Genomic DNA, 72,089 nt, shown 5'->3' with positions numbered 1-72,089 from the left:
GCACTGTATGTGTTGTGCGCATGAGCAGAAGTGCCAAAGACTTTAAAGACAGGTAAGGAATGAGGGCAGGTGGGTGGGCCCTCTGGAGCACCGTTCCGGAATGGTACCTGGTATTCTGGGCAGGCTCCGGTATGCCCATACTGCCTTACTCCCAGGTTGACCCCTGTTCTTTAGCTGTTTCCTTTGTCTGGCAGCTCTGCACATGCACGCACTGGGAACAGGCTCCAGCTGTTCCTCTGCCTCACTGATATCAGGCTCTGAAGGCAGCTGATAACTGGCATAGGGCCCTGGCCCCCTCTCTGCCTCCGACCCAGATCCCTTATAAGAGCCTTCCCCAGACTGGCCCATCTTCCTCTCCAACCTCCTCACTGTCCGAATCTTCTGCCAGCTCTGCTGATGGGACACAACACGGGTCTCTTTGTTTAACAAGGTTAATATGAACGCTAATCCATTTTATCCTTCTTTCAGGCTCCGAGGTGCAGCCCTGTTTGACTCCAGCCGCAAATCTGCCAAGTTCTTCCATCTCTGGGTTCGCTCTTTAGGTTTGATGACCTTGATCTAATAAGTTGGCCGCCGCGATCGCTCATTTCTAGCTGTCAGCTAGATGGATTCATGGTGCGAATGCAATTACTTTAAGGAAACAGAATATGCATTCCACTTCATTTCCAAGCATCCCTTTCTTTTTGAAAAGGAGTCGTCATGGGCAAATTTCCTTCAAAAATGTGCAAAAGCATTTATCAAGAGCTCTTCGTTGACCATTTGCATTCGCTGTCCCCTGCCTCTCCTGTAGAAAGTTAACACCCAGCCCTCTCGTAGAAAAATGAAATGTTTTAGGAAACATTGAAAAAGGCCGAATATTATCTTACCCTGGATGAGAAATGGAGAAACATGTTTTTAGGCAGGAAACAGACTCACCCATAATAGCCCCTACCCTTCTCAATAGCCCCCACAGCAGATGTCCGGCACTTAAGAGTTAAAGAGACAGCTAGGTCTATTCATAGGCAAATGCCCTCATCCAAGATCCAACAAAGGTAGGATTAGCCCTCTACCCATCTCACCACATGACACCTGGGAAGATTACATCACCCAGCAAGGCTCAGATCAAATCCCAACAGAGGGTATAAATCAGAGGTGGGTTGATCCCAGTTCGGCTAAAGCGGTGGTGGTGATTCGGCCTGGGTTGCAGAACCAGCAGTGACCCAGGCTGGCCATGCCCCCGAACTGGTTCCCCAGTCTCTTCTGCCATTGCCAACATGTTTCTGGGCATGCACAGAACAATTTACAGTCAACTGCACATGCACAAAGCGCGCACAAAGCAAACTGGTACCAACTATTACAGGAACCCACGAGTACTGGTATAAATTTATCTCTCTCTCTCCACTCCATGTGCCTTTTTTGCCCAGGATCTCAAGCCATGTGGTTGTCAGGGTTCCAAATAGCATCCTCAGACAAATAAGAATCTGAGACAAGAGATTCCTCAAAACTCCAATTTATTAAAGGAGCCATGCTGGCACATCTGGGAAAACCCATAAAGCTTCCTGGTTTTCCCCACCCAGTTGAAAGTTCAAGATGTTGCCCCCATGCCCACAAATCCACCCCATGGTCCAATCTCCCACTGCCACAAAGACAGATTCCTCCCATCCAGTTCCATCCAGGTGCAGAGACAAAGATGACCTTGAGTTTCTAAGAAGAATGTTATTATGGCTACATATCACCCAACTCCATATAATCTCCCCCTCCCATTTCCCACAATAGAAAGTAGACAGTAGAAAGTGTGGCAGGCCAAAAGAAAAGATGGCTTGCAGGTAAGTCACCATCTTTCCAAACAGCCACCATAGTTTCCAGTGTCTTTCTCCCCACTTGGAACTGAACCCAGGTGGACATTTCCTCCGACACTCCCTGGAGTGAGGAGCTCACAATCTTCCTCTCAACCTTTTGTAAGTTCCACCGGGGAATTTTAAGAAGCCGAAGAAAAGGACATCAGGAAGGGGACAGGCAGCCCGAGACTGAATTTCTCAAAACAAGGCTTGCTGCCGATCTTTAAATTTTCATGTTAATAACATCCTGGATAAAAAAAAGGTGAAAGCAGCTGTTCTGTTCACTGTTTAGTCCCACCTGAATCTTCAGGAAGTGAGAATCGGCCTCTCGGCAAACATAGAGAAGCTCATAGATTCAAACTTTTGGCAAAGTTGTAAGCCCATCTCTTCCCAGGGATGTTTCAAAACATCTCCTCAATCATATTTTGTTCCAAAATCAACACTTTCCCATCATTTATTGGTTTACAGAAAACATTTATCCTTATTTTTTTTTGGGGGGGGGGAAATAAAATCCTTATTTTTGGAGCAAATAAGCCTCCAGAGTGGCTTAGCTGCAACCTACAAAAACAATGGCCAAGAATAGGAATTAGCTAGGCTTGTATCCGAAGGGAAATACAATTTATTTGGCACTTCTAAGCGTTCTCATATTTTAAATGTTTGATCAGGCAGTTTTCTTTTTTTTTCTGTTTAAATTTTTTTCATTTTAAACACATAAACACAATAGCAAAGACATAGACTACATTTATACAACACATCGGGACTTCCATGTTCCTTCTAGTAGCAGTTTTGAATCGGTACGTTTTTATATACAACATTTTCCCTCCTAATACACTTCCATTGGATTTAACCCTTTTTAACCCTCTTCTTTCATTCTCTTTTATTTCTCCATCTATATTTTGGCTATATACATCAGGCAAACTTTGTCCTTCTTTTGCTTGTGTAACATTTTTCCTTGGTTTGTAACTTTTATCTTTCTTAGGTTCTTATCGGTAATCTTCGTTCCTTTTCTCCAAACACCTGTACCATTTCCCCCATACTAGATAATATTCTGTCTCTTCCTTTCCTTGGCTTTCTTCAGTTAACTTGTCCAACCTGGGGCAGTCTCGAATCTTTCTAGAGATTCATCTTCATTTAGGGTTGACTTATTTTTCCACCTCTGCGTGAATGCAATCCTAGCCGCTGAAATTATATGTAAGATTAGATATAGGGTCTCTTTTTTATATTTAGTCGTCATTATACCTAATAGGAATGTCTCCAGTTTCCAGTCGATTTGGTTTCCTGTTATGGATTACAGCCAATTTTTAACCTTTTTTCCAATATTTTTTGGATCAGGCAGTTAATAATAATAATAATAATAATAATAATAATAATAATAATAATAATAATAATAATAATAATAATAATAATAATAATAATAATAATAATAATAATAATAATATTTTATTTGTTAGCCGCACCCTCTCCCGAAGGACTCGGGGTGGCGTACAATAAAAAACACATAAAATACAAATATGGACAATAGTTTCCAACCTGGAGGAAAATGTGTGTGTGAAGTGTGACCTGGGTTCTAGAATCTTCTTGCCTCTTTTTTTTTTTTTTTTGCATCTCCTGGGCAGAGAGATACAACCTTATTTTAATTATGGAGTCGGGTTACTTTTTCTTTTCTTTTAAATATTTTTTATTCAATGTTTTCCAAACATTAAAATTGCAACTACACTTTTGCCGCTTTCCGTTATTGGAATTTCTTATTTCTAATTTCTGGTTTTCCATTCTACAACACATTGTCTTAGGCATATTCCTCTTTGTTTCTCATTTTTACACTATATACATATACATACAATATTTACATCTCTATTACTTTCTGAATATATACCATCTCCTTTTATCATATTTTCTATGTATTCATTATGTATTGATTTTACATCTCTTTTTAAGCCAATTTTACCATCTATTCCATGTCTTGTAGTATTCTGTTTCCTCTCTATCTCTTACTGTATTCTTCAGAGCATAAGATACTCCGGAGTATAAGTCGCACCTAGCTTTTGGGGAGGAAAATAAGGGGAGAAAATCTGCTTCTGACTCTCAGCAATTTGCCTCCTTGCAACAAACAGCAAACAGTACAGACTGAACCAATCAGCTGCCTTCAGAGTCCGATATCAGTGAGGCAGATGAACAGCTGGAACCTGTTCCCAGTGTGCGCATGCACAGAGTTGCAAGATGAAGGGAACAGTTGAAGAACAGGGGTTGACTTGGACGATGAATGGCCCCTCCCAGAGGGAATAAAAGAGGAGCGACAGGGGAGTGGAGTTTGCAGGAGACTGTTACTTCGCTTCATTGGTTCGGGGACTCCTTGCCATGTTTTGCAGTTATCAGCCTGGCAGCTCTCCAAGCCAGAGAAGGTCTGTGACTGTAAATCCTCCCTTGAAAGACTTTGCTGGATGTGAAGGAGCAGAATTCACAGCCAATTCATGAAAGGGTTTTTTGTTGGGGCCAGGAGTTTAGTTCATTCTCTCGGGAAGCCTCGGTCAGAAAAATCTTGTCTGAAAATATAGGGCAGAGAAACTCAGGGTGGGGGTGGGTGGGGGAGACCCTTCACCAGTGTGCAAAATGCTTTTCCTTCCCCACGAGAGGGGGGGGAGGGAGATTATTATTATTATTATTCACACTTATAGACCGCCCCCTCTCCCGGAGAGGACTCGGGGCGGTGTACAGTCACTAAAATACGTTGTAAAATACATACATAAAACAGTTAAATAATTAAATACGTAGGTGAAGGAGGTTGTGAGACTGTAATAGAATAATAAATATAATACGTTAAAAGCCTATTAAAACCCCAAACCCAATTAAAATAAATAAATCCCGGGAGGTAAAACTAAGAAAGTGCCAGGCCAGCTGATTGAAATAGGTGAGTCTTTAACTTTTGCCGGAAGGAACGGAGGTCGGTGGTAGTTCGAATGTCTGGGGGGAGGTCATTCCAGAGGGTTGGGCCCATCACAGAGAAGGATCTACTCCTAGGTGTCGCCCGCTGGCATTGACTAGCAGACGGCACCAGGAGGAGCCCCTCTCTGTGTGAGCGGATAGGTCGCAGGGACGTGTGTGGTAGGATGCGATCCTGCAGATAACTAGGTCCTCTGCCATGGAGCGCTTTAAAGATGGTGATCAATACCTTGAAACGCACCCGAAAGGCCACAGGTAGCCAGTGCAGCTCGCGCAGGAGAGGTGTTACGTGGGAGTAACGGGTACTTCCCATAATAACCCGTGCGGCTGCGTTCTGAACTAGCTGCAGTCTCCGGATGCGTCCCAAGGGAAGCCCCATGTAGAGGGCATTGCAGTAGTCCAGGCGAGACGTCACCAGCGCATGAGTGACCATGCGCAGGGCACTCCGGTCCAGTAGGGGGCGCAATTGGCGCACCAGGCGAACCTGGTGGAATGCCCCCCCTGCCACGGCTGCCACATGGTCCTCCATTGACAGCCGGGCATCAAGGAGGACACCCAAATTGCGCGCCCGCTCCACAGGGGACAACTGTTCGCCCCCTATGGCCAGCGATGGAGTCAGCTGGCTGAACCGAGGTGCCGGCAACCACAGCCACTCGGTCTTGGAGGGGTTGAGTTTGAGTCTGTTGTCCCCCATCCAGACCCCGACGGCTTCCAAACACCGGGACATCACTTCGACAGCCTCGTTGGGGTGGTTTGGGGTTGAAATATACAGCTGAGTATCATCAGCGTAGAGATGGTACTCAACCCCAAAACCACGGATGATCTCACCCAGCGGCTTCACATATGCGTTGAACAGGAGAGGCGAGAGGACCGACCCCTGTGGCACCCCACAAGTGAGTGGCCTCAGGGATGACCTCTGTCCCCCTGTCAACACACATTGCTTCCGGTCGGAGAGGTAGGAGCCGAACCACCGCAAAACGGTGCCTCCGACTCCCATCCCCTCCAACCGGCGCAATAGGATACCATGGTCGATGGTATCAAAAGCCACCGAGAGGTCTAATAGGACCAGGATAGAGGAGCAACCCCTATCTCTGGCCCTCCAGAGATCATCGACCAACGCGACCAAGGCTGTCTCGGTGCTGTGCCCGGGTCGGAAGCCAGACTGGCGTGGGTCTAGATAGTCGGATTCGTCTAGGTGTCGCGGGAACTGCTGCGCCACCACATTCTCAACAACCTTCGCCACGAAGGGGAGGTTGGAGACTGGACGATAGTTAGCTAGCTCCATTGGGTCGAGCGAAGGCCTCTTGAGCAAGGGTCTCACCACCGCCTCTTTCAAGGCGGTTGGTAAGTATCCCTCACCCAGTGAGGCGCTCACCAGGCCCAGGAGCCAGCCTCGTGTCACCTCCCAGGCTGCCAGTACCAGCCAGGAGGGGCACGGGTCCGTTAAACAAGTGGTGGGTCGCAGCCGTCCACGCAACCTGTCCAAATCCTCGGGGGCAACAGAGTCAAACTCCTCCCAGAATGGTCTCTCAAGACTCGCTGTTGGCGGCTCGTCTGGTCCACTGACGGAGGTCCACCCGCTCCGGATCTGATCGATTTTGTCCTGAAGATATTCCCCAAACTCCTCTGCTCTACCCTGTAAGGGTGTCTCCCGCGCCCTCTGCGATAAAAGGGAGCGAGTCACCCTAAACAGGGCGGCAGGGCGGTTGTCCGCGGACGCAATAAGAGCAGCACAATGTCTACGTTTGGCCGCTCTTATTGCCACAAGGTAAGTCCGCAAATAGGCTCTTACCTGTGTTCGGTCAGATTCGGAGCGTGAGGACCTCCACCTGCTCTCTAGACGTCTCCTGTGGCGCTTCATCACCCTAAGCTCCTCAGTGAACCAAGGAGCCCGGGTGGGTCGATGCCGCAGGAGAGGTCGCAAAGGCGCAACCCGGTCCAAGGCCCCAGTCGTCGCCCTATTCCAGGCAGTCACTAGGTCCTCGGAGCGGGAGCGGGACAAGGCTACAGGAATTGGCCCAAGCTCCGTCTGGAATCTATCAGATTCCATCAGGTGCCTGGGGCGGTACCAGTTTATAGAGTCTGGTTCCGCCTCCTCGCGGTGGGGGATAGCGCCAGGGAAGTCCAGCCGGAGGGATGAGTGGTCTGACCATGACAGGGGCGTGATGACTAAATCCCCTATTCCCAGATCACTCGTCCACTGTTCAGATACAAAAATGAGGTCCAGTGTGTGGCCCCCTTCGTGAGTGGGGCCCTGCACTAATTGGGTCAGGTCCATGGCCGTCATGGAAGCCATGAACTCCCGGGCCACCTCAGAAGCCGCTCCCATTGACGGCAAGTTGAAGTCCCCCATGACCAAGAGTCTGGGAGTCTCAACTGCCGTCGCTGAGATTAGCTCGAGGAGCTCGGGCAGGGCTGCTGATGCATAGCGAGGAGCCAAGTATACAATCAGCAAGCCCCACTGCCTCCCTGGGCCCCAGTTCACACCAAGGGACTCACACCCGGGTATCTGAGGGACAGTGAACTCCCTCGGCTCTAAACATTCCCGCATAACCACCGCCACCCCTCCACCCTTACCCAGTGCCCGAGGCTGATGGAATGCACGGAAACCCGGTGGGCACATTTCCACGAGGGGTAAACCACCCTCGTGGCCCAACCAGGTCTCCGTTATCCCTGCAAGGTCTAGCTCCCCCTCTGAGATCAACTCATTAATGAGGGGGGCCTTGTTGGTGACAGACCTTGCGTTGCAAAGCATCAGCCGCAGGCCCTGGCTCTGTATGACCTGTCCACCTAGACTGCAGGGGTTGGTACAAGCGACCGGGCGTAACCAACAGCCACGGTCTCCCAACCGACCTTGAGATCTTATCCTGTCCTCGCATCCCCTCCTCCCCGCGACCGTTGTAATAGGACAACCCTCTGCTTTAGTGACCTTTATATTCCCCCCCTCCACCGCATCCCCGTCCTTCCTGGACTCACCTGTCTGTCCGGCTCTGGCCCTCCTCCCGGTCTGATTAACCCTCCCCCCCACCCTGGGACCCCCTAAAAAAGATAAAAAACATTTTACTAAAAATCCCCTTAGCTTCCGGTTCCTGCACCTCTCGGGGTCCACGAACCCGTCATCAAGGCGGGCCCTTGAAAGAGCCAAGGGCCATGCCTGCGAGAGAGGGGCCTCCGGCAGGCGGAGCAGGTCTGACCTCGAATAGATTGTTAAAAACCCAGATGCCCCTCGAATGCGACGCTTGGAGTGATCTTGAGTTCAGAGAGCAATTTAGCTGCGACGGTTGGAACTAAAATTAGACCTTAAAGCTTGAATAAACATCTCTGTCTTTCGGGGACCTTATTCAGCTAATGTTTTAATCATTTATATTACCCTCCATTTTTGAACTCATTTCTAATCCTGCCCACTACAATGAAGGCTGAGCTTCATTATTGTGGAGGCTCTTTCGACTCCTATTAACATAGTAATTTGAGAGATTTCTTTGACAAACTCCAATTCCTCCATCGGTTTTGTTTGTTTTTTTGAGTCTGTACTTTCCGCCTGACGCTCCTCCTTTTGACCCAAGCGGGATGAAAGTTTAATTATCTCTTTCCTCGTGTCCTATTTTAATAAGCACCCGGTCTGTTTCGGAGAGAGGATATGTATTTTACACATTGTTTTATCATTTTATGCCTGTGCCAGCCCTTAGATGCTAAGCAGCTTTCATAAATGTTTTAAATTTTGATACTTTTCCCCCCCTCCCTAAAAGTGGGAAAGGGAAAAGGGAGAAGTATTTCATCAATATTACAAAAGTATAGCGTTCAGATAAGCCTCCTTCAAGTGGAGTTTGATTTTGTAGTGATTTGGTGAACACATTCCGTGCAAAAACTTAGGAATGGTTTGCCACGACTGCCTTCTGGAATTTAAATTTTGTTTTCCCAGTCTACCTTAAGCCCCCAAATTCCATCTTGGTTGGAAAGAGACAGGTGTTTTTTTTAAACTTCCAAAATTAAGAAACCTTGGCCTAGGCTGACTTCTCATGGTTGACTCAACCACAAACTGAATTCTCCCATTGTAGCTTAGGCTGCCCTATGAGCTCCTCTTTGTGTTCATTTTGTAATGGGAAGTGTTGTGGCCTCTCAGCGGCCAGTGGAGCTGGCAGGAGATTCGGACAGTGAGGAGGTTGGGGAGGAAGATGGGCCAGTCCTATAGTCTGGGGAAGGCTCGGATGAGGGCTCTGTGTCGGAGGCAGAGAGGGGACCAGAGCCGTCTGACAGTTATCATCTGCCTTCAGAGTCAGACATCAGTGATGCAGAAGAACAGCTGGAGCCTGTTCCCAGTGTGCACATGCGCAGAACTGCCAAACGAAGGGAACAGCTAAAGAAATCAGGGCAGACTTGGGAGTAAGGCCACAGGTGGACGATGAATGTCCCCTCCCAGAGGAAATAAAAGAGGAGCGACAGGGGAGGGGGCTTTTGTAGGAAACAATCCGTCTGTTCATTCGTTTGTTCATTTCAGGAGTGTGAAGATCTGTCCCTGAATCTCAGAGATTCTGTGCCAAGTCTTTCCTTACGCAGCACCTCATTTGGGAAATATCTACATGGCACCTTTCCAAGCTAGATAAGGTCTGTGGTCATAAATATTCCTTTGAAAGACTGTTTGCCAGGCCTTGGCTGAAGGTGAAGGAGAGGAATTCACATGCGTTTAATAAAAGGGGTTTTGTTGGGACAGGACTTTGCCTCCTGCTTTTTGGGGAAGCCTCGGTCAGAACAGGAACCTCCAAAAGTTGGATTAGTTGAAATGTGATTCAGGGAATCCAGTCCTATATCCTACAGGCAGGCCTTCTCATTTAACTGGATCTAAGATGGATATGTGTGGCCTGCAGACACCACTATAGGTTGCCCTTAACAGAATAGAATAACAGAGTTGGAAGGGGCCTTGGAGGTCTTCTAGTCCAACCCCCCAGGCAGGAAGCCCTACACCACTTCAGACAGGTGGCTGTCCGATCTCTTCTTAAAACTTCCACATTTCTAAAACGATGCATCTGTCAAAGGGTTAAATTCCCATTGACCCCTATCTCCCAGCCGTTATCCACCAGTTAGCTCTTTCTGCAATGCAGCCTCTCCTTAATGCTAGAGACTGACTTTATCTTCGAAAGAGAGTGTCGTAAAGAAACAAAAACCATCCCTTGATAAGTCATAACTTTTGGCTTTGCCAAGTAAATCAATTTTAATTAAACTTACTACACTGGGGCACTGACTCATTCCCAGCATGCTTGTCAATATTGAAGGAGGAAGTCAAGTTACACGGTGTAACTTCCAACTTCTAATCATTGTTCACTGTCCTTTCACAGCTTTATTGGGTGTTGGGGCTGAGAAGTCCACCATGAGACACACACAAAAAAAAGAATCTCCCAATGTGCCTAAGCCTGCTAGCTTGAAAATAAAAGAGGGAAGCCAGAATAAAATCAGCTTAAAAACCCACTCAAGGTAGAGAATAGTTTTTATTTATTTATTTAGTTTGCCAAACATGTACAAGATATTAAGTATAAAGATAAACATGGACATGAACGAAAGAAATAAATACAAATAAATGGGGACAGTAGGAGAGGGACGGTAGAAACACTGGTGCGCTTATGCATGCCTCCTTTGCGGACCTCTTAGGAATGGGGTAAGGTCCACAGTGGACAGTCTGAGGTTGAAGCTGAGGGGGCTTAGAGGATGTAACAAGGGAGTCAGGTAGAACATTCCAGGCGTTGACCACTCTGTGGCTGAAGTCGCATTTTCTGCAATCGAGTTTGGAGCGGTTGACCTTGAGTTTGTATTGATTGTTTGCCCGTGTATTATTGTGGTTGAAGCTGAAGTAGTCATTGACAGGTAGGATGTTGTAGCAGACAATGTTGTGTACTACGCTTAGGTCAGACCATAGTTGCAGGAGCTTGCAAATGTTGTTCCATATTCTTTCCCAATTGGACCATATTGGTCCAATAATCAGTCTTAAGAGAAGGAAGGAAACATCAAGGTTGGAATTTATTTTTCTAGTTACAGGTAGTCTACCTTGACTCACAAACATCATTGGTTTGGGATCTTTAAATCTGGTTTGCTTTCAGTGTGATCCACTGTTGGGAACTCGGCAAATATCTTGTACAGTTCAGTGGTGCATTTAGACTTAAAAACTGTTTAATCTCTGACTGGAGATCACATTAATTAATGCAATTATTCTATCATTAAGGTTGGACCATTAAGGAAGGCTGAGCGTCAAAGAATGGAGGCCTTTGAACTCTGGTGCTGGAGAAGAAGACTCCTGCATTGAGTCCCTTGGACTGCAAGGCCATCCAACCGGTCAGTCCTAGAGGAGATCAACTCTGGCTGCTCTTTAGAAGGCCAGATCCTGAAGAGGAAACTCAAAGACTTTGGCCACCTGATGAGAAGGAAGAAGGACTCCCTGGAGAAGAGCCTCATGCTGGGAACGATGGAGGGCAAAAGAAGAAGAAGGGGACGGTAGAGAAGGAGGGGGCTGGATGGAGTCACCGAAGCAGCCGGCCTGAGCTTCAATGGACTCCAGAGGATGGCAGAGGACAGGAAGGCCTGGAGGAACGTTGTCCATGGGCTCGCAATGGGTCGGACATGACTACGCAACTAACAACAATAATCAAGGACCAACTGCTTGGAATAATAGCTACCTGACTCTTTTATCGCTAGAAAAAGGAATTAAATTATATGCATAATTTTAGTAGTTTGTAACTGAAACAAGTCCTCGACTTACGGCTTCAATTGAGCCCCAAATTTCTGTTGCTAAGTGAGACATTTGTTCAATTAATATTGCCCCGTTTTACAACCTTTCCTCCAAAGATGTTAAGTGAATCACTGCAGTTGTTAAATTAGGACCACGGTTGTTAAGTGAACCTGGTTTCCCCTATTGACTTGGCTTGTCAGAAGGTCGCTAAAGGGGAGCTCTGGATCGTTGCCAAACCTCCAAATTTTGATTACATGACTCTGAGGATGCTGCAATGGTTGTTAAGTGGGGAAAATGGTCATAAGTCACTTTTTTTTAGTGCTGTTGTATCTTTGAATGGTCACTAAACAAACTATTGTAAGTAGCCATTTTCCCCCTTTTGCTTTTCAGTGGGGAAACAAGCGGCTTTCCTTTTTTTCTGTCACTTTATCTCCAGGGCTGTCCTGATCTAGGTTTCCCCAAAAAGCACCAGGCAGAGAGTCCTGGTCCCGAGAAAACCCCTTTTATTAAACGCATGTCAATTCCTCTCCTTCACCTTCAGCCAAGGCCTGGCAAACAGCCTTTCAAAGGAATATTTATGACCACAGACCTTATCTAGCCTGGAAAGCTGCCATGGAAATATTTTCCCAAATGAGGTGCTGTGCAAGGAAAGACTGGGCACAGAGTCTCTGAGATTCAGGGACAGATCTTCACACTCCTGAAACCAATCTAACGAATGAATTATTTCCTGAAAAAGCCCCCTCCCCTTTCGCTCCTCTTTTATTTCCTATAGGAGGGGCCATTCACCATCCACCTGTGGCCTTACTCCCAAGTCTGCCCTGATTTCTGAGCTGTTCTTTTCTTCTGGCAGATCTGCGCATGAGCACACTGGGAACAGGCTCCAGCTGTTCCTCTGCCTCACTGCTGTCTAGCTGCAAAGGCAGCTGAGAACTGCCAGACGGCTGCAGTCCCCTCTCTACCTCCGATGCAGAGACCTCCTCCGAGCTTTCTCCAGCCTCCAGGACTGGCCCAGTTTCCTCCCTAACCTCCTCCCTGTCCGACTCTGCTGCCAGCTCTGCTGGCCGCTGGCAGGCCACAAGAAGCGCATTAAAGATGAGAAACAATAGATGGAAACTAACCAAGGAGAGAAGCAACCTAGGAGGAACTTCCTAATAGTGAGAGCAAGAATGAGTCCCGCAATCAACCTTCTTCTCCTTGGGCATCTGCCAAAGGTGTCCTCTTTTCATCCTTAGATTCTCTAATCAGCCTTGAGAGTCCAGGTGGTTTTCAGCCGAGACAAATCTGCCAGATAAATTAAATACATAACAGTAAAATAAATAACCGGTAACAAAGATAACAACAGCTCCTTCTGAAGTAGGTCCTTTAAAAAGAAACTAAGAGAGGAGAGGGGGATAACATAGTGAGGCTATCTCTTTTGGCCCTGAATCTTTACTAAATCTTTACTAGCAGGACAATTAATTTCACTTCCCTAAAGCTTTCCTTGGCAAGGGTAACAACTGTAATGAACTACCTGCCTTCTTTCAGAATGGTTTTTCTTCTTCTTCTTTCCAAGTTTCCAAATCTAGGCCTCTGGGTTTTTTTAGTGGTTTCCAAGCCAAACATAAATCATAGTTTTTAGAACTGTTGAGGATCGTGATATGCGGCCAGTGGGTGAGAATCAGAAGCCTAGTTGCTGACTGACAAAGATTCTACCGCAAACCTGAAAGAGTTAAATTCACATTTAAAATGAAAAGTGAAATGCATTGCCACCATTTTCATCCCCCAAACTCCTGAAAGCATGGAGATAGGTGCGATGGTTCTTACTGCTGTTAACTTAGAGTAATAGGGACCGTGGAGGTTTTCTAGTCCAACCCCCACCTCAATCAGGAAACCCTACACCACTTCAGACAAATGGATATCCAACATCTTCTTAAGTCTCAATTGTTGGAGCATTTACAACTTCTGGAGGTAACTTCTGTTCCACTGATGAATTGTTCTAACTGTTAGGAAGTTTCTCCTTAGTTCTAGGTTGCTTCTCTCCTTGATGAGTTTCCATCCGTTGTTTCTTGTCCTATACCCTCAGGGGCTTTGGAGAATAGCTTGACTCCCTCTTCTTTGTAGGTGCCAAATATTCAAATATTGGAAGACGGTTATCATGTCTCCCCTCGTCCTTCTTTTCTCTAGACCGGCCATGGCCAAATCCTGCAACTGTACTTCATATGTTTTAGTCTCCAGGCCTTTAATCATCCTAGTTGCTCTTCTCTGCACTCTTTTCAGAGTCTCAAATTACGAGAATAACGGGAGATAATCACTTCCCAAATGAATACGAGATCACTCCCTACTTGGAAGTGGCAACACTCTGTGGACACAGTGACACAACAGAGCACGTGTTTCTCCTGGGTTCATGCTACATACATGCTGCTAATCCTGTTACCGCATAAATACTCAGTAAAACAATTTTCCTACCACTGTAATATCTTCATTGTCTGTTCTGAGGCTGGTTGCTGTCATTCATTTCTTTATATTGAACCAGTTGGCTGGATACCCGTTCTTCGCTATGGAACTATGGGATTGGGCTTGATAAATTGACAGTTAAAGCTTGAACATTGATGACTAGTCACGATCGGCCTCTTTCCCCTTCTCTCCCTCAGGCTTGCCCCACAGAGGCCTCTCCCATCTTATCCCCTTCTCTCCATTTCAGGTGGGGAGAGGGAGTAGAATGTCTAAACTCCCAACCCACAAGCCGGATAAGTCACGTGCTGGCCACGCCCATGCCCAAGTGGCAGTTAAAATAGAGTTCTTTTCAGGTGGGGAGGGGGAGTAGAACGTCTAACTCCTTAGCATCAGAGCATGTTAATAATAATATAAGAAATACTAATGATCTGATGGTCATTTTGAAAAATCCTTTCTTAGTGAGCACCTGGAAGCCAAGAGGAACATACGTGCCAAATTTCAAGTTTGTAGGCTTTACAATTCTGGAGATTTTGTGATGATGCATGAGTGGTAATTTGCTTTTATATATATATACATAGATAGATTTTAGTTCCATTTTTTGAACTGGGCTCTTTAACAGCTATTCCCAGAGCTTCAGATCCTTTGCATTTTCAGAGTGATGGATTTAAACTCTCAGAATCGTCACCAATAATCAAGCTAGGATATTATTTGGTGAGTTCACACCCACACTTCTGAAAATTGCCCCATTGGGAAACTCCCCACTGTATTGGGCTCTTCTTGAAATGTATCTTAATTTTCTCTTTGATCCATGGACAGGTGCGAAAGAGGAAGCAGATGTGGGTGTGTGGGGTTGTGCAAACCCTGTTTTTGCACAACGGAGCTGACCTTCCTCTTTCCTGCTTGAAAAGACCAATAAGAGAAATAAGATGAAAATTAAATAAGTGAGCACACACCTCCTGGAAGATGTTGTCCATGAAAGTTGCCATAGAAACATTGGCTTATTCTGATTCTCCAAAGTAAGTAATTGGACTCAAAAAATGCTATTTTAAACCCATCCCAAATCACTTTTTAGGCAGCATTATGAATGTGCTTTTCAATTTGGCCTCCCTGTCCTCTCCCATCCTCTGGAGTCCATGGAAGCTCATGCTGGCTGCTTCGGTGACTCCATCCAGCCACCTCCTTCTCTGCCATCCCCTTCTTCTTCTTTTGCCCTCCATCGTTCCCAGCCTGAGGCTCTTCTCCAGGGAGTCCTTCCTTCTCATCAGGTGGAACAAAGTCTTTGAGTTTCCTCTTCAGGATATCTGGCCTTCTAAAGAGCAGTCAGGGTTGATCTCCTCAAGACTGACCAGTTGGATGGCCTTGCAGTCCAAGGGACTCAATGCAGGAGCCTTCTTCTCCAGCCATCAGAGTTCAAAGGCCTCCATTCTTAATTCTTCAATCATAAGGACCAGATTGTTACCCACATTACGCGTGCAGCCTTTCTCTCTCTCTCTTGTTTTCTGGAAATGTTATGCAAAACCTACATTCTTCAATAAACTTTAGTTCTACAATCCTGCTTCATTGCATGGTTCAAAATATGATCTGAGGAGATGGAAGAAATCCTTAATCAAATTGAGCCAAGCTGACATCTGGGGACTGACCAGGAAGAAATGGTATTTTTTCCCTGCTCTCTTTTGGGAAGCCCCCTCTCCCTCCCCCAATTCTTGATCTAGCCTATAGCTCAACTGTGGGGGATCAAGGAAGGTACACATTGACCCTATAACTTTATGAAATAAAAAATACTTTTTTTTTATTTTACCTTGTATTACATTTCAAATAAGGGATGCAGTGGCTCAGTGGCTAAGACACTGAGCTTGTCGATCAGAAAGGTCGGCAGTTCGAATCCCTAGTGCCGCATAACAGAATGAGCTCCCGTTACTTGTCCCAGCTTCTGCCAACCTAGAAGTTCAAAAGCACGTAAAAAATGCAAGTAGAAAAATAGGGACCACCTTTGGTGGGAAGGGAACAGTGTTCCGTGTGCCTTCGGTGTTGAGTCATGCCGGCCACATGACCACAGAGACATCTTCGGACAGTGCTGGCTCTTCAGCTTTGAAACAGAGATGAGCACCGCCCCCTAGAGTCGGGAACGACTGTGGATCCAGTTGTAATGTATCCAATTTGAAACGGGAATCTCCATTTCATTTTCCTCAAACAAAAAAGCAGAATTTGCTATAAGTTTGCTTAATGGACCAGATCCATAGGGAGTTTTTTCATTCTGCGGCGTCTGCTTCGATATTAAATAGAGGAACCTATTTCCAACAAGAGTTTACAGTTCTACGTAACTGTGCAGAATACATTAAGGTAAAGCCATTGCATCCAAAATCACCTCCTTAAAATGCAGGCATGCTCTTTTGAAAAATTAATCTTTCATTGTTATATTTGTTCAGATAGTTGTGGCAGCTGTGGAACTGAGGGGGGGATTGTTCTTTGGAGCAGAAACAAACATTCGAACGGGTAAGTTTGTTCTGAATAAGGCTTCACTCGTCACATCCCCCTTTTTGCCTTGAAATCAGGGTTACTTGAAAGAGAAGCAGAGCTGCTCTGAGATAGCAGTTATGTTTGGAACAACGAGTCCCTTCGGGGAGAGGGGGCGGTCTAGAAATCAAAAAACAATAAAAAAACAACAACAATTGGTGGCAAAAGGAAACCAGTTGATCAGAAAACAGGGTGGTGGCTGGAGAGCCCCAAAGTTGCCAGAACATAGAGCAACTCAAAGAAGCCATGCAAGACTAGGAGATATGGGGAGACACAACCCAATGGAGAAAAGTCAAGAGTTGGACAGGGACTGAATGGATACCCCAAAGGTGCTTTTTTCAGGAGGCAACTGGACTTTCTTGTTTTCCTTTGAAGACACTTTTCATCCAAGAAGCTTCTTCAGCTCTGGCTGGATGGTGGGGAATGGAAGGATTTATGCTCCTTGCAGGCAGCTGGTCCTTTGCCTCCTTTTTAGAGGGTCGTTGAGGCCACTTGGAGGTTTCTCTGTGTCCTCAGGGTCACCTGAGTGGGGCAAATGGGTGGTGGAGCCTTGTCGGCTGCAGGATAGCAATAGCACTTAGACTTACATATCGCTTCACGGGGCTTTTCCAGCCCTCTCTAAGCGGTTTACAGAGTCAGCCTATTGCCCGCAACACTCTGGGTCCTCATTTTACCCACCTCGGGAGGAGGGAAGGCTGAGTCAACCTTGAGCCAGTCAGGATCGAACTGCCAAATTACTGGCAGCCAGCAGAAGTAGCCTGCAGTACTGCACGCTAACCACTGCGCCACGGTGGCTCTTTCTGCCCTGTGTCCCTCCCCTGTTGAAGACAGGCGCCAGCTGTTTATTTATTTATTTATTTATTTAATTTATTTATTTAGATTCATCAGTCGCCCCCTCTCCGCAAAGGGACTCGGGGCGACGTACAATTAAATCAAAATACAAGTGTGGCATGGAGGAGGTGACATCAATAAATGGAAGCCACTAGGTTCAAATAAATAACAATAAATTAAAACAATTAAAACAGTTAAAAACCCCAAAATTTACGATTAAAATATTAAAATTGCCAGGTAATGTTGGGGATGAGGCTGTGTGGTCTGCATCTCAAACCCAAATGCAAGCAATTTTTCTGGAAATCTATTCATACGCCTGCAGCATTTGAAGAGTCTGCATCCCAAAGTGCATAGCTAGAAGTCTAATTTTCAAACAAACAAGGAAGTCCATTTGCCTCCTGGAAAAAAACGCCTTTGGGACAACCATGACCTAGATGGGTGAGAACCTCCAGAGACTGAATTGATCTCATCATCATGTTCAACAGGTAGGTTGCAATCTGACTTAGCTCACCACGGAAGTGTCCGTCAAGAAAATAACTCTCACCTAGCTATTTCCCAAAGCACCAAAGAAGGCAAGAAACAATGGATGGAAACTAACCAAGGAGAGAAGCAACCTGGAATTAAGGAGGAATTTCCTAACGGCGAGAGCCATCCACCAGTGGAACAGGAGTTGTCTTCAGAAGTTGTGGGCGCTGCGTCCCTGGAGGTTTTTCAGAAGAAAATGGGCAACCATTGAGCAGAAACAGTCTCCTGCGAGAGCAAGGGGTCGGACTAGATGACTTCCAAGGTCCCTTCCAAATGTTCCATGTTCTATGCTGCAAGAACAATCCAGAACCATCAGAGAGCCTAGAATGAGCCAGGGTGCTCCAAGCAGCCAACTCTCTGTAGCTATTCAGAAAGTGGGGAAGAGAAATTGCCGGAAGATTGTCTGGAAAAAAAGTCTGCGGTACAAATTAACGCTTGGGCATGACAAAAGATTCGGGATGGGGAAAGGACTTCTGGCTGCTGCAATAAAACCTGTGCCTCCTTTTGGAAAGAAGAGCCACCTGCCAGCTGGACTCTTCCAAGTTTTCATCTAACTGTTAGGGTTCTAAATACCATGCAGAAATAAATCATTGTCCAAGGCAAAACATCCTTAATGGTGCAATTTATTCCACAGGCATGTTAGTACAGCTATGGAAATTTCAACTCTGAATTACATCCTGTAAGTTCACCCAGTTTAAAGTTCATGATCTCTCCCCACACCCACAAATCCATCACATGTTCCAATCATCATCTTCCACGCTGGCATGTACACCCATCTTCTTCCGGCCAGGTGTCGATGTGCGGAGACAAAAGATGACCTTGGCTTCTACAAAAGAATGTCAACAATCCATTCTACAATCCTACTCCTTTCTATTCCCCCCTCCCAACTACTACACTATTGAAACAGCATAGAAAATTATTAAAAAGTGTGGCAGGCCAAAGATCCTAAAAAGAATATAATTACAGGCCTGACAGGCGGCCTCTCCTCAAAAGAAAAACATTTCCTGCAAAGAGAATAACATAAAAGTTAACATAACAAAATTAACCACCTCTTCTCCACCCAGGGGAACCCCTTGACTTCTCGGAAAACTTCCCATTGAATTGCTTTACTAACTTCTCCACTTTTAGGTTCCCACTGTTCACCCAATTAGCTTCAGACCAAGGGTAACCCTTCCAATGCACTAAGTACTGTAAGCAACCCCTATTCAGCCTGAAATCTACAATTTTTTCCACCTCAGATTGTGTTTCCCCTTCCATCACTAAAGGAGGAGATTGAGCTTGGGTGAATGCTCTTCTGTTAGACCCAATTACTGGTTTCAACAAGCTACAATGAAATTCTGGGTCAATTTCCCCTAGACTTCTGGGTAGACCGAGTTGAACTGTAACTGAGTTAACTATCTTCACTATTGGGAATGGACCTAGAAATTTTGGACCCAATTCCTTGCTAAGCATTTCTAATCTTATGTATTTGGTAGATACAAAAACATTGTCCCCCACACGGTAGGGGTTTAGGAGTGAGCGACGTTGATCATCTTGCTTCTGGTAGGTTTCTGCCGCAACTGCTAGAGCCTTCTTCGTATTCTCCCATCCTTTCTTTAGCATGTCCATCCATTCACTCAAAGACATGAAAGAAGGAGGTTCTCTAGGCAATTCAGGCATGGCAACAACTTCCATGCCACTGGTAATCTGGAAACCCGCTAATCCTCTGCTGCTGTGGACCGCATCGTTGTACGCCACTTCGGCGAAGGGTAGCAAGTCCGACCAGTTGTCTCGCTGATAGTCCACAAAACACCGGATGTATTGTTCCACCACCGCATTGGCTCCCTCTGCTGCGCCGTTCATGCTGGGCTGAACCTCTGAGCTCAGTTCTTGTGTGGACCCAATGGATCTCAGGACCTCTCTCCAGAACTTGGCTGTGAACTGGACTCCACGGTCTGAAATGATCTTCTTGGGTACTCCATGCAGGCGATAAATGTGTTTCACAAACATTTTCGCTATTTCGTTTGCGGATGGCAATCCTGAGCAAGCAATGAAGTGTGCCTGCTTAGAAAACAAATCAATAACAGTCCAAATTACTTTATGTCCACTGCTGTCTGGGAGTTCCATGATGAAGTCCATTGCGACCTCTTCCCATGGCTGTTTCGGGCTCTCTGCTGCAGGTGCTGTAGGTTCTGGGCTCTTGGATCCAATCATCCACGGTTGGCCTTGTTCCACCTCCGAGGCCTCCCCCTTGGTAGGACTCTTCGTCACCTGAAGTTGAGGATCCTCTTCCCGAGGTCGATTGGGCATTTCCCCCTCCGAGGCCTCCCCCTTAGTTGGACTCTTTGTCACCTTAAGTTGGGGATCCTCCTCCGGAGATTGTTTGCCCTTTTCCTCTTCTGAGACCTCCCCCTTGGTAGGACACTTCGTCACTTTAAATTGGGGATCCTCTTCCAGAGGCTGTTGGCCCAGATGACTTTTCTGTGCAGGCATCTGGGGCCCTCTCTTAACCACCATGGCAATTGGTACACACGTTTGTTCTTTGGCAATTCCCTCCTCCGAGGCCTCCCCCTTGGTAGGACTCTTTGTCACCTTAAGCTGGGGATCCTCTTCCAGAGGTCGTTTGCCCATATGACTTTTCTGTGCTGGCATCTGGGGCCCTCTCTTTACCACCATGGCGACTGGTACACACATTTGTTCTTCGGCAATTCCCTCCTCCGAGGCCTACCCCTTGGTAGGACTCTTCGTCACCATAAGTTGGGGATCCTCTTCCAGAGGTCGTTTAGGCTTTTCCCCCTCCGAGGCCTCCCCCTTAGTTGGACTCTTTGTCACCTTAAGTTGGGGATCCTCCTCCGGAGAATGTCTGCCCTTTTCCTCTTCCGAGGCCTCCCCCTTGGTAGGACACTTCCTCACCTTAAGTTGGGGATCCTCTTCCAGAGGTTGTTGGCCCAGATGACTCTTCTGTGGTGGCATCTGGGACCCTCTCTTTACCGCTGTGGTGGTTGGTGCGCACGTTTGTGGCATTGGGGCTGGAGCCAAGCACTCTGATGCTCTGTGGCCAAGTTGACAACAATGGTGGCATTTAATTGGGCCCCACGAGGAATGGAACCTAGTTACATCTCTAAACTCAGGAACCGTTTCATCACACTGCCTTGCTCTCCAACTTGCAGCTGCCCCCTTGGTAAACCCTTCTTCCATGGTGGAGATTGCTTCTCTGTAGGAAGGTGGAGTAAGAACCTTTTGGGGCATTGCAGATGCACCTTGTCCCGCTTCCCATCTTGCAGGCCTGGCTTTGGTAATCCCTTCTTCCATGTTGGTGATTGCTACTCTGTAGGAAGGTGGGGTAAGAACCACTTGGGGCCTTGCAGGCGCACATTTTCCCGCCATCCACAATGCAGGCCTCTGTTTGGTAATCCCATCTTCCATGGAGATTTCTTCTCTGTAGGAAGGTCTGGTAAGAACCTTTTTGGGTCTTGCAGGGGAGACTGGAACCGGTGGGGAGGTCAATCCCTCGGTTGGCCACTGCCAGCTTTCTGCCATGGTGCCATCTGCTGAGGGAGGGCATGTGCCCACTGGCATCCCTCCCATCCATGACCTGGGGTTAAGACCCATCCCGGGGTTGCCTGCTTCACAGGTTGCAGCTCAACCAATGATGGCTGGCTAAGGGGTTTTACGTGCCAAGTACCTCCTGCTGGCTTGGAGGAGTTATGGGCCAAGTAGGTGCCCTCTGCTGGCTTGGAGCATTTCCCCATGCTGATGGCAAAGGAGTTTGTAAGTAGCATCTCTTCCATCCAAGTCCTGGGAGGAAAGCCCAATTTACTGCCCAATTTGCTTCATTTACTGGTTGCAGCCCCATTTGTGGTGGCTTGCAAGTGACAGATGCTGAAAAAATTCCTTCTTCCTGCCTCCTTTGAAATTCCCATTTTGAAAGGGAATCTTTCTTCCAGCTAGTTGCATGGTGATAAGCCATTTTATTTATTGCTGTCTGGAAGGAGCCCAAACCTCCGTTCTAAGGGTGTTTTTTTTTCCAATCTTGCTTCTAAGCTGGGGGGGAAGGAGGGGGAGCATGCACTCACAGTTTGCTGAAGAAGTTTTCTGAGATTTCCTTCGTCTTGTCGCGTCTCCTCCTGCATTCCTCCAGATGCAATTAAACTGGAAACAGCATTCCATTGCCTTTGAAGTTCCGTACTCCTCTTCTTATCACCAAAAGCTTCTCATTTATTCTTCGCTGATATTTACGCTGTCCCGGTCAGCATTGGGAATGCCGAGACCCACATCACCAGATCTTCCATCGCCAGCCCTTCCCCCTTGATAGGGGGAGGGAGCTAGTGAAATATTTTTAAAGTAGAGAGTTGAAATAATGTTAGGGTTCTAAATACCATGCAGAAATAAATCATTGTCCAAGGCAAAACATCCTTAATGGTGCAATTTATTCCACAGGCATGTTAGTACAGCTATGGAAATTTCAACTCTGAATTACATCCTGTAAGTTCACCCAGTTTAAAGTTCATGATCTCTCCCCACACCCACAAATCCATCACATGTTCCAATCATCATCTTCCACGCTGGCATGTACACCCATCTTCTTCCGGCCAGGTGTCGATGTGCGGAGACAAAAGATGACCTTGGCTTCTACAAAAGAATGTCAACAATCCATTCTACAATCCTACTCCTTTCTATTCCCCCCTCCCAACTACTACACTATTGAAACAGCATAGAAAATTATTAAAAAGTGTGGCAGGCCAAAGATCCTAAAAAGAATATAATTACAGGCCTGACACTAACATTCTGCATTGGCAACACAAGACTTGGGGAGAGAGGGAAGAAAAATCAGAGGGGGGGGTGGCTTAAAAAAATAGAGCCTTTCCATAGGTCCCTCCTCAGAATTTGTTTCACTTGCAAACTTTACAGATGTAAATTTACAGATTTAAGTCATTCCAGTTGCTGTCGGGTTTTGCAAATGAAGCACCCAATGATCTGGCTCAGCCAATGGGGAACCACAGCTTCTGATCTATGTTGCCTAGCCAATGGCCAAGAGTTAGGGAAGGAAAGGAAGGAAGGAATCGAGGGAGGGAGGGAAATAAGAAAGGGAGGGAGGGAAGGGAAGGAAGGAAGAAGGGAGGGAGGGAAGGAAAGAACAGAGGGAGAAAGGGAAGGAAGGAAGGGAGGGAAGGGAAGGAAGAAGGGAGGGAGGGAGGGAGGGAAGGAAAGAACAGAGGGAGAAAGGGAAGGAAGGAAGGGAGGGAAGGGAAGGAAGGAAGAAGGGAGGGAGGGAAGGAAAGAACAGAGGGAGAAAGGAAAGGAAGAGTAGGAAGAAAGGAAGGGAGGAAGGGAGGGGAGGGAGGAAAGGGTGGAAGGAAGGGAGGGGAGGGAGGAAAGGGAGGAAGGAAGAAGGGAAGGAAGGAAGGAAAACATTGCAAATTTCTATCTCATATAGGTATAAAAACAAACCTCTAAAAATCTCTATTAAAAGGAATAAAAATATACAAAATAACAATAAACACATGGCTAATTAAACCCATCATACTATAAACCATGATGAACTAATAAGTCAAATTCTCGTTGCAGCTGATCTGAGGCACAGGTCCCGATCGGAAGGATTTTCAGGGTTTCTGGGCAAAACTTGGCAACGTTGTACGTTGTGGCGGGATTAACATCTGAGAGCAGCAGGGAGGTGTCAAATTGTGCTCTCCGGCCGCGCTATTTGCACAGGATTGGTGGAATGAGGCTACTACGAATGTCTCTTGTCGTAGAGACACGGGAGGAAAATATTGCCCCTCCGCAGGGGGAATTTTCTCGTGGTGCCGGCTTCCATATTTGGCGTCTTGATGGATGTGGTGATGCTGCTTCTTGTCTCCACAGCCGCCTTGCTTGCTTCTCCCTCTGGATCTCGTCTCCGTATCCTTAACACCCTCCTTTAATTTCATCCCACCATTATTCTGATTCCTTATCCAGGGCATGAAAAGTGTTTCTGTGGGTGTCTGAGCATGCATTTGCAGAGCAGGGAGGCAAAACTGAAATGCGTTCATGGGATGAACTTAGAAATAGAATAATAAGAGTTGGAAGGGACCTTGAAGGTCTTCTAGTCCAACCCCCTGCTCAAGCAGGAGATCCTAGACCTGTGTTCCTAGACCTGTGTGGCATGCAGAGCCCCCTCTGCCGGCACATGACTGTTGCCCCAGCTCAGTTCCACCGCGCATGGGCACATGCCTCCCACCGGCCAGCTGATGTTTGGGTCTCTGCTGCGCATGCGCATTTCCCCCCCAGCTCATTTTTGCTCCCAGGGAGCTACAGGGAGGCCTACTAGGCCCAAAACAGGGTGCATGGACGGGGGTGGTGCCACTTGCACATGCACAGGGAGAGCACAGGAAGGTTGCATGCGCATGCATGGGGGGAGAAGGGAGCTTGGGAGGGCCAGGTGTCCAGGGCACGCAAGGGGGGGGTGTCGCACACATATTGTATTATGAGCGTGGGTGGATTGTTGCATGCAAGTGCACACGCTTTTGGCACGCAATGACGAAGAGGTTAGCAGTCCCTGCCCTATCCTATTCCAGACAAGTGATTGTCCAGTCTCTTCTTCAAAGCCTCCAGGGATGAAGCACCCACAACATCTGGAGGCAACTTCTGCTCCACCAGCTAATGGTCCTCCCTGTTAGGAGGTTTCTCCTGGATTCCAGGTTGCTTCCTTCTCTCCTTGGTTAGTTTCCATCCATTGCTTCTTGTCTTGCCTTCTTTGGTGCTTTGGGAAACAGCTTGCGAGTTAATGAAGTTGTGTGACATCCACACCTTTTAGGCTGCTTTAGGGCAGTTGCTTCGTTCCCGCTTTAACCTCACATTCTTTCCAAACAGGTCCATTCACCTAATTTGTTTTCTGCCTCTTAGGTTTAAATTTTATTTCACTTCGTTGGGTGGGGGGGGGAAGCAAGTAACTCACACAGCAGGCGGCTTCCTGGGCGTGGCTTTGTTTAAAATAAGTCGATTCACATCTGGAGCCTGAATAGCCCCAGCGAAAGGGAGATGTAGTCTAGAGTGATTGTCAGCCCTCTTTTCTTTTGGATCTTTGGCCTGCCACACTTTCTATTATCCTGCTATGCATTTTCTATGGTGGGAAAATGGGAGGGGGGATTGTACGGAGTGAGATGCGATGTAGCCATAACAGAATTCTTTCTAGAAAGCCAAGGTCATCATCCTTTGTCTCTGCACCTGACCAGAACTGGATGGGTGGAAGCTGCCAGTGTGGCAGTGGGAGATAGGAACATGGGATGGACTGTGGGTGGGGTGGGGACAAGATCTTGAACTTTCAACTGGGTGGGGAGAACCGGGAAGATTTCAGATTCGGGTTTTCCCAAATGTGCCAACATGGCTCTCTTCATCAATTGGGACTCTGAGCAATACTTTGGCCTTGGACTCTGACTTTGGACCAGAGTACATTTTGGATGCTATTTGGAGCCCTGGCAGTGATGTGATTAGGAGAAGCAAATAGAGATGCTATAAGCAGAGCGAAGCCGCAAAAGAACACTGCATTATCCGCAGCTGTAATCATTTCTCGCATCGCATTTCTCGCATGCCAGATGCTTCTTTAGGAATATAAGAGCAATGAGGAACAATCTTCCCTTTAAAGACTGTATAATTATACGGGCAAAAGCTGTCAAACAAGAACATGGAAACCACCGCCATTCGTTTGAACGGCATCGATCCACAGCGGTTGGATATTGCTCAAATGAAGTTCCTTCACAGACAAGCAAGCCACTCCACAGCAAAAGGAACACATATCGGGAGCCACAATTCCCAGGCTTATTAATGCTCTACAAGGAGGCATGTTCAAGCCACAAGGAGCTTATCTGGGCTCAGGAGCTAAGCAGGGTTAGGATTAAGCCGAGTTAATACTGGGATATGACATCACTAGGCAATCCCGGAACGGCAGACTTTCAGCTGGTAAATTAACAACAGCCATGGTCCGGGGTTGCGGCAGCCATCAACCACACAACGGCTAGGAAAATGACACAGCAGCATAGATCAAGTTGTGGTCCCAGCAACCTTCCCAGATCCTGAAACAAATTGTAGACAACAGATGTGCCCGCACTTTCTGTATTTCCCGGAGCATAAATATGTGTGTCCAAATCACATTTTAGTCCTGGGTTTTCTCTGGAGATTTTCGGTGTGGGGGTGTGGGGGCTTGCAATTTTTTGTTTTTTAAATGGAAAGATTGATGTCACGACTTCTGATTCAATTTCTTTTGCTTTCCTTTGAAAACTATGAAATAATGGTTATCATCATCCATCTATATCATCTATCTACCTATCAACTATGTTTCTTTGCTTCTATCTATCCATCCATATCATTTATTATTCATCTATCAATTTATATCTTGTCTGTCCATTCATCCATATCATCTATCTGTCTGTCTGTCTGTCTCTCTATCTACCCATCCTCTTTTAACAATCCCATAATCCCTTGCGGGGTGGAGTCTGGGCAACTGAATTCAGCTAGCAGAGTGTTTACTGGCCAGATACCCTTCCTGTTGCCAATGCGGAGTTTTGTTCAACAGATATAGTCTCATTGTGCTCAGAGAGAGAAATATTTCTTCCTAGGATCGAACTCACAGCCTCCTGATTGTTCTTCACAAAATAAACATCTCTCTCTCTCTCTCTCTCTCTGTATGTGTGTGTGAATGCATGCATAAAACTTTGTTAAATCCAGGGGCTGGTTGCAATCTTCTGTCAATGAGTGTCTAACACTGAATATAACACTTTCTTAATAAATAACCTATCAAGGCATTTCCAGGTATTTAAACACTTAAAAATGCTAAATTACTTTAAACCACTGGTTCCAACCTTTTTTTGGCCCTGTCCCATGTAAATATCTCTAAAATCCTAATGCCCCCCCCCCCCCCCGGTGACATATAGTTCTTACTTTGATCAAAAAGTGAACTCTACTCAGGTGGAGGAAGCCTAAAAGGCCATTAGCTTGGTTTAAACAAGGTTCAAATTGCCCCCATTGAAAATCATATTTGCCCCCCTGTGGGGCGTGGCCCCCACTGGTTTAAGCTATAAGAGGACTTGGGACATTGGCTAGACAGCGCGCTGCACATTTGGGGGTAGAGATGCTGTCAGATCCTAGGAATACAATCCTGTTCATTGTTAGCCAGCCGGAGAGTTTATGGCCAGAATGGGGAAAGACACAAGTCTTAGGACAGCAATTGGTACGTGACAGAAGTTTAAAACAAGTTATTTATTTTACACAATTAAATACAAAAATGAAATGTATCGGACGTATCAAAGGACGATCTTACATGGAAAGAAAAGAAGGATTTAACTGTCCAGGTTTGGCATCCCAAAACAGATGGCAACCGAAAGAGCAAAATGTAAAAAGGGTAAAAATGTCACCTATTTACTTCCTAAAAGGAGATCCAAGCCCCCCCCCCCACTTTCCCGAGGGCCCCCGCATGTAAAATACCTTCATGCGACAACCGCAGGAAAGGATTCGGGGCAGAGCTTTAAAAGTGTTCCTTTCAAAGCCGTTCAGGGATGCGCTCAGTAGCACTTCACCGGGTGTCAGGAGGAGCCACACTCTTTCGTCCCTCTGCTGCGGCTCCCTGTCGGGTGATCCCAACACCACCAGGAGCCACAGAGCCTGGGTAGGCATGACTCTCTGTGTGTGCGTGCGTGCGTGTGTCATGCGACCGGGTGGGAGTGAGTGACGTTTTGGGGCTCCCGCTGTTTTCCTCTCTGTGGGAAATGGGTCCTCATTCAGTGCTGAAGGTTGCAGAGCCCCCTTAACTACACAGTAGTTTCATGTTTCCATAAGCCGGTCCTGATGTTTCCGGTGCTGTCGGCACTCAGAAATGCCCCATCCTGGGCGCTGCTTTTCAGAGGCCCGTTCTGGACCGCTAAATTTAAGCCGTAGGACTTCTGCTGCCCTTCCAGCTCGACCGCGATGGGCTTCCTCAGTGGGTCTCTTTTAACAGCAGGCGGCACCGCTTTATCGGTGTTCCGGTGCCCTTTTTGAAGAGTGCTATAAGTGTCGCTGCTGTCCGGCTGGGACTGGTTATACTGGCGTTCCCGGTAGGCCAGGTATGCTCTCCGGGTCCTCGAATGCCCTTCGGACGTCGTTTGACGCGTCTTAATTAAGCCGTTCTGGACGCTTCCTTCCACGCTGGTGGGGACATCGTACGCATACTCCCGTAGGACGGTCAGCCTGCTGGCGCGGTGCCCTTTGCTTCGGTTCTTGTGATGGCGGCTGGGGTGCCCGTTGGTGCGCAAAGGCATCTCCAAGGGGGCCACGTGCATCTTGATCTCATTGTCTACCGAGTGTTCGGTAAGACTGTTGTCCAGAGGGGGAGGGGGAGGGGGAGGGGGAGTAGGGCCGGCACTGGGGGCCACCAGGCTCAGAGGACACTGGGCCGCCGCAACCTGGATATTGGTTAATTTGCAACCCTGCAAAGAGTTTTTTAAACTCGAGGCACTCTTGTTGGTGCACGAGGACTCTGCACTGCTGTTGGTGCACTTGGCGGGGTCCCCCTTTGGGCCACTGGCGCCGGAAGAAGGCTGAACGTTGACCTGTACCGAATAAGCGCTCCTTCCGGGGCAGCAGGACATCAACCAAGAATGTTGGACGTCTTCTCTGTTAACGCCGTGATGGGTTATTAAAAAACTGCTAAGGCACAAAGACAGGAGCCCAAAAAAGCAGCTGAAGACCAAATCCAAAGGGGGGGAGGAAGCCACGGAGAGGGCCCCCAAAATCCACAGAGCCACGTAGAGAAACAAAGTGAGGCTCACGCCCCGAAGTTGTGTGTGGAAGCTGTGCTCATTTTCCAAAGCTACGGTGGAAAGCAGCAACACGGAGAGGGAGTCCTGGTTGTTCAGGCTGCCGTGTTCGTTGGGGGCCAGGCGCTGCTGCTCTTCGCTGGGCTCCTTGAGTTCAAATTTACGTTCTGGGTGCCTCTTCAGCTGTATAAATATGCTGAGGAAATACATGCAGTTTACAAAAATAATGAAGCCGGCAGGTCCATAAAAAGCGCCCAAGCTTGGTTCCCACGCCATCCAACAGCTGCGGGAAAAAGAGAAATCCTAACTCAGCCTCTACTACAACTCTTTTAGGTCAGGCACAAGCAGGTTCTCCACAGCCCCCTCGTGCCTCCCCTCCCCACCCTCCCCACAACCAAGTCAGCAACGCCATACTCACTAGGCTGAGTGAGGCTTGCTCCCGTAGTTTCTTATATTTGCAGCAGCTGTTATCCCGCAAACGATGACAGGGATTCCTCCACCAATTAGGTAGAACCTAAAAAAAGAAGAAGCAAGATGTGACTATTTTTCTAAATATCAGTTTGCTTATGAAATAGCCAGAAATATCAATAAAGGGGAACATTTGCAGCTCAGGGTTGGCATGCAAGAATCTTTGGTGCTCTCTGAGGTGGCTTGTATTGTGGCCCGTCAGCGGTCAACAAAGCGGGCAGAGGACTCGGACAGTGAGGAGGGTTGGGGAGGAAGATGGGCCAGTCCTGGAGTCTGGGGAAGGCTCTGATGAGGGCTCTCCGTTGGAGGCAGAGACAGGGCCAGGGCCCTCTGACAGTTATCAGCTGCCTTCAGAGTCAGACATCAGTGAGGCAGAAGAACAGCTGGAGCCTGTTCCCAGTGTGCGCATGCACAGAGCTGCCAGACGAAGGGAAGAGCTAAGGAACAGGGGTCGATTTGAGAGTAAGGCCACAGGTGGACAATGAATGGCCCCTCCCAGAGAAAACAAAAGAGGAGCGAAAGGGGAGTGGAGTTTGCTTGACTCTCCTTGCCAAGTTTTGCAGATATCGGCCTGTCAGCTTTCCAAGCCAGATCAGGTCTGTGACTGTAAATCCTCCCTCGAAAGATTTGCTGGAGGTGAATGGAAAGAATTCACAGTTAAATTAATAAAAGGGGTTTTTGTCGGGACCAGGAGTTTGCTTTAGGCTCTCGGGAAGCCTCGGTCAGAACAGCTTGTTTTCCTGCAGACGTTTCATGACCCAAACCTGGTGACATCATAAGTGTTCCTAAGGAGTGGGATTTGCTCTCAGAAGACACAGAAGCATAAACAATATCTACAGACTATTCAAGAGAGACAATCAAGGGAACCAAAAGACCCCAGTACTTCTCCACCAGCAATCAGCACCGGGATGAGCAGAGATTAACTCCAAGGTCAACATCAGACCAACAATTACATCAACAATACCCCAATCCAGGAACTGCCAAAGACACCAAGAGTAAACAGCCCAAGCAAAGAATTTCTAAGATGTCCCCCACCAACACTGACAGGGAAAGAAGCCATTAGAATATGAACTGAAAGCAATTCTTCCTAGCACTGATAATGTTACCTAGTTTGGCTAATGAAACGTCTGCAAGAAAACCACCAAGCTCAAGAGAGTCAGAAATATGATTTACCATCTGTGCCCATGAACGAACTAGAGGAGGCTTCTAAACCACAGTACCATTAACAAGACTTTATATCTTTTCAGTGATTATGATCTCTGAAATATGATTGTGAACTGAACAGATCAAAATCAAAGGGATCCCCCCCCCCCCCGCTTCCAGTTATGTTTCCCAGCTGGGTTACTGGGTGGACAGAAGTCTTTTAAGTGGCTGACAACCACTACTCTCAGCCCACACAAGATGTAGTGGATGGTTTCACCTTTTTAACACATCCTAATTCTCCATGACAAATTCCAGGGAATGGCTAGCTCTTTCCCCCCACTGCAACAGAAAGAGAGGGATGGGGTGGGATGGGATCTCAAGGAAGCACTCCAAGTTCTATTCTAAGACAGGCTGTGTGGTATTCCTGTTTTGGGATCAGTTCTTTTGGCATCTTGGGCCTTCAGGAAAACTCCCCATCCATTTCACTTCTTCTACTTTTATGTTACTTTAGAACAGAGTAGAATAACATTGAATATAGAATAATAGAGTTGGGAGGGACCTTGGAGGCTTTCTAGTCCAACCCCCTGCTTAGGCAGGAAACCCTATGCTACTTCAGACAAATGGTTATCCAACATCTTCTTAAAAACCTCCAATGTTGGAGCATTCACAACTTCTGGAGGCAAATAAATGCCACTGGTTAATTGTTCTCACTGTCGGGAAATTTCTCCTCAGTTCTAAGTTTCTTTTCTCCTTCATTAATTTACCTCCGTTGCTTCTTGTCCTACCCTCAAGTGCTTTGGAGAATAGTTTGACTCCCTCTTCTTTATGGCAACCCCTGAGATATTAGAACACTTTAGATGAGCAGGAAATAAAGTCCAATTAAAATCACGGTGTTACAATATTTTTACTCAATTTTGAGGAAAGCTGATCAGCTTCTGCCACCTTGTGGACAAAGATGGAGAGAAATTATTTTAACGAATAAGGCAGAGCAATATTAAAATGGGAAGCTGTGATCTGGAGCAAGATAAATTATAAATTAGCCTGGCCTCATTGTTTCTTACTGTTTTTCTATTTCACACATCCATCCAAAGTAATTTTGAACATTATCAGATGGGAGAGCGAGAACATCATACATGCCCGCAATAAAAATGTATACAGAGAATAAGCCGACATGAATAATTCTTCATTAGCAAGATGTTAAGTCTCTGGATAGCTTCACTTATATTTCATTAGAAGCTTACAATATTTAAAAGAAATATATGCTGGCTAGCAATCTTTCTATGCATGCAGCCAATTTCACAGGTCTGTTTTTCCTGCTTTAAAAGTCCTTGATATGCAGTTCAACATGTTAAAAATACTTGATATCCTGTCTCTGAAAAAAATGTACGCAGCTTTTCCTATGCATTCTGAAAATGTTAATTCACTCTGAAGGCGAATGAGAAGAGAGCCTACTCACATACTTCTGAGTTTTACAAATGTTCTCTTCTGCCATTAGGAACTTCCCTTTCTAAGTAAAGAGATAGCCCTTATCTGTTATTTATGTCCGTGGCTTATATATGCAACTATCATGGAGCAAAACCTATGTGTCATACTGTAGATATCTAGTTAATAAGAACAAGGTAAAAGTTCCCCTCGCATATACATATGTGCTAGTCATTCCCGACTCTAGGAGGCAGTGCTCATCCCCGTTTCAAAGCCGAAGAGCCAGCGCTGTCCGAAGACATCTCCGAGGTCCTGTGGCCGGCATGACTCAATGCCGAAGGCGCATGGAACGCTGTTCCCTTCTCCTATTTTTCTACTTGCATTTTTCACGTGCTTTTGAACTGCTAGGTTGGCAGAAGCTGGGACAATTGCCGACCTTTCTGATGAACAAGCTCAGCGTCTTAGCCACTGAGCCACCGTGTCCCTTTTAGTTAATAAGAATACATGACATATAGATGATGCCAAGTTACCTGCTGACAATATTTATGTATCTAAGTCTCTAAATTTTGCCCTTCTGGTGAGCATTCGCAATTAAGAAATGAAAAAAGAAAGACTATATATATATATAAAGACCACGCTATCATAAATCTCAGTTAAGAACAAAGCAAATGAAACATAACCTTTATGTAAAAGAGGAAGTTCAGTACTACGCAAAGACCTTATGACTGCCATCTTCCCCCCGTTAGGGGCTGAAAGTGGATTTAATGCTGGTGAGACACAATTAATGAGATTTGAAAGCGGGGAAAACAACTAAAGGCAAGAGTTCTTTGAGGAACTGATTAATGATTAATGAACTGAAAGTCGGTAAGTAGAAGCAGAGATTCCAAGAGTCGTCAATCAACTGCTAACAGGGATGTGAGAAAGGAAGAAAGTAGAAGACATTATTGGATAGAAAAACAGTATCTGAAACTGTTCTGTGTTACTACCAGGGAGAGGAATTAAACCAGTCAATGTGTATTTATTAAGAAGATGGTGGTTCCAAATGATTTTGAGACAGGAAAAGAGATAAACAGAAAGAAGCCAAATGACCTTTGAACATGGTAGGCGGTGAGAGGCCACAGGAAAGTAGGGGGAAAAAATCAGGAGTTTGGTAGCACCTTTTCTGACCAACAAATTTTATTAAGAGAGATCTAAGTCATCTTTTGCATCGGAAGAAATAACCTGCTACACAGAAAAGCTTGCATGCCTTTTCATAAAATTTGACGGTCAGAAAAGGTGCTTTTCTTTCTTTTAAGAATAAAGTGTAGGCTGTCAGAATCTCTTAAATAATGGCCAAATTAGTTAAAGGCTAAGGAAAAGCTTGTTTTAAGAAGCCTATTTTTTTTTAAAAAAAGGAAAAATGAAAAAGAATCTGTAAAAATATAATAATGACATTAATTTTTTTGAAATGGTTGGTTGTCTTACGTCTGCTTCAAAGCTACCTTAGTGCAAAGATCTTACTTACACCAGGATTTCATCAAGAAATGTACTTGAATGGGATGACGACATATGCTCTGCTGAATGTATTTGACTTCATTAAGGATTAAAAGACATTTCAAAACAGAACCACCTTTAATTACTGGGTCTACTGCCATTAATTAACCTACACTGCCTACAGAGGCATTACAAGCAAATGAGTTTTGATCAGCATAGAGAAACTTTCCTGCACTTCTGCTTCTGCTATTGCTGATGATTTATTGTATGCTTTGCTTAGGAGCTGATAATGAAGGGAAATAAAAATGAACCCGTTTTTTCCTTCTCTGAATTCTCCTTCCCCAACAAAACAAAACACACTATCCAGAAATGAAGCCTTGATTCCAGCTTCAACATATTCACTGGATGTTAAAACTAGCGGAGACCTGTAGTAATTTGTGTTTTTGCAGGCATGAAGTGAGGGATTCAAGCTAGTGCTTGTGCCTGTGGACTCTTTTGATTAGATAAACTCTAATATGGCACCATGATTTCAACTCCTCCGTCAAATTTGGTCCAGTCGAGTGACGAAGATCGCAATAAAACGAAGGTGATTGCTGGCTTCTCACCTCAGCATCGGCCGTGGAGGAGGAGGTGGTTCCCCAGGATCTTGGCACCGTTTGGCTTTTCTGGTGACTTGTTTGTAGATGTTCCTAGATGTGAGTCCCATCCATAACAAGGTGGCAAGGGTGGAATAGTGCAAGATTATCCCAACCTGGAAAACAGCCGTCAAAAACTTCATGTCAAACAAGAGAGAAATCCCCCCCCCCCACCTCTTCACTCTCCGATTCTTCAGCAGTTTGTTTTGCAAGCAATCAACCAGTAAAGCTTGCTAAGGAACAGGAAGGTCATTGGCAAAGCTACTGTTGGGATGATCAAACTAAAGAACTTGCTGTGTTTTCAAAAATAGATGCATTTATTAAACTTCTCATTTATCTTTTTAGCGTATATTTTTAACACTGCACACCAAGGCAACTCAACACAAGAACAACTTTTTCCTGAACGCCATCCCTCTGCTAAACAACTAATTCCCTCCCCACTGTCAAACCATTCACTAAGGCTGCATTATTATTATTCCTATTAGTCTTCTCATCGTTTTTATCACCCATCTCCTCCCACTTATGACTGCAGGACTGGAGCTTTGTTGCTCATATCCTTACGATTTATACTGATACTGTTTCCTAATATGATTTGATTGCTTAATGCTATGAGTATCATTTGATTGCTTAATGTTATGAGTATCATTAAGTGCTGTACCTTAGGATTCTTGACGAATGTATCTTGTCTTTTTATGTACACTGAGAGCATCTGCACCAAAGACAAATTCCTTGTGTGACCAATCACACTTGGCCAATAAAGAATTATATTCTATTCTATTCCTATTTTTTATTCTGCTATTCAATTCGATTCTATTTTATTCTTATTCTATTCCTACTCTTTGTTCTGGTATTCGATTCTATATTCTATTCTATTCTCTTGTTCTACTGCTCAGAAATCCCTTTACGAAAAAGAATACAAATGTAATGGCAGCTGATACTGAAACTGACCCAGGAAATCAGCGATCCGGTTAACATTTGACAATATGTGAGACAACCGCTGACCTTTCTGATTGACAAGCTCAGCGTCTTAGCCACTGAGCCACCACACACACACACACACACACCTTTAAAAAAAGATTACTCATTAACAAAACAAGCACAAACGGATCTTCTCCAGCCAAGGGGACCTTTCCAGGTTTGCCAGGGGCGTTCATGACAGCTGACAGAATCTGGCAGTTGAGCCTCCCTCATTTGAAGGAGGTTGGGGAAAGCTGCTATTAATCAAAACCGCAAGAGTGTGATTTTTTTTGTCAGGACCTTGTCTTGGGAGTCCTTTGACTTTTGGCTAGAAGAATTAATGGCCGCCATCAATCAAAATAAGGGCCAAGTGAAGAGCATTTTAACTGCCCGAGCCCTTTGCGGGAGATCTCCAAGTGGCTTTTTTTGCAAGCATAAAATGACTTGCCAGCAATGTAGCAGCACACAGAGACTACAGAACTCACACACACACCCCCAGGGACACGTGGCAGGCTGCCCCAGGAGATCTTTAACCAATAACAGTTGCTCATCGATATGATTTCACCCAGGATCTACACAAACGTGTTTTCTTTTCCTCCACACCTGGCCTTCAAATATTACACCCGTTTGGCTGCTCCAGGTAGCTGATGAAGGGAGCTGTGGCTCGTGAAGGATGAGGCTTTTTATATATATAATAAATTATATATCTCCTGGAAATATGCTACCAGACACATATTGTTTAAAATTGTTTAAAAAATAAAATTGATGTCCTGAACATAAAGTTCCAGAAAATGAAGTTAACGCTGTTTTTTTTTTAAAAAAAAAATCCTCTTTAACTTCATTCTTGGGTTTATTTTTTCCTTTCCCCGCAATTTTTCCAATATGCGTCTGACTTACCGCTTGGCAGATGCTGGTATGTTTGGTCTGAGTTATGCCTCCAACAAACACCAGGCATGTCAGGAAAATATGAAAGCTGAGGTTCATTAACATGTGCCAGCTTTTAAGACTGATCCTGATGACACTGTGGAATGGAAAAAGAAAAAAACCCACAGCAGTTATTTTGCAGACAAACCTAAATATTAATCGATTAGACAAAGAAATTATTCGTAATTATGGTCCCCAAAACTTGAAACCATCCTGGTAAAACTCAAATAATCAATTCAAAAACGTATTTACAAACGTGATGCCTTTATAACAGCAGGGGAAAAAAGCTAAAATCAGGCAGCATTATCAACTAAGAGAGACTGCTTTTAATCTTCAGGGAAGGTTTACTACTGTAACACGACTAAAATCACCTTCTGTTCCTATAAATTGCAAAGATTTTTAGAGCCCGTTTTAGAATAAATGCTCACCACTTTCCATGGAATCATCCTGCTTGCTTAATTTATTCAAATGTTCTAGAGCAAATGCCAATACGTTTCAGACTTTAACTGAAGTTCAGCAGTGAATTGGTTTCTTGCAGAAAATTTCTCTGATATTATTCATCTCTTTCTGACATCTTTCTGAAGCCACATTTTAGGCGAAATTTTTCATAAATTAAGAGTTGCTCAATCTATAAACCAGAGGAAGGGGAGGGCTTTACACAATTTTAAACAGTTGTATTTGTCCCCCTGTATTTAGGATGCTGTTATCAGTCCAAAATAAAGGAAACCACGGCAAAGCAGAATTATTACAGGAATGAATTTTGCAAGCATTCTACAGAGCTGCAACAAATGTTAGAACTCTTTTTTCTAAAGGTGTACCAGCAGGATCACAAATATTTCAAAATAATTAAAGGCCCAGAAATAACCCTATCTCTGCCTGAAGCGTCAGAATGGGTCTCAATGTTAGAGGAGAAATTAAATAAATAAATGAAAATGTTAGTAAGAGTATATCTGGAGCAGACTTTAGCATGATAGATTATGAGCTTATGGTGTAGCGCACGTTAGGGGAGAGAGCCGTTTTACTGGACTCTTTGGATGATTTAATACCCTGAATTGAGGAATATGACATTGAAGCCTTCCTGCTAATTCAGTCTGCAGCTCTGTATTTTTCAGTATTAATCTTCACACGGGCCTAGATGGGGCAGGGAGGGAGATTCGGTGAAATGTTAGAACGATGCCAAGCCTGAGAAAGAAATGTTTCATGAAGCACAAATGGAGAATCTTTCTTCAAAGCGGTATTTTCACAAAGCTTGTGCACCTGTTTCACTCTCTCAAGTCTTGGCAACCCAACAGAGGTCAGTAGCCAAGACGGCAAAGGATTGGCTACAGGTAGTCCTCGACTTACAACCACAAATGGAGGCCAAAATGTATGTTGCAAACAGAGAGATTTGCTGAGTATTGCCTCTTTTTATGACCTTTCTTGCCACAGCTGTTAAAGCGAATCACTGCAGTCGTTAAGTCAGTACCACCGTTGTTAAACCTGGCTCCCTGGATGGCTTTGATTGTTGGAAGGTCGCTAAAGGGGGAATCACACGATCCTGGGACATTGCAACTGTCATAAATACGAGTCAGCTGCCAAGCTTTTAAACTTTTGATTACGTGACCATGGGGATGCCACAATGGTCGTAAGTGTGAAAAACGGTCATCAGTCACTTTTTTCAGTGCCATTGTAATTTGGAACGGTCACTAAGTTGAGGACCACCTGCCCTTTAGTGCTCTGAAGCAAGATGTGTTGTTAGTGCCAGTGCGCCCCTCCCTCACATATATCCGCTGGTTCAATCCGAGTTAATTCATAGACATGGAGAATGAGGCTACCTGTGGTGATACACGTAGCTAATTTGGATCATCAAGAGGCAGGTCAGCAGAATCACAGCAGACACATAGACCACCGGGTGGAGGAGGTCAGCTGACTGGGTGAACCCTGTCAAATCCTGACAGGCGAGACAACATGAGACAATTCAGAAGGTTAGTCCAAGCTGGGTCTCCATCTAACGCAAGGAGGACTGCAAATGGAACATTAGACCAGGCCAGGAGGCCGTGCGACTGGAGCAGAGCCCACCAGGCAGCATTTCATCAGGTAGATCTGCTCCTCCCACCATTTCCCTCCCACCCTTTCGACAAGGGGGAGCTGGGAGCCTCACCAAAGGTTGGATCACAAGAAACAGAGCATCATCAGCACCTCTATCTATCTATCTATCATCTATCTATTTATCTATCTATCTATCTATCTATCTATCTATCTATCTATCTATCTATCTATCTATCTATCATCTATCTATGTTATCTATCTATCATCTATCTATCTATCATCTATCTATCATCTATCTAGCTATCTATCATCTATTTATCTATCTATCTATCTATCTATCTATCTATCTATCTATCTATCTATCTATCTATCTAATCTATCTATCTATCATCTATCTATTATCCATCCATCTTATCTATCTTATCTATCATCTATCTATCTATCTATCTATCTATCTATCTATCTATCTATCATCTATCTATCATCTATCTATGTTATCTATCTATCTATCTATCTATCTATCTATCTATCTATCTATCTATCATCATCTATCTATCTATCTATCTATCTATCTATCTATCTATCTATCTATCTATCTATCTATCTATCTATGTTATCTATCTATCTATCTATCTATCTATCATCTATCTATCTATCTATCTATCTATCTATCTATCTATCTATCTATCTATCTATCTATCTATCATCTATCTATCTATCTATCTATCTATCTATCTATCTATCTATCTATCATCTATCTATCTATCATCTATGTTATCTATCTATCTATCTGGCTAATCCTGCCAGTAAGATGTCTGGTAGCCTCCTTAAATACATATACAAGTCCATCAGCATCTTACAGGCAGGATTAGGGAGATCATAATATCCATAATGTGCAAACTGTGATTGGAGATAAAAATGCCAGACCCAAAGCTAGCGCTGGGTATGAGGGAACATTGCCTTGATGGACAGGAAGGGTTGCAATCCTATTTATCACAGCAGGATGAAATGCGTTTGCACAGCGATGACAGAAGGGTGCAACAGAAAAGCTCACAACAAGAATGACAAGAAACGAACAGCATCCCTGGGGTGCTAATCTCTGGTAAGAGAAAGCAAGGCGGCCGAAGTGACGCTGGGCCGCTTTTCCTTTACGTCCAATCCACTTTTCAAGAGGGTTAGGAACAGGAGGGAGGAACATTACACTGCTGATTTGTAGAAATGAGGATATAAATCTAAAGGATTTCTATAAATCTAGGAATTTTTGCCCAATAGATAGAAAGCCTCACGTTTTTCATGCTTTTTAAAAGCAGTTCGCAAAAGGGCTACACGTTGTATGACTCAGAGAAGGAAGCTGAGATAATGTCAATTAACTTATTAAAACAGCTAAAATCCCCCCATTAAAAAAGGAATTTTTCTTCATAGCACATTTCAGTGTCATATACTTTTTTTAAAAAAAGAAGATGGCGTACCAATTAATGTTCTGAGACCATGATCTTGTAGATCCAAAGACCATGGGGAGTGGTTTTAAGTACTACTTTCCTTTCATAATGCTTTTTAAGAGGGTGTGATCTGTCAGACCTCTTTTATCTTTTTCGTCCTTTCCTATTTAACAGAACATTGGCAATTTCAAAAGGTGGTAGCCTCATCTGCCTCTTATATACCCGCAAGTTGCTCTTTTAAGTTAGATAGTCCTTGACTTACAACCACGACTGAGCCCAACATTTCTGTTCTTAGGTGAGACAACCAGGTGAGTTTGGTCCCGTTTTACGACTTTGCTTGCCGCAGTTGTTAAGTGAATCACCGCAGCTGCTAGGTTAGCAAAGGAATCCTGCTTCCCCACTCTTTGATTGCCAGATGGTGGCCATAGGGGATCATGGGACATCTCTTCTCCCCCCCCCGGGGGGGGGACCTGCCAGTTGCCAAGCGTCTGAATTTGGATCACGTGACCACGGGGATGCTGCAATGGTCGTAAGTGTGGAAAACAGTCATAAATCATTTAAAGTGTTGTTTAACTTTAGACCAGGGGTGTCCAAACTTGGGAACTTTTAAGACTTGTGGAGTCCTCAAGTCTTAAAAGTTCCCAAGTTTGGACACCCCTACTTTAGACAGTCACTAAACGAACGGTTGTTAAGCTGAGGGCCACCTGTATGAAGCCTGGGCTGCGGGTTTCCATCCCAGCGAAAAGGAACGAGAGAGATTTGAGCCTGCAGCTCTTAAAACCCACACAATCTACCCACCCTGTGCCATCCTCTGCCGAGGGCAACGCTCAAGACTCCCCGGCACAGCAAAGTTAATGCCTGACAGGTTGATACCGTGATAGGAACCAACCAACCAAGGCCCCCACCTGGATGACGTTATCGGGGTGTTGTGTGTGTCGTTCCCCCCCCCTTAAGGAAACCAAGGAACCCACCATCAGGACGGCGTAATTGCTGAGGGAGGAACACTGCATGGCGGTGACATTTTCATCGGAAAAAAGGATACGGCAGCCGTCCGACTTCCAGCCGCCTTGTCCGTTCAGCAGACCAAAGTCCCACTGAGCCGCCACCGCTTCCGCCCCGTGCGCAAGGCGCCTCAAGGTCACATTGATGGGGACGTCCTGATAGGGTGGGCTTACGCCATCTTGTGTGGTTAGGAAGAAAAGAGAAAGTACGTGTGTGTATTTTTACGCACAGGCTAAAATTAAAGAGATGGTATTTCCAGAAGGAAGACAGTGTAGGGCGTCAAACTCAAGGGCCAGGGGCTGGATCCGGACCGCAGGGTACTTAGATGTGGCCTGCTGGGCCACCCGCCCCGTGCGTCTTCTGCCAGTGAGAATGGGCTCCCAAGCTCTCCTTTTGCTGGCAGAGGGTTGCAGGAGGCCGTGGCAGCCGAAAACGGAGCCGGGAGCCTGTTTTCGCTGGCAAAGCACTTGGGCCACCACAGGAGCCCCCGACACGAGTGACATCGAGCTGCCCATGCCCCTCCCTCCCCCCCTCCCCCAAGGTCAAACACAACCCTGATGCGTCCCTCAATGAAGTCGAGTTTGACACCCCTGGAGTAAGGGACGCCAAGAGGGGATTGGAGACGAGAGCCCGCTAAGGGACAAACCTGCTTTGGTGAGGATGACCGGGGTGACCACCGTCAGGCGTTTCCTGTCGGCAGTCAAAGTGGTGGAATTGCCCGTTGACGGGAAGAGTTTCCCATTCCGGAAGGCGATCAGCTGAAGCCTGTAGAGAGCCTCTTCCGTGGGGGGCTGGATCTCTCTCTTCTGCCTCTGGGAAAACAAGGCCGGGGGCAGCTGGATAGACGCCTCCACAACTGTGTTCTGCAAAAGGAAGCAGCGCAGTTAACGCAGGGTACAGGTAGTCCTCGAGTGACGACGGCGCGTTGCGTGGAAGGTACGACGACACTGGGGGAAAAAAGTGACTGATGGCCCATTTTTCAGGTGGTTAGAAGGCAGCATGCAGGCTGACTCTGCCGACTGTCAGCCATTCGATCCTGACCGGCTCAGGTTGACTTGGGCTTAAAAATCATAGTTAGTTTTAAAACGATGCAATCTATTCATATAGGATAAATAACATGCTGGTTTTCAGCCTAATCTCCCCCTCTCCCCCCCCTCGGATCTACACATGTACAAAGGTCATTTCATGTTTGTAGTTGGAAACGGCAGCACCCCCAAATGCTCCAATGCTGGAGGGCACCTGGAACACAAATACAAGCACATGCGCCCATGCGCGTAGGGTCGCTTAGCTTTTATTCACCTTAAGTGCGAGGCTGGACAACGTATTTGAGATGTTGCATTTAAAGCCCAGTTGCTTGTCCAGACTGCCCTCCAGATCTCTTCGTCCATAGTCAGAGAAGCCCGAGCGATCGGCCGCGGCGATCTTCTGGAAGACAGTGCAGGTCATCCCAGCAAAGCTAGAGCCCTTTATGACGTAAGCTTCCACTGCAATATTTGGAGAATACTGTTGAAATAAAACAACACAAAGAAAAATTCTGTGCCGCAAAAATGGTAAATCAGCTCCCCAAATACACCAAATTGTTAGAATAGAAAACTTCCAAAGAACTGACCTTGGAAGAGTAAGCATTACGTGTGTGTGTGTATAAAAATATTATAGTAAATCAATCCATTGATTGATCCTGTCTGTCGGTCCGCTAGGCAACAGGCTGACTCTGTAGACTGCTTCAGAGAGGGCTGTAAGTGCTTCTGCTATCATGTGATCAAGAAAAAAAACCCATTTGGAACTGCTACCCAAGGGCCTCTCCCACAGGTGTGGGGATGAGAGCTCTTATTCCCCATGCAGCCTTGCCTTGATCTGTCCCATTTCTGAAAGTTTCTCTCCACCTTCCTTTTCAGAAGCGTTACAAGGCCGAGAGGCAGAATCCTGATCCCTTTTCAAACATTTCAGTGAAAGTAAAAGACAGCTTTGACTCGATCCGTGGGGATCCCAATGGAAAACAAAAGTGGCAGTCCTTACCGTCGAGTAAACCTGAGCCCCGTTAGCTAGCCGGTAGGTTGCAATCCTTTGTAAGCATTGTGCAATTCTGGTGCAGGCTTTGGCTTCTCTCTGGGCCACCCACAGGATGTGTTCATCAGCCAGCATGATGTTACTAGCAATGTCCACCATCACATCCCCCAGCTGGCAGGAGAAGAGCAGAAGACATGTCAGTCTCAGCTTTGGCATAATTTTGCACAGAGATTCCCAAAGGTTTATTCATTACATCCACCCCCCACCCCACCCCGCTTCTCCATTCAAGAAATGGATGTTGTTTCTTGAGCTTCACTTTCCGTATTTGTATTATCACTCGTTCAAATTCACCAATTGGAAAGGACAAAGCCTCCCTTGGGTCTAAATTTAACCCTTGGTCATGTCACACACTCCATTCACACCTTAAGTCTGCTTTTGTCCACTCAGCAATTTCATTTTTAACGACAGGTCTTCAGGCAATTTATTACACCCAGGTTTTGTTTGCATGGTTTTCCTAGGCCTCAAAATCGATTCTTCGGCAGGACTTACTGTGCCATAGATTAGGAAATACTTTCTCAACAAATGGAACATAATTCTTAATAATGTTCGGTTATAATTGCCCATTTGAATAATATACTGAACGGAAAGCTTTTGGGTGCACTCCTTAAAAAAATGCATAAGTAGGTTCCCCCCCCCTCCCAGAACACAAAAGTTTGTGTTTGCAAAAATAGAAATTACGGTAATCGGATTGTGTTGGGTTTTATTTTTTTAATTAAAAAAGGGATACAATGGGAAAAATTTAAAAGGCAGTCCTTACAAGGCTATGGAGCCAAATTTTCAAATATGTTAGAATTTAGTCAAATCAAGCTTTTCAGAATGCTGGGAATCAATCAAACATCAATGTTCCATAAATCCCTGTGATTGATTATTCCTAGAGAAGAATAAGGTGTGAAGCATTGACGTTTGACTAAGCAAAACATTTATTCTAGGAATGCCCAGGTTTTCTCCACCTGTCAATCAGGGGGAAGGGAGTTTAAATAAAACAAGCCCAATAAAATTAGCGATGTTTAAAACAATGGATCCCCCACCCCCCCAAATCATTTCATTTTCAGAAACGGGAAACCCAAGGAAATTACCAGGCTTGGTTAAAAGTAGCTGGGCCTGTCCTGTAATTGCTTGGGTGAACAGGTGTGCCTTGAGTTCTTTTTCTGAAAGAGGGCCAGGTAAGACCAAACTTGACTTCTCTCAACAGGCTTACTTAGTCAGCATGAAAGATATCATGGCGCAATCTGGATTTGATCCCCCGTGCTATAAAAGGAAAAGGCTTCCATCTGCCTGTGCCTGAAGGAGGGGAAGGACCACCAGAATTTTATTATGCAGTAAAAGCTTCGTGGTGCAGAAAACAAGGACTCCCCATTTCAGCACCAAACTAAATCTAAACTGAAGGCCAATAAAGGAGGATATTTGTAGCTCAGGGTTGACCTCAGGGGTCCGTGGTGCTCTCTGAGCTTGCTTGTTTTCTGGAAGACGTCTCATGACCCAACTAGGGAACATCATCAGTGCTAGGAGGGAGTGTGGCTTCCTGGCAGTTTATATTCAAGAAACTGCCAAAGAAGCCAACAGCCCAAGCAAAGAACCTCAAAGCACACCTGACCAACCAACCCTAACAGGGCAAGCCACTAGAATGTAAACTGAGAGTAAGCCCCACTCCTTAGTTGCACTGATGAGGTTACCTAGTTTGGGTCATAAAATGTCTGCCAGAAAACAAGCAAGCTCAGAGATCACCAACGATCCCACAGACCTCCTCCTCCTCCTCTTTGCAAACCTCACTCCCTTCTAGCACTGATGATGTTACCTATTTGGATCATGAAACGTCTGCCAGAAAACAAGCAAGCTCAGAGAGCCCTCAAACTGAAGACCGTCAGCAAATGGAAGCCATCCTTGGTTGCCTGGAGTTATCCAGGTGTGATGGGCTTAAGTGTGACTTGTAACTACTGAGTTAAGTGCTGCACTCCCCCCCCCCAATCCCCCATTTCATTTGAATTTCATGAGGTACAATTAATTTTCTCCTGGAGACAAAACAGTTCTTCCCTCCCTGCTAATTGACTAAAGTGGAACAAACAAGTTGTTCAGGATTTTTTTTTTATTATCAAGAATTATGCCCGCATCATTTGGCCTTTAAAACTGCCTGGCAAACATTGCACAGAGTATTTCCCTGGTTTGAATTGGCGATGCCAGGGGCAACGAGTGAGAACATTTTTATTCTGCAAAACACACACTATAAAAAGTTTCTCTATCAAAACGTCCTGCTTAGTCTTCCAGCTGTTTTTTGTTCTGTTTTGATGGTATTTCAGATTTGTATAAATAGAGGGAATCTATCCTTGGAAAGAATTAGCGAAGGGAGCCAGAATTACATGGAAATTTTAAATTTAATTCAGAAAGCAGTTAATGTCATTACTCCTCAGTTATGTACTTAACAATTGCCATCTTCCATCACATTAAAGTATGTAATTTGCCAAGAATATCTGAAGATCTCCTAGTGCCATGGACTTCTGGTATTTAACAAAATACTTTTACAAGTTAACAAAAAACAATCATATCAACCATCCAGGCCATATTCCAAGGAGTGACCAGAATGTATATAGCACTGGTCAATAGAGCAGGAAAAAAAATCTTGTATCATTACAAAAATAATAGAACCCGAGTCAAGTTCCTAACATAGCATGCTCGTATTTTCTAAGAATATTGCATTTTGTACTACATACTTTTATTGCACAGGGCACCACTGTGGCAACTCTGGATGCTATTGCAATAAAAAGGTGGGAAGCTGGAGATAAAATTGTCATACAGATTTAAAAATACAGATTTCAGGGGGGGATTATAGCTATTTGTTCACCTTTTATTTTTGCTTCCATATAAACTGCTTAGTTTAGTGTTAACAAGTATTAAACATTAAATCAAGAATCTGTAGACTTAATTTTTATAGCTCAGCAAAGTGACTTTAATACAGTCTCACTGAGCCAGATTAAAACGTGTTACAGACTACCCCTTTTAAAGTACATCAAAAGCCTGGCCCCTGGATTCCCGTGTTATTTTTATAGAGTTAACCATTGTCAAAATAGTAGCAAGCTACTGTTCCTGTGTGACTTCATAAATCACAGCAAAAAAAAAGTTTTAATCTTACTGCAATGAACTATCCAGTCGTACATATCATCGTACATTTTAGATCACCTTAAAGCCTACTTGTATAAATGTGGAATTCTAGCACTACCAATCTTCAGCAGGTGACTTTTAAGAAAGAAATGTGGTGCTTTTAATTTTGAAGGCTCTTTCAACGTGACTGCCTTTGTTAAGGGCCAAAGGCAGCTGTTGTCTCCAACATTCAAACATGCCGATGTGGGAAGGATGCCTTTTTATACGTTAGGGGAGGAAGGACCTTTCACGAGAAAATATGGCTTGAAGATTATTTGGTCTGAATTAAAGTTAATTACCTCTTTGTACTTCTCAGCAAATCGTCCAAATTTCTCTATCATTTCAGCCACAAAAATAACATCCATTTTGTCAGAAAAGTTTGCAGCTTCTACGGTGTAGGCCAAGAGCTGCCGGGCGGTGGCTACGGCATTGGTGAGGTTCAGCGGCATCTGCATGAAGCATTAACGGTGCAGGAAAAAGGCGCAAAATGCATTCAAGGAATTAAAAATGGACTTGAAACGAACAGGCTGTTCTGACTCAGGCTTCCTTAACAAGCAAGAAGCAGAGATTTGGTCCCGGCAAAACCCCTTTTATTTACACGCCTGTGAATTCCTTTCAATCACAGTCAGCAAGGCTTTCGCAAACAGCTTTTCATAGGAATGTTTATCCACACGAACCTTATCTCGCTTGGAGAATTGCCAGATAACTAGTTTCCAAACGCAGGGCAAGGCAACACTTGGCACAGAGTCTCTTAAAATCACAGAGATTTCCACTCTTGAAACGACCAAAGGAACGAATTATTTCCTGCAAAAGCCCCCTCCCCCTTCGCTCCTCTTTTGTTTCCTATGGGAGGGGCCAATCACCCCCAAGGTGTGGCTTTACTCCCAAGTCGACCCTGCCTTCTTAGTTGTTCTTGTCTTCTAAGCAGCTCTGCGCATGCGCACACTGGGAACAGGCTCCAGCTGTTCCTCTGCCTCCCTGCTGCCTAGCTCCCTCTCTGCCTCCGATGCAGAGCCCTCGCCTGAGCTTCCCTCAGCCCCCAGGACTGGCCCAGGTTCCTCCCCAACCCTCCTCACTCTCCGACTCTGCTGCCAGCTCCACTGGCCACCAGCGGGCCACAACAGACAGGCTTCGTGAAGTTCACCAAACCTTTGCAGTACACAGAGTGCAGCTTTGTTTTTGTAAAACTCAGGAAACTCCCCTGCCATAATAAAGCTGCCTTAATCCACCTTCCCTGGGAATGGAATCCTACGCCTAAAGACACCACCAAACACCTTCTATTTTATTGGGAGTTTCTTCTCATCATCCACTTGAGAATCATTCTGGGATGGCAGCTCCCGGCACCTGCATTTATTTGGGCTGAAGTGTGTTGATGATCCTGGGATACTTATTGGAAATACATGAGAGCTGCTCTGATGATTTTGATTACGGAGAAGGATAGAAAGCCGCTAAATAAACCAGTGGCGTACCAAATAGGATTTCCTGATCTTCAAATGATCTACTTCTTGCTATACATACACTATATTGCCAAAAGTATTCGCTCACCCATCCACATAATCAGAAGCGGTTGTGAGCGAATACTTTTGGCAATATAGTGTAGATCATAAGGCACAAAGAGCAAGTAAGCTGGTTGAACTGACGGCTTTAATCTTTTATATGAAGTTTTTCTGTTATAAGGAATTCTTCAGGAACGAAGCAACCAGACAGACAAAATGTATTTCCTACTTCATGAAATCATTCTTTAGCAAGAACCTAGTACTGATCAAAAACACAGCACAAAGGACCAGCAAGGGTTCTCGTTCATTAATTCTCCATTTAAACAAGACACAAAGATGACTTGGGTATAATTTGGCAGTTCGATCCTGACCGACTCAAGGTTGACTCAGCCTTCCGTCCTTCCGAGGTCAGTAAAATGAGGACCCAGATTGCTGGAGGCAAGAGGCTGACTCTGTAAACACCCCTTAGAGGGGGATGTAAAGCACTGGAAAGTGGAACATAAGTCTAAGAGCTATTGCTATCTAAGCTGTGGTGGTGCAATGGTCAGAATGCAGGACTGCAGGCTGACTCTGCTACTGTGTTTCCCCGAAAATACGACCTGTCCTGAAACTAAAGCCTTGCCACGTATTTCGGGTGGGCAAAAATATTAGCCCCCCCCTTGAAAATAAGCCCCCTGGACAATCCCCCCCACCCCCGGCAAGGCAGAGCACCGCTCGCCAACCTAGCAGTATCCCGAAGGGGGCAAGCCGTGGGAACGAGGTGGGGGGCAAAGGCGCTCGCGTTGCTTGGTGCTTTCGGGGTACCGCTAAGTCGGTCAGCGGCGCTGTGCCCAGCTGAAGAGGAGGGGTTGCCGGGCAGCCACTCTCTTGCGAGCGGGCTCCCAAAGAGCCGGGCACAGCCTCAGGGTCGAATGGCTGTGTTGCACTGTCACAGCAGCAACACAGCAGCCATGAGGTGATGACGCTCGCGAACAGCCGCCCGGCAACCCCCCTTTCCAGCCAGGCACAACGCCACTGACCGACCTAGCGGTACCCGGAAGGCATCAAGCAACGTGAGCGCCTGTTCGCCACCCTCCGCCTCCCACAGCTCGGCGCCTTCGGAATGCCCCTAGGTGAGTGAATGGGGCGCTGCATGGCTGGAGAGGGAGGTTGCACGAGTGGCTTTTCCGCTCCCCGCTTGTGCGACTCGCAGGCTCACAATGCCCTTGGCTAACTCTACAGTACCTGCAGAGCCAGGGCATCTCCGCTGCTGGCACCGCCCGCCACTTGGGTGTTTTTTTTTTTGTGGCTTTCAAAGCACGGAGGATGGATGCCACTCAGGGAGTACTTCTTCGGGAGCCCGGTCGCAAGGGAGCAGCCGCCCGGCAACTCAAAAACAATAAGCCGTCCCCCTTAATAAGCCCAAGGCCATATTTCGTGGGTCAAAAAAATATAAGACCCTGTCGTATTTTCGGGGAAACACGGTAACTGAGAGCAGTTCGATCCTGACCGGCTCAAGGTTGACTCAGCCTTCCGTCCTTCCGAGGTTAGTAAAATGAGGACCCAGATTGCTCCTATAATATAAATAGGAGTAGGGATCCTGGATGCTTTGAATTATAAGCGCATTTTCAAAGACGTCAGCATTAGAAGTACCTCACAAAAGATTAGTGCCAACCTGATTAAACATATACAGGACTCTAGTGGCGTCATTTGCGTACTGGCAACGAGAGTAGTCCTCTTCGGCCCAGCGACCTCCCCGACCACATCTCCGCCATGCCCTCTTCTCGTCCTGAGCGCTGCCCAGGTAGATGCCACTGCCAGCTGAATATCGAGTGCACAGCAAGTAGGCAGTCAGGCCTGCCAAAGTTCTGGGCCACCTGGAGATCGGAAGACAAAAGAGGGCCTTCCTTGTGACATGAGAAGAGGAATGTCAGCGAAAGAAAACGGGGGAGGGAAATACGAAGTGCACAGTAAGAGGTCATTCAGTTCTGCCTATTTTAGCTTCTGAGCATTATTATTGTTTTAAGCTTCTTCTCTAGATACCAATCTGGCAAAGTAAGTGATACCGGTAGTGGCATAGTTACATGCATGTTCCCAGAGGAATATAGTGATTAAAGTGCTTGCTTAGGAACCAGGAAACTGTGAAAACCCCGCTGGGTGAGACTTGGGGCCAGTCATTCTCTCTCAGGCCACCTCACTTCACAAGGTTGTTGTTGTGGAGAAAATAAGGGGAGGAAGGAGTAGTAGGTGTGCTTGCCTCCTTGAGTAACTCATCAAGGATTAAAATCGAATTAACACATACGAACACTTATTCTCCAGTGAGGCTAGGCTCAACCCAACCCATGGTGCATATTCCTCTCAAACAAGCCTGTGTGATGTTACCTAGTTTGCTAATCTAGAAATTGCGTTGTGGCAACTGGGTTTTTCTTTCTTTTTTTAGTTTGAAACGTTTCGCTGCTTATCCAAGGAGCCTCTTTGGTCTGGGTTGAAGTTTATACCAAAGAAGCTCCTTGGATAAGCAGCCGAGCATTTCAAACCAAAGAAGAAAAATCCAAAAAAACCCTCAACTTCCAGGCAAGTCCACCTGAATGACCGACTGACTCAGGCCAATGACCGAGAATCTTCCTAATGGAACATCTGTAAGAAAACAACCAGGCTCAGAGTGCAGACCAAGGACCTTCTCTCGTTTGCTGCTTCTGCACAAATTGCTAACGTTTTCCGACAGCAGCAGCCAGTTTTTCTATAGACAAAAAATAAGGCTTTAAGCCCCTGGTTTTGGTTACTTTAACAGCTGAGTTAGAGGCAGGGGAAGCTTGAGTGTAATTTCATGAAGAGCTCTAAGTTTTAGAAATGGGAAAAGTGGCAGTTAGCCAAAAAGTTGAGGAATAAGGATGGAGGCACCGGGAAAGGCAGAGTGTGAAACAAGAGTTATAGACTGAGAAAATGGGATTCTTTGGTACAGCAGTTGTAGCAACTAGAAAAAAGGGTTGTCAATCTTGCACAGGTCTGGCTTGAGGGGAGGGAAAGAAGATTCAGCTTTGATTAGAGACAACTATCTAATTTTTGGGACAAAGGAAGGTATTGTGAGCAGGAATAATGGAAACGTTGTCTAGCTGAGCAAGACTATTATTACATTAATAAAACATTTTTAACAAAAATAACATTTTAGGTATAATTAAAAAGCACCTGGTCGTTTTTAAACTGTAGTGTTTTCTTGAAACAAAGCAGATTTTTGGAGACTTTTTGTTTTCTACAGGTTATCCATGCCTACAGGATGCCACAGACATGAAGTTTATGAAAGTAGTTACCTTACACAGAGGGCGTTTTAAGGGTAACAGCTGGCAGTTGCAAAGGTAAGGGTGGGCAACGTGTAGCCATAACAGAATTCTTTCTAGAAAGCCAAGGTCATCCTTTGTCTTTGCACCTCTGCAGCTGATCAGAACTGGATGGATGGAACTGCCAGCATGACAGTGGAAGATTGGACCGTGGGATGAACCTGTGAGTGTTTGGGGCAGGATCATGAACTTTCAATTGGGTGGGAAAACCTGGAAGCTTTCAGATTTGGGTTTTCGCAGATACGCCAACATGGCTCTTTTAAATTAATGGAATTTTGAGGAACCTCTTGCCTCGGATTCTTATTTTATTTTGGATGCTATTTGGAACCCTGACAAAATGATTGTCACAAAAGCTTACGGGCACGCTGTAGCATTCTCCATGTTATTCTCATTATCATAACTCGAAGGACCGGTGTCAGCTTCCTGCTCAATAAAGATGCCGGCTCTGCATTTATTTATTTTTAATTATCCCAGTTCAGATTAAGTAAGACACCGCTTATTATGTGGGAGGAGAACAAGGTTGGGCAATGCTCAAGCTCAAAAGCTACCAACCTGGCCTCTCAACCCCCTTCGTCACCCACCTACCTGAAGTCGCCTTTGTTGTTGAGAATCCTTTCTGGGGGGCAATACTGGGCAGAGCTGTTCAGGACCACAATATCCACAGTCCTTGAATTATTCCCACGCCTGGAGTGCACATGACACCCCCAGTTTCCGGTCGATCCAGCTTGAATATTTGAGATGGTCAGGGCACTAGTGACAACGAGCAAGAGCAGCATTAAACATTGTTATCAAATCATTCCCGGGAATTGTTTTACTGGCAAGAAACAATGAATTATTCTACATCTGGGTGGGCAACTATGGCCCCTTTATGAGCTGTGGACTTCAACTCCCAGAATTCCTGAGCCAGCATGGGGAAGTCCATAGGTTGCCCATCCCTGTTCTATATTGACGTTCAAAATTAACTATGAGATGCCTTAACAATTGCTGTATTTTTCAGACTATAAGACGCACCAAGATTTCAAAGAGGAAAGTCAGGAAAAAAATGTTTTTGCCCTCCCTGTCCCCCAGAAGCATTCTGCAGGCATCAGCAGGGCTCAGGGAAGGCAAAAATGCCCCCGTTTTCCGCCAAAATGGGGGAATTTCCCCCTTCCTCCAGCCCTGCTGAAGCCTGCAGAGTGCTTCTGGGGGTGGGGGAAGGCGAAAACACTCATTTTTGCGAAAAACGGTCCGTGGGGCGAGGGCTTCGGGAGGCCAAAAATAGCTGTATTTGGTGTATAAGACGCACCAACATTTCCACTTTCTTTTAAGGGGGGGAAAGGTGCGTCTTATACTCCAAAAAATACAGAAGCCAGGCAAGGTTGCACGATCTTGCCGTACAAAAGAACTAGATCATTCCATCCAGCAGCTTCTCCGAGCTATTGTTTAAAAACCAACGGTGAACTTCTTCCATGTTAGAAAACGCCGCGCCAATGAGATTAAAGAAACCGTCACAATGAAGACAATGCAGTGGGCGAGCAGGTTTCTACAGCGTGGAAGTGAAGACTTCTGCAGGAAGAACGAGCAGTACTTTTGCTTAAAAAAACAAAACAAAACCATTCAGGAAATTGTTTTAGAAGAGGTGATAATTACGCAGCGCATTAAGAGAAATATTTAAAGTTTCTTTAAGTAGCAATTACGTCCTGTGAGAATTCCCCGTTGTATAAACAGAGCCAACATGAGCCACGTCTGGGTGCCCACTGAATCAAAGGGCGAAGGAACACACTGGCAGAATTCTGTCTCTCACCTGGCAATTACAGAGCAGTTATGAACCATGTTCTTCTCCACAAAAATCCCCTGGGATTCATCCGTTTCAACGATCCTCCCATCTTGGTACCAGAGGACCTGCATGTCTTCATCGATGTACGAAACCATGCACTGGAAAGGCAGGCTGTCCCCTTCGAAGACCAGCTGCCGACGGGACGGGCTCAGGGAGAAAGACGGCAGCTCCAGGGGAGGGTCTGTTTTCCATGGGGGAGTTGGGGGGGGGAAGGAGAGGATTTTTTTACCACAACATACAAAAGATACAGGTAGTCCTCAATTTACGACCACAATTGAGCTGAAAATGTATGTTGCCAACTAAAACATTTTTAAAAAGTGAGTTTTGCCCCATTTTATAACCTTTCTTGCCATGGTGGTTAAGTTGAATCACTGCAGTTGTTTAATTTGGGGGGGGGGGCAGCCTATGAAGGATTAAAAAATAAAAATAAACATGTTTTACTATTGCTTTTTTAAGGAGAATTTAGGCCCACGGGTTTTGGCAACAGAAAATATTCACTTTTTGTCCGTTTTTTGCAAAAAATGGAAAAACAAAGAGACTCCCCCGGAACAAGAAATAATAAAGAAGATATGGACGTGCGCAGAAACGGACAGGCTGACTCTAGAGCTCAAAGACAAGGATGAGACGGAACACCACGAAATCTGGGACAAATGGTACCGATGGTTAGAAAGGAGGGAAGGAGGTCAGGACAAAAAAACACAGACAAGTTAAGAATTGGAAAACATGGTATTTAGAATGTGTGATAGGTAGAAATTGGATATGTATTTGTATGGTTCGTAACTATATAAAAGAAAGGATCAACGGACAAGTAATCTGACCGATTACACATCTCTATGTAATGGATATAAGGTGTAATTGTTGTAAAATCCAATCACTATATGGAAACGTTTATGCCAGAAAGGTCGCCCCATGTCCCAATGTTTTTAATGTTTATCTAATAAAAAGCTTTATACATACATACATACACATATAAGAAAATATTCACTTTTTGAAGAATACTTGCTTCTTCAAAATCAGCTTTTTTCTTTTTTAAAATCCACTCATGATGGCTGAGCAGCATCATAAAAATCAATGCCTCATTGGGTGAGGGATACTTACCTACCGCCTTGAAAGAGGCGGTGGTGAGGCCCTTGCTCAAGAGACCTTCGCTCGACCCAATGGAGCTAGCTAATTATCGTCCAGTCTCCAACCTTCCCTTTCTAGCGAAGGTTGTTGAGAATGTGGTGGCGCAGCAATTTCCACAACACCTAGACGAATCCGACTATCTAGACCCACGCCAGTCCGGCTTCCGACCCGGGCACAGCACGGAGACAGCCTTGGTCGCGTTGGTTGATGATCTCTGGAGGGCCAGAGATAGAGGTTGTTCCTCTATCCTGGTCCTATTAGATCTCTCGGCGGCTTTTGATACCATCGACCATGGTATCCTATTGCGTCGGTTGGAGGGGATGGGAGTCGGCGGCACCGTTTTGCGGTGGTTCGGCTCCTACCTCTCCGACCGGAAGCAATGTGTGTTGACAGGGGGGCAGAGGTCGTCCCTGAGGCCACTCACTTGTGGAGTGCCACAGGGGTCGGTCCTCTCGCCTCTCCTGTTCAACGCATATGTGAAGCCGCTGGGTGAGATCATCCGTGGTTTTGGGGTTGAGTACCACCTGTACGCTGATGACACTCAGCTGTACATTTCAACCCCAAACCACCCCAACGAGGCTGTCGAAGTGATGTCCCGGTGTTTGGAAGCCGTCGGGGTCTGGATGGGGGACAACAGACTCAAACTCAACCCCTCCAAGACTGAGTGGCTGTGGGTACCGGCGCCTCGGTTCAGCCAGCTGACCCCATCGCTGGCCATAGGGGGCGAACAGCTGTCCCCTGTGGAGCGGGCGCGCAATTTGGGCGTCCTCCTCGATGCCCGGCTGTCAATGGAGGACCATGTGGCAGCCGTGGCAAGGGGGGCGTTCCACCAGGTTCGCCAATTGCGCCCCCTACTGGACCGGAGTGCCCTGCGCACGGTCACTCATGCGCTGGTGACGTCTCGCCTGGACTACTGCAATGCCCTCTACATGGGGCTTCCCTTGGGACGCATCCGGAGACTGCAGCTAGTTCAGAACGCAGCCGCGCGGGTCATCATGGGAAGTACTCGTTACTCCCACGTAACACCTCTCCTGCGCGAGCTGCACTGGCTACCTGTGGCCTTTCGGGTGCGTTTCAAGGTACTGATCACCATCTTTAAAGCGCTCCATGGCATAGGACCTAGTTATCTGCAGGATCGCATCCTACCACACACGTCCCTGCGACCTATCCGCTCGCACAGAGAGGGGCTCCTCCTGGTGCCGTCTGCTAGGCAATGCCAGCGGGCGACACCTAGGAGTAGATCCTTCTCTGTGATGGGCCCAACCCTCTGGAACGACCTCCCCCCGGACATTCGAACTACCACCGACCTCCGTTCCTTCCGGCAAAAGTTAAAGACTCACCTATTTCAATCAGCTGGCCTGGCACTTTCTTAGTTTTACCTCCCGGGGATATTTTAATTGGGTTTGGGGTTTTAATTAGCTTTTAATGTACTATATTTATTATTCTATATACAGTCTTGCAACCTCCTCCACCTACGTATTTAATTATTTAACTGTTTTATGTATGTATTTTATAACGCATTTTAGTGACTGTACACCGCCCCGAGTCCCTTTCGGGAGAGGGGGCGGTCTATAAATATGAATAATAAATAAAAATAAATAAATGACCAAATATCAAATTGTTAAGAAAACTAGAAGGGGAAGATTTATGCTGTGGAGAAACTTAGTGCGATCATTTTAAATTGAGGGTGCTTGTCCTGAAGCATTCTTACCACAGGTCAGAAGTCCTTGCTTTATGCTCAGGATTGGTTGAGCCTGTAGTGATTTCGGATAGGCACATCTGGTGTCACGAACAGTTATATTTCTTTCTTGTAGCCACTGCTGCATCCATAGCATGTTACAATCACAAAGCAGGTAATCTGTCTGGAATTCGCTGAAATAATTTAAAAAAGAGAAGCAATATAATTAAGCCTGAAATAATTGAAATGTAGCAATTAAAATAGCCAGGATCGAGCTGTAGCTTCACCGTAAACTAAGTTTTAAACTTAAAATTTTAACAAGCTTTAAAACAAGGGTACCACGGCTTTATTACGTTTTAGTATAAAGTTATGACAATTAAAAATAATATGAAATGATACATGTTTATACGCTTAATCTAAGAATCTTGGGGTCATGAAGAAACCTAGTAAACAAAGAGGTTGCAAAATCTACTGAAAAATTAAAATTGCACCCAGCAAACGACTCGTCCATTTGTACTTACAGAGCTTTTAGTGAAGTTAGATGATCGAAGGTTCCTTGGGCAAGCAAAGAAAATAAATTTCCTGACAGATTTCTAGGAAATGTGGAAACACAAACATTTTAGAAATCTTCACAGGGACCAGCAATGCTGCAACCCAGATTCTTCCAGTCACATCACCTCCTACTACAGTACAGGTAGTCCTCGACTTACAACCACAACTGAGCCCAAATTTATGTTGCTAAGTGAGAGAGATGTTAATTGAGTTCTGTCCCGTTTTCCAACTTTTCCTGCCAAAGCTGTTCAATGAATCACCACAGTTGTTAAGTTAGTAACACAGTCGTTAAGTGAACCTGGTTTCCAGGACATTGCAACCATCATAAATGTGAGTCGGTTGCCAAGGGTCCAAATTTTGCTCCTGACACTTTTTTCAGTGTCATTGTAACTTCAGTCAAAGTTACACAACTGTTGTGAGTCAAGGACCACCTATAAAAGGTATGGAGGAAAAAGTAGGTGTCTACTACTGAGCGTCACTTTTCAAATGTGACAGCTTCTCCAGATGTTCTAAGGTCCATGTGAGGAGACCTCTTTCCTCTCCGGCCCCTCTGGCTTGCCTCCAACCAAAAAGAAAATAACCAGGCAGCTTCTTCATCAACACACAGACACAGACTCACACCCTTTTTTATTTATTTAACAAGCCTTTTGCTTTAAGCATCTAGGTTGTTTTTTAAATGAAGCAACGAATACATCAAAAATAACACTTACAGTCTAATGAGGTTTGTCAATCCTTTAAAAACATCTGCATTCAGGCATCCTATCTGGTTATTTGTTAAATCTCTGTTAAAAGAGGGGAGAGATTATCAATTAATTACAATTACCTTAGAACAGGGAGGGCGAACCTTTTTCTTACGGTCTGCACGCATGCCCACTCAATCTCCCCGCCCACCTGCGCATGCACACACGAACCCCCTCCTGCGCATCCGTGTGCAACCCTTTCCTGAAGCCTAGGGAGGGTGAAAACGGCCTCCCTTGGCCGCCCGGAAATGGACTGTTTCCAAACTTCTGGTTGGCCCTTTGGGGCCATTTTCTGCCCTCCCCAGAAAAGCCTACGGAGCCTGGGGAGGCTTTCCAGAAAATGGCCCTCCGAAAAACAGGAACAAACTTCCCCATTGGGGCCACTTTTCGCCCTTCCCAAACTCCGGAGGCTTTCCTGCAGCCTGGGGAGGGCGAAAAAATCAGCTGCCTGGCACGCGCATGTGTTGAGCCACCAAATATGACTCCGCGTGCCACCTGTGGCACGCATGTCATGGGTTCGCCACCACGGCCCTAGAATGTGGAGGGTTGGAAGGTCTTCTAGTCCAACCCCGTCCCCCCCTTGAGCAATAGATCAGTTAATCAGCCGAGATTCAGTCAAGTCAGCTGTCTGTGACCTCATTTCCTGCTCTTCTCAGCCCTTTCCCACCATCCTCTCTGCACTGTAACGTTAGTTCTAGGGCAGGAGGTTGTTGGTAATCACAAACACTGGAGAACTACAAAAAAGATGCCCCTCGCACAGGTCAGGAAGGCAATTCATCCACCAGAAGTGAAGCATCAACTCAAGCAACTTTCTCAGACTAACTCCCAATAAATGGAAAAACCTGGTGAATCTGTTGAAGAAGTCATATTTACAGGAAATCCTAACATGCCAGCTGAGTTTCTTCTCCATTACGTATGTACAGAGTTGAAACTTGTCTTAAAAATGTGTCAACTTCAGTTTTTCTAAACCCTTTTACCCTGGGGGAGCCACCAGAAAAATGTTCAGATTTCGGGAAATACCTGAGGTTTTTTTTGTTTTTTTTTTTGAAAAAAACAATACACACCAAAACTACAAAAAGAATTCAAAATTCATTTTTAACCTACACAATTGTGCTTTACCATGTTTACAGCAACGGCAAAGTGACATGCTGGTAGTTGAACATGTAAAAAAAAAAAATCCCCACCGCCATGGGCACTGTATGCAAAGATTAAAAATAAATATAAATCTATAAAACATCTTGTAGAAGAGAAATCTGGTCTAAACATTTCAGGGATGTGGATTCGCGAGTGGGGTGTTGGATGAAGATTATACACAATATTCTAAAACAGAAAATGGTTTCAGTTTAAGTGAGGCTAACTAGACATTGCGAGTTGTGTGGGTGGATTACAGCTACCACAAGCCTTTATATTGCAACACTTCATTTATATCCCAGTTACAATGCGGTCAATACTTACAATCTTTTCAGGGATGTAAGTCCTAGAAAAGCTCCTGGATCTATCACACTAATGAGATTGTTCTTGAGATCCCTGTTTCAAGGAAAAAGGCAATGCAGAATAGTTACAATCTTGCAGAAATTAGCAGGATTATTAATACCTTGGGATTGCTTCCCCACAAAATTAGTTGAGACAATGGAACCCCTTTTTATCTAGGTTACTCATTGGCACCTGCTCTATCACCTTTATAATTAAGGTGTCTCCAAAAGATACATCCAGATTAAACCAAGAAAAAGTACATTTCCTCTTTACAGAGAAACTTCCCACGTGAAGGAGGACTCTGACAGTCCAGGGGTTCATTTATCTTCTTAGCCAAAATGCAATCATAAAAGTGACAGGGTAACCATATCAGGGGACAAAGGCACAGCCCGTGAGTAAAATACTGAATGCAACATTTAAACCTCAAATCTGGAATCATTCTTTTTTGTTCTTACTTTGAAAAAATTATATAGTTCAAAAGGACGTACAGAATACACATACGATCAATTACTTCAGTGCAAACGGTTTCTGGACGCTGCGTGGTCCCTAACCCAGACAAATCTACCCGCCCACCCCTTTCTCCTCAAATCTCAACAGGGTCATATTTGATTGATGTCAGACAGAGAAATTGCATAATGTCATGATTAGGTCATTCAAAATCAAATGTTAAAACACCACAGGGGCCCCCTTTCAGGTACAGGATTGGGGCGATGGCAAGGTTCTTCTTTCCTGAACCGTGACTACAAATGCTTTAGGATCTCTTGCAGTTCCCTCTTATCTTATCCTCCAGGGGCCAACCTTCTGGATACGATGGTGAGTAAGGCTTAGCTATCGAGCTTGAAATTGCTATGGGAAACCCTTATTGTGAGGGACCTGAGCTACGCATTGCTGCAAAGTAACAGCACAGAGACAACTGTGTTGTTACCTGAAGTGGCAGCATTCCCAAACGCATCTGCCTGTGGATCCTGAACTCTGAAAGAAAATAAGGTCCTCCGGACCTCCTGTATGTGGGACGCGAGTGGGAAAGAGTCATGGATCTCTGTTCAAAGTTTTAATCTTTTTAATCGCAAAGTGGTCCTATAGTGAGATTAAATGCTAATCCCTCTAGATTATCAAACAATTATCTAAATTAAGTATACAATAGTAATGCACATAAAATTTATAAAAACACACCATTGTATCACTAAAGACTTGCATTAATTAGCCCAGTTCCTGAAATATATTCTAATCAATTCTCAGTTGAGGAAACTATGAAGCCAAACAGCAGGCACTCAGTCGACTAATTAATGGAAAGCTGTCAATGTGCAGAGTTTCTAGGGATGAGGGAATAATCAGGATAACTAACTTTTGCAAGAGACCACACTGATAGTTATCAACCACAGCTTTAAGCAGCTAATCTTAACCTACGTTAAAATTTGTCTCTTATCTCAGTCACAAATCAGAACTAAGTTATTTACCGGTACATGTCCTTGCAATTCTGATGAAAAAAATGTTGCAGTTGAGCTCAAGCAAATTAGTAAATGATTGAATCCTTACCACAAGCTTTCAAAGATAGGGCAGTGACTATACCTTTGCATGCAAAAAGATCTCCCTTGAATTTTACTCTCTGAGTAGCTGACACAAATGAGTGCAACTGTCAAATTGACCCAATCACATAATGCAGTATAAAGCTATGTGACACAAAGCTACTGAATTACTGAATAAAGAGAATTTGGTAGGTAGAGACAAAGGGAGATTCATACAAAGGTGCAAGTACAGCAATTAGCTATAATCCAGCTATAACTTCAGGGAGAAAACTGAATGGCAAACTATACTGTGTAACAGCCAAAAGGCTGTAGACCCTTTATTCATTCATTCAGCCAGGAAAAAATACACTAAATGTTCAGCATACAGCAATATATATAAAATATGCATTCCGATTGGTTTCCTTAAAGCACCTGCAGTCTTTAATTACATAATACTTTGCTTCCACCTATTATTTTAATGATTACTTATGTGATCTAATTGCTAGGAACTTAAAATGAAAAAAAAAGAGTCAAAGTTGGCATTTCTCCTACAAGCAGTAAGAATAGAAACATTTATAGGATTTACAACTTGTTGAATAAACAGGAAAAAAACAGCATTCAGGGATCATAAATGTTGTTAGAGAAAGTTGTTAGGGATGTAACCCTAGTCTTGGCTTGGCAATGTATATAAGCCATGATTGTAACAAATGTATCTGTTACTTTAAATGCTAGAGAGATGTAATGGGATGCTAATTGCTTTAAGCAGCCATATAAAGAGGAAGGAACTATTAAGGTTTCCTCCCCGATAGCTACTGATATTCCTGACTGTTACATATGAGCTTTGTATTAGAGAGAAGACCATGTATTGGATGGTGGCTAGTCTGTAACTAAGTTACCTGTCTACATGATGAATTGTGAGTTGAGCAACTGTAACTTCAACAGGTGTAAATAGACTGTATATATTTCAAGACTGCTTATAGTCTGTTTACTGATGGATAATTGCTTAGGGTAATACAATGCTTTATTCAAAACATTCCACCGTATTAATGTGCTGAATTTCACCACTGCTTGCCAAGACATTACTGCAGATAAGGAACCCACGTCTGAGTTAAAGAATTTGGCCAAAGGATTCCACCTAGAAATGTAATTGATTCACGGTTCCAGTCATAAAACTAGCCTTGATTAGAAAAATCCCAGGGAAACCCGGTGAAACAATCCAAAACCCACTACACCATTTCTGACACTCCATCCGGCCCCAAAAGGCGACAAAGTAGCGGCCAAATTCCTCTCCTTGTTATCAAAGGTTTTCATTTCTGCAAACCATGTTTCTTATTAATGCCAGAAAGTTCCACTTCCACTTCAATGGTCCACAGAACACTGATAACACCGGGTAGCCTTTTGCAAAAACGAGATGGGTGGAAATGTGGACTCTGGAAGCCACTGGTTGCCAGATCATGGCTTCTTCCATTTATGCCAGTTTTGTTTGTTGTTCTCCTAAAAGGCGTCTCATGAACATTGACATTGGGTGATGCAACAGTTGTCTCGCAACTTTCCATATCGCAAACGTCTTGCAACTTTCCAAATTTGCAAATTGCATATTTTGCAAGGTGCATTTTCTACACATGTGCACTCTCTGTCTGACTAGACCAACCATCCTTTTCCCACAGAGATTGCTGTTAATTGGAGCATTATTCGTTTCCATCAACCTGGTAGAATCCATTTTTGGGTTCTGTCTGTTTCACCAAAATCTGTTTGCTTAGTAAAAGGACTTAGATCAAACTCGGATCAAATGCTAGGTCAGAGGACAGCGGATAGGTCTAAAGGGTTCACAGTTTTTCTCTTACTGCTGTAGATGTAGATGGTTCATTTATAAATAGACATGCATTGGATACATGCTCTAAGGACCGTTTTTGGAAATATTCACCCAAACCGTTCTGAAGCAATTAATTGCATGCTTTAAAATACGCCTCGTAGGAACTCTAGTTATTTAAGTACTTTGGCTGGAATATTTTGTTTGAACAAGTTTAATTAAATGTATGTAAAGGCAGGAGGATTAGAATACTAAGCCATGCAATGGTAAAAACTTACAATCGTTCCAGAAGGCTTAGTCCAGCAAAGGAGCCATTCTTCAAGCCAGATATCTTATTGTTGCTCAGAATTCTACAAAGCAAAAAGAAAATCCATCCTAAGAAAAGTCCTTTGACGGCATTCTAGTAGTTTGCAGAGGCATTTGGTTTTATTCTTTCTCTCAATCTTAAATCTCGTACACTCAATAGGTGAATTGATATAAAAGTAATTATGTAATTTATTAGGTGCATATATGATATGATTAACCATGGTCTCTTAGCCCAACAAGACTCCTACTAAATTTTTAAATGTAAGAAAGACAGAAGGAAAGTTGGATTTTTTTTTCACTCCCTTTGCTCCTTCTTTTTCTTTTCATTTCTTTTCAAATCACACACATGCAATAAATATGAAAGGAGGAAAGATAGAAGTGATTTGGATAGACTAAAACTTAGGAGAAGAGAAAAACCACTTAAAGAAAGGGGAAAAAAAGAGTTTTCCTCAAGTTAAGCAAACAATAGAAAATTACATTTTTAAACAGGCATTACTAAATCTGCTTGAACAGTTAAGCTGTGTATAGCAGAGATTGTTTCTAGAAGAATCAACAACACAAGCTTACAGATAAAAAAAAACCCTAATTTTATTATTTTACACCTTTTAAAGTTACATGCAAGATAACTTTAGAACCAAAGGTTATCTTCATAAAAGCATTAAATGCATATTTAAAAAAATCAATACATCTGAAGTAATCCAGACATAGTTTTCCTTAATAGAGAAATGCCATGTAAAGTTGTTGATATGAATGAGGAGCAAGAAGGAAGAAACGTCCTTCTTGCTAGCATGTAGTAGTATGACTACTATAACTATCAAAAAAGCTTTTCTGAACAGCAGCCACTATTAATAACAGCTGAGGATATATATGTCACACCATTGCAGAGAAGGTTTCCTAAGAAAATACACAGCCACATGTACAAGCAGAGAACTTTCTCAAAGAAAACAGTGGCCACATGGAAAGCTTTCTAAACCAAATATTTTTCTGGGAAGAATTCCAGGAAAAACTGTGAAAGAAACATAATGAAAAAAAAAAACTTCACAGATCTCTGCAGCTCTAATTTTAAATGCAATTTGCCAATGTTTACTGTATAAATTCAAAATCTAAATATGTTCTCATACAATCCTATTTTTGTTTAAACATTTCTTCTGCCTATTTCGCTTGGAAGGGTTACCCTTACCATCCTTTCAAATGACACAATAGCTATTGAAACTACTATATGAATTTATATGCTGACTAAATATTGTTATCTTGTACTGAATTTTGTTTAAATGTATATACCATGAGTGTGGGGGGAGGGGACACCTGCCGCATATTGCAACTGCCAAAATTTGTAACCTTTTCCAACACCCTTTTCCTTTTTATTTCCTAAAACCAATAAAACTTTGTTTTAAAAGAAAAAAGATACTAATAATGGAAAAAACATGGAACTGAAAATTATTAGAGAATGTTATCAATGCTAACATAATAGAATGACTTAGAATAGGATATAAAAAATTCTTTATTATTGGATATACTGAAGATGATATAATGAATCATTATAATATAAATGGATACATATTTAGAATACCTTGTTCAAAATGGAGAAACAATAGTGATAATCAAACAAATGAAGTATAATAATAATGTATACAAAGATATGACTATGGAAAGGACGCAGAAAGACCTTGTAACCAATCGACACACTGTATGCAGTTGAAGAGGTTTTTATTTTATATGTTTTGTGTGTTTGTGTTTGTTTGAAAATAAAAAAAAAAATTTTTTTTAAAAGAAAAGTAAGTTGGTGTTGCTATTCGGCATCACTGGCTCCCTTCCTCTCCTTGAAATGGGAAACCACCAGCAGTTTTTCCCCAGCCTGACTCAGTTGGTTGCCCCAATTCTCACAGGGAAGGAACGGTCCTGACAATAGCATCAATAACCCGATGCTAAGGGCTTTAAAGGTTAAAAGCAACCATTTTAAACAGCACCAGAACTACTGTTGGTTTAGGATCTGTGGCACAGATGCAATGTCTACAATACAGGCCCCTGTTACAGATGAATCTCTGAGGTGAAGCAGGTAAACCCGGGTGGGGGGGGAGCCCAACTATTTTTTCACCGCCTAGAAAACACTGCTAACTGGAACTACGCTCCTTGTGGCCTGGGTCGTACTGATTGAAGAAGTATTGTGTTGGGCCACATACAAAATACATAATATGGTTGGCTTATCGCCTAGCCAGTTGTTCAGACTGGGCTTGGCGTTTTTTGTTTGCCTACTGAGTCCTACCCCTTTTATTACACCTTGTGGGGCCACATTACTAGCTGTCCAGGGACGCAGACCGGACACGCCTGCTCTGAAGTTTTAATTACCCAGAAGAAAACAAGCAGGTTGAGGAGAATAACAGGAAAATGCACTTCATAAGACCAATAGGAAAGGGCATCAGAACCAAAGATATGAAAGCAGTTTAGAGAGGAAGTAGCAGGGTAAACCAAACGAAGCAGACTGGATAGAAACCACCAAGGAATCAAAAGGCCAAACTGGAAAAACAAAACTCTCACAAAGTGGCAATGGCAGGCTAGGTTACACACTGAGAAAACAACACGGCTGTGTCCCCGAAGGTGTTAATTTCATCCTGAAGAACCACTCCAGTTCATGATTCTTCTGGGGGTGGGGTGGGGTGACAAACTGAAGATGTCTCCACGAAAGTGGGACCAACAGCAAAAGCCAAAGAATCGGTGAATTGAGCAATTTCTTGGAGCTTCTCTGCCGCAGCTTGCAAGGAAAACACCCGCTTTTCCATGCTTTTAAGCACCGGGAGACAAGGGGGATCTTGCTTGCAGCTGTGGGATCTTGTAAAGGACACAACAATTGCAAAGCTCAGGCTGCTTGCAACAGTTTTTTTACCGTCCTAATCAAAGTTTTTAATAAAAACTGCCCTACAAACTTAGCAGGGCGCTAAGCCTTCAAAAGTTAACACCACCATTTTGCTAGTGTAAATACTGGTACTTGTATTGTTTCACACACACCCTGAACAATTTCTGTAACTCTCAGATCTGCAGAATCTGGAAACTGGACCCGTGAACCTTGCTGCAGAATGACTGGGACTGTTTGCTGGCTGGGGAATTCTGGGAGTTGAAGTCCACAAGTCTTAAAGTTCCCAAGTTTGGACACCCCTGCCTTAATCTACTTTAACGGCAATGATGGGGGCCAAAAATTGCTGTTGTTATGCGAGTTTCGCTCCATTTTTACAACTTTTCTCACTCCAGTCGTTAAGTGGATCACCATAGTTGTTTAGTTAGTAACCCGGTTGTTAAGTGAATCTGGATTTCCCCAGAGACTTTGCCGGTCAGACTGTCACAAAAGGGGATGACCGCAGTCTGCCACGGCCATGTGTGACAAGCATCTCAATTTTGATCACGTGATCCTGGGGAGGCTGCAATGGTAGTTAAGTGTGAAAACCGATCCTACGTCACTTTTTCAACTGCCTTTGTAACTTCGGTCACTAAGCCAACTGTTATAAGTTGAGGACTGTCTAACAACGGTTTGCTTTTACACGGCTCTGAAAAAAACTGTAAGGCGGCCCAGGGGGCACCCAATCCAAGGAAGAGCTGCATCCTACTGAACGGTCACTAAGCAGATCGCTGTAAGTCGAGGAACGCCTCTAAGAAAAGAGACCAGGAGGGACCAGGCTGAGGAAGGGCTGCATCGCCCTGAACGGTCACTAAGCGGACCACTGTAACTTGAGGACAGCCTGTAGGAAGGGAGTGAAGGGAGGGACGCATGCCAAGGAGGGACTGCATCCCATCCAACGGTCGCTAAGCAGACTGCTGTAAGTCGAGGACTGCCTCTAAGAATAGAGGGAGGGGAGGGGAATCCAGGCCAAGAAAGGGGCACATCGCCTTGAAAGGTCACTAAGTAAAACGTTGTAAGTCGAGGACTACTCTAAGAAGGGAGTCGGGGGGGGGACGACGAACCCAGGCAAAGGGCTGCATCCCATCAGTCACTAAGCAGACCGTTGTAACTCGAGGACTGCCTCTAAGAAGGGAGTCAAGGGGGGACCAAGGCCAAGGAAGGGCTGCATCCCATTAAACGGTCACTAAGCAAACCGTCGTATCTTGAGGACTGCCTCTAAGATGGGAGTCAAGGGAATGGAACGGCCACACTGACTCCCATCTTAGAGGCAGTCCTCGAGATACGACGGTTTGCTTAGTGACCGTTTAATGGGATGCAGCCCTTCCTTGGCCTTGGTCCTGGTCCCCCTTTGACTCCCTTCTTAGAGGCAGTCCTCGAGTTACAACGGTCTGCTTTAGTGACTAAAGGGACCGCCGCAACCCGAGGACGGCGTGCCAGAGGCATAAAGGGGGGGGAGGGGGAGGGGAACCGGCGCGAGGACCAAAGGGGGGGAGGGGGAGACGGCCACCCACCTACCCGGCGGAGGGCGCATGCGCACTGGACCCTTCTCCCCCTTGCGCGGCTACTCACAGGCTGACGGTCCTCTCGGGGAAGGCGCCGGGCGGCAGGACGTGGGCCAGGGCCAGGCTGCTGCACACCACCTTCTCCCCGGGCCCCGGAGAGGCCTTGCTGCCCCGCGGGCGACCTCCGCCTCCCCCGTCCTGCTTGCACCCGGCGGGCAGCCCCGGGCCCCCGCTCTCCGCCAGCGCCAGCAGCAGCAGCAGCAGCAGCAGCAGCAGGCCCCCCGGCGGAGGAGTCCGGCCCGGGCCCGCCATCGCCGCCTCCCCCTTCAATGCAAGCCCGAGCGCCCTCGCCGCCGTTGCCGGATCCCACCGGCCACGGCCGCCATCCAGCCGCCCTCTCGCCTCAGCCCGCTTGCTGAGGAGACGCGCATGCGCCGCGCTCCGCCCCCTCCCTCCCGCCTTGGCGCATGCGCGGCCCGCGGCCCCGACGCTCCTCTTTCCATTCTGCCCGGCTTGCATTTCTTTTCTTTTTTTTAATGTTCTGGGCACGAAGCGGCTTCTGGGTCCTTTGTAAAGATGGTCCATGCAGGGAGAGTGTCCCCTCGGCCCCCATCACGCAGGGGGCTCCCTCGGCCCAGCAATAGGGGGGAACGTCAAATAAAGCTGCTTCACAAGAAGCAATGGAAGGAAACTAATCAAGGAGAGAAACAACCTGGAACTAAGGAGGAAATTCGTGGCAGTTAGAACAATTAACCAGTGGGACAGAAGTTGCCTTCAGAACTTGTAAATGCTCCAACACTAGAAGATTTTTTTTTAAAGAAGAGACTGAACAACCATTTGTTTGGAATGATACAGGATTTCCTGTCTAGGCAGGGGGTTGGACTAGAAGACCTCCAAGGTCCCTTCCATCTCTCCTATTCCATTCCATTCTATATTATATTATATCCTATATTCTATTCTCCTATTCTAATCTATATTCTATTCTATATTCTCCTATTCTAATCTATTCTCCTATTCTATTCTACATTCTATATCCTATATTCTATTCTCCTATTCTGTTCTGTTGTAGTCTATCCTATTCTATTCTCCCTAACGAGATGAGGACTTTGTTTGCTGCTAACTTTATGCATCCCTTAGATGCTTTTTTGGTTGAATGAGAAAGGGATCCTGAAGTCCACGTACAGCTAGTCCTTGACTTACAGCCACAATTGAGCCCAAAATATCCGTTGGGAAGTGAGTTTTACCCCAATTTAACCACCTTCTTTGCCACAGTTGTTAAGTGAACAACAGCAGTTGTTAAGTTAGTTACGCATTTACTCAGTGAATTTGGCTTCCCCCATTGGCTCCCCCCCCCCCCCGTGACACTGCGACTGTCATAAATATGAGTCAGTTTGCCAAGCAGCCGAAATCACCTGTTCCTGGGGATGCTGCAAAGGATGGGAGTATGAAAAATGGCCCTGAGTCAAATTTCTCAGTGCCGTTGCAACTTTGAACGGTCACTAAATGAACTGTTACAAGTCGAGGTCTACCTATAGTTTTTAAATGGTTCTATTTTATTTCCTTGTCCTAATTTTGTGAAATTGGCTTCCCAGCCTAGAATAGCAACTGGGAATGGGGCCTTTAATGGGAAAGCAAGGACCAGCTTCCAGAAGAGGCATGCACGGTTGCATTAATTTAATTTTTAAAAAGTCCTCCACGCCTCTTGGCCCTGCCCTGTACAATAAGAGCTGGTTTCCCATTGGTCGCCTTAACAGGATGCTGACCTTCCTGGGATTTCCACGTGGTCTCCTTTCCCTTCGAGCCCAGGCAAGAGTAGGCAGACCCTGCCAACATTAATTCAGGAGCATTTTGAGCAGTTGGTTCAGGGTAGGGAGCAGATGACATTTGCAACAGAAGTGGTCTTCAGCTAGTCTGGACCGGTTCACCCAAACCAGCAGCAGAAATTCAGCAGGTTCTGAGAGGTTCTGGAGAACGGTAGCGGAAAGTTTGAGTAGTTCTGAGAAGTGGGATGTGTGGTGGGAATGGAGATTTTGTAGTCTCCTTCCCTTGCCACGCCCACCATGCCATGCCACGCCCACCTAACCACGCCCACAGAACCCGTAGTTTTAAAAAAAAGTGAATTTCACCACTGGCCTGCCCCTCCCGCCCTCCCCTGCCCTAGCTCCATGCTGTCCTGTTTAGGGACGTTTTTGAGGATGGGCGCATGTGCAGAAGGAGCGTGTGTGTGAGCAAAGCACATGCGTAGAAGGGGCTCATGCACCCCTGATTTACAATCTCTACAGCTCTACAGCAGGGGTGTCCAAACTTGGGAACTTTAAGACTTGTGGACTTCAACTTGTGGAATTCTGGGAGTTGAAGTCCACAAGTCTTAAAGTTCCCAAGTTTGGACACCCCTGCTCTACAGGTTTTTGGAGCTGGCGTTTAGGCAAAAACGAAGCTTTCTTTTTTTTTCTTTTTAGGAAAAAAAACCAACCTGCTTTTTCAACACCAATTCAACTTGGTTTTAAAAAATTCTTCCAAGGAAAACATCTCTCCTCGTCCACAGATGGAATTTTGCTCACACCCCCCCCCCCACTAAACGGCTGTACGTTCTTTCCAGTAATTCTTTTGCACACACACACACAACTGGAAGACAAAGGGACCCTGTTGCAACCCGTCGAAGCCACTGAGGTGCGAACTGTGGAACTTTTTCCCCCCTTCCACCTTTTTTTGATCCAGACTCCTCAAGAATGGACAGAAAAACTCCGGCTGCTTCCTTGCTCGCTCACTTTGGATGCATTTCCTCTGGTGAGTGCCTGCATTTATAAAACTTTTGATGTTGCTGTTGCTTATGGATGGTTTGCACATTTGCTCATGTGATCCATAAGGTGGCATTCAGCAGGTTCTGACCAGTTCTGGGGAACCGGTAGCGGAAATTTTGAGTAGTTCGGAGAACCGGCAAATACCAATCTCTGGCTGGCCCCGCCCCATCTATTCTCCGCCTCCCGAGTCCCAGCTGATCAGGAGGGAATGGGGCTTTGGCAGTATCCTTCCCCTGCCATGCCCACCAAGCCACGCCCACCAAGCTGAGCCATTCCCACCAGGCCACGCCCACCAAGCCGAGCCACGCCCACCAAGCCGAGCCATGCCCACCAAGCCACGCCCACCAAGCCACGCCCACAGACCGGTAGTAAAAAAAAAATTGAATCTCACCACTGATGTGATGCCCTTTTGCTGCCTTCTGACAAGCGAAGCCAATGGAGAAGCCACTTAACAAACTGTGATACTAACTTAAGAACTTCACTGATTCACTTAACAAGTGTGGCAAGAAAGGTGGTAAAATGGGATAAAATCCACTTAACAAATATCTCACTTAGCAACATAAATTTTGGGCCCAATTCTGGTCGTAAATCGAGGACTGCCTAATTCTAATCTCCGGGGCTACAATATTTTCTGTGCTTTTAGCCAAGGGCTGCCTTGTATGTGTCCAATTGTCTATGGTTGAGGTGATCTATCTATCTATCTATCTATCTATCTATCTATCTATCTATCTATCTATCTATCTATCTATCTATCTATCTATCTATCTATCATCTATCTAAAAGCAACGCTATAGGGCACTGTACACCAGAACAACTAGACGCAAGAACAGTTTTTTCCTGAACGCCATCACTCTGCTAAACAACTAATTCCCTCACCACTGTCAAACCATTAACTAAGGCTGCATTACTATTCCTATTAGTCTTCTCATCGTTCCTATCACCCCTCTCCTCCCACTTATGACTGCAGGACTGTAATTCTGTTGCTTGTATCCTTATGATTTATATTGATATTGATATTGTTTCCTGATTGCTTTTTTGTACCCTGTGACTATCATTGTTGCCCCTTATGATTCTTGATAAATGTATTTTTTTCTTTTTATGTACACTGAGAGCATCTGCACCAAAGACAAATGCCTTGTGAGTCCAACTCCACTTGGCCAATAAAGAATTCTGTTCCCTTCCCTTCCCTTCTCAATATAGATTCTATTTTATTCTAAAAACTTTATTCTATTCTAAATTCTTATTCTATTCTTATTCTGTTCCTATTCCTATTCCTATTCTATTCTATTCTGTATTCTACTCTGGTCTGTCTATCATATATCATATATCTATCTTTCTTTTTCTATCTATCTATCTATCAATCATCTATCTATCTATCTATCTATCTATCTATCTATCTATCTATCTATCATCTATCTATCATCTATCTATCTTCTATCTCCCCATCCATCCATCCATTCATCCATCTGCATCTCTCTCTCTCTGTCTCTGTCTCTCTCTCTCTCTCTCTCTCGCTCTCTCTCTCTGTCTGTCTATCCATCCACTACTTAAGATAAATGAGGTGTCCATTTAATCAACTCCCATTTAGCAGACTTCAGTTGTCCTGATTCAAATGCCCCCTCCCCGCTTGAAGTAATACACAATAAGTCTATTATGAATAGGCAATAGCTCTTGCATTTGAATTATGTTGGATAAGGCAGTTATGGTTAGGTTAATCCCCCCCCCCAATTTTATAACCTCTCTATCAGTTTGCATCGTGACTCCATTATGCAAATGACGTAGATTGTGATGGTGACATGCTTCCATATTTTACAGAAAGGAGATAAAGAGACATCCTCACAAATGATCCATAAAATTCTATTTCATTATAAATAAACTCTCTGAATCTTTTCTCGTGGCATTGTATGCTCGATGCATGTGTGACAGGTTTCAGGGAGTTACTTTCAAGGTAAATCCAACAGGTGAGAGAGAGAGAGAGAGAGAGAGAGAGAGAGAGAGAGAGAGAGAGCAGAATAGATCATATTTATTGACCTGGCTGTTTTCCAAGCCTTAATCAAATTTCACGCTACAAGCCACAGGGTCTGGTTTGAGTGGGAAGCTTAAAAAGCATAAATCAGAAACAGAAGCAATGATAGCTAGGTTGACATACTGACCAAAGATGAATCCCAACCTCATTACAAGTAGTGACTCGACTTACAATAGCTCGTTTAGTGACCATTCAAAGTTACAACAGCACTGAACTTATGACCGTTTTTCACACTTAGAACCGTTGCAGTATCCCCATGGTCACGTGATCAAAATTCACACATTTGGCAACTGACTCGTATTTATGACGGTTGCACTGTCCCTGGGGTCACGCAATCCCCTTTTGTGACCTTCTGCCCCACAAAGTCAAGGGGGGGGGGAACCAGATTCACTGAGCAACCGTGTGACTAGCAAGGTTGTAAAATGGGACAAAACTCACTTCACAAACATCTCACTTAGCCGGAGAAATTTTGGGCTCGATTATGGTCGTAATTCAAGGACTACCCGTATCGCCTAGACTTTCCCAACCTATGCAATTTCTATACGAGTGTGCTTCAGCTCCCCAAAAATCTGGAACTGGATATCCATGCATCTGAAAGTTGATCAGGTTGGTGAAACACTGAAGTGCATTGTGTGAATGTAAGCTGTTATTTGATCGGCACATTGGAAGCCGTAATTTCAACTGCCTTTCAGTGAAATGTCGGAGAAGCTTCTTCAGCTCTGACCGGATGGTGGGGAATGAAGGGATTGATGCTCCTTGCAGACAGCTGGTCATTTGCATCCTTTTTAGAGGGTCTTTGAGGCCACTTGGAGGTTTACCTGTGTCCTCAGGGTCACCTGAGTGGTGGAAATGGGTGTGGAGCCTTCTTGGAACTGCTGGAAGGGCAGACATTTCCACCACGCAGGGGACCCTGAGGACACAGACAAGCCTCCAAGTGGCCTCAACGACCCTCTAAAAAGGATGCAAATGACCAGCTGTCTGCAAGGAATAAAAATCCTTCCATTCCCCTCCATCCAGCCGGAGCTGAAGAAGCTCCTTGGATGAGAAGCGAAACGTCTTCAAAAAAACAAACAAACCAGAACGTCCAGTGGCCTCTGGGGAAAAAAGCACCTTTGGAAGAACAGTGATCTGGGTGATGGAGAATCTCCTTAGATGGATGGGACAAGAACATTGCAAAAATCATGCTATGAAAACTAAGCCAGAGTTGGGAAAAGTCACCGTCTTTAAGTGGGCCAAAATATCAGGGTATTCTTAGTCCTCTGTAGTTTGGCTGTGTTGTGGTCCCCAGGCAGCCTGCAGAGCTGGCGGCAGAGTCGGACAGGTGAGGAGGTTGGGGAGGAAGATGGGCCAGTCCTGGAGGCTGGGGAAGGCTCGGACATGGGCTCTGTGTTGGAGGCAGAGAGGGGGCCAGGGCCATCTGGGAGTTATGTGCTGCCTCCGGGGCCTCCAGAGCTGGACATCAGCGAGGCAGAGGAACAGGGGGAGCCTGTTCCCAGTGTGTGCATGAGCAGAGCTGCCAGAAGGCAAGAACAGTTAAGACAAAGGGGGCAACTTGGCAGTAAGGCCTGGAGATGATTGGCCCCTCCCATAAGACATAAAGAAGGAGCAAAAGGACGAGAGCCTTTGCAGGAAGCAGCTAGTTCATTCTGGTCGGTTCAAACTCTGAGAAGCTCCATTTGACTCTGTTCTCCCTTCGGCCTTGCCGAGATAATTGCCAATTAGGTCTCTGACAGCGTTTCAAGGGAGATGAAGGTGGATGCTTATCAATCTTATCCCGAAGGACTTTGGCAGACTTCTCTCGGACTCTTTACAAACTATTTGGGACTCATTATGGGCTGTGAATGAACATAA

General features: G+C 45.1%; 1 protein-coding gene across 1 annotated transcript; it reads right to left on the bottom strand.

Annotated features, from left to right (window-relative positions):
* Window positions 1–26,960: 26,960 nt before the first annotated feature.
* ADGRA3 (adhesion G protein-coupled receptor A3) lies at window positions 26,961–65,828 on the bottom strand. Its single transcript, XM_081958945.1, has 19 exons — window positions 65,479–65,828; window positions 60,992–61,063; window positions 57,381–57,452; window positions 55,896–55,967; window positions 55,155–55,226; window positions 54,667–54,827; window positions 51,798–52,011; window positions 50,600–50,764; window positions 48,355–48,556; window positions 45,504–45,653; window positions 42,022–42,183; window positions 41,305–41,508; window positions 40,652–40,868; window positions 39,975–40,183; window positions 37,351–37,466; window positions 35,510–35,633; window positions 33,626–33,771; window positions 28,933–29,028; window positions 26,961–28,797 (listed from the first exon to the last, which is right to left on the bottom strand). The coding sequence occupies exons 1-19, from the start codon at window positions 65,721–65,723 to the stop codon at window positions 27,528–27,530; spliced, it is 3,969 nt and encodes a 1,322-aa protein (XP_081815071.1). The 5' UTR covers window positions 65,724–65,828; the 3' UTR covers window positions 26,961–27,527.
* Window positions 65,829–72,089: the final 6,261 nt, after the last annotated feature.

This window comes from Natrix helvetica, assembly GCF_964273705.1.
Source record: "Natrix helvetica genome assembly, chromosome: 7".
Lineage (NCBI taxonomy): Eukaryota > Metazoa > Chordata > Lepidosauria > Squamata > Natricidae > Natrix > Natrix helvetica.
This window is presented reverse-complemented; position numbering and strand designations above follow the sequence as displayed.

Coding starts and splice junctions, on each gene's coding strand:
- ADGRA3 (XM_081958945.1), bottom strand. CDS start 65,723: ATGGCGGGCCCGGGCCGGACTCCTCCGCCGGGGGGCCTGCTGCTGCTG. Junction 42,184..45,503: donor TTGCTGAGAAGTACAAAGAG/GTAATTAACTTT, acceptor TTCTCCTGCCAG/CTGGGGGATGTGATGGTGGA. Junction 40,184..40,651: donor GGTCATCCTCACCAAAGCAG/GTTTGTCCCTTA, acceptor TAACCACACAAG/ATGGCGTAAGCCCACCCTAT.